The sequence below is a fragment of the Papio anubis genome, chromosome 20 (genome assembly GCF_008728515.1).
Source record: "Papio anubis isolate 15944 chromosome 20, Panubis1.0, whole genome shotgun sequence".
In the NCBI taxonomy this organism is placed as follows: Eukaryota; Metazoa; Chordata; class Mammalia; order Primates; family Cercopithecidae; genus Papio; species Papio anubis.
In genome coordinates this window covers 6817579-6889504 of record NC_044995.1, presented here as the reverse complement: position 1 = coordinate 6889504, position 71926 = coordinate 6817579, and the positions used below count along the sequence as shown (strand labels likewise).

Below are 71926 nucleotides of genomic sequence, written 5' to 3'. Positions count from 1 at the left end.
ATCTAATGCTCCTCTAGTCCTATAGAGGCTAAATGACCCCCCAAAGTCTCACAACCCCAGCTCTGCCTTTACTTCAAACTCCAGCCCCAGCTCTTGCTTGGAATACTGATGCTGTCATAGCTTCTACATCAAACTCCAGTGTAGACCCAGACCCACCTTTATTCCTTCATTCCACTCCCTCCAATATCTCTATCCACTGAGGGTCTATGAAGCTTCTCTTCCTAGAGCCCCGAATGAGGAAGAGTCTCTCACAACTGAAATCCAATGTTTGGAATGGCAACGGTTGCAAAAGCTGTTGGAAGTTATGGGGTTTACTTTCTGTGGTCCAAAAATCTCAGCAAGCTTTTAGTCCTCCAGATGCCAGTCACCTCCAATACAGCTGGGCCCCCCAAACTTCTATGCCAATATCCACCCTTCTTGTACACTTTCCTGTCAGCAAGGAGATCTGGAAGCAGCTGGAATACTACTTTTTCTTTTCTTTTCTTTCTTTCTTTCTTTTTTTTTTTTTTGAGATGGAGTCTGGCTCTGTCGCCCAGGCTGGAATGCAGTGGCATGATCTCAGCTCACTGCAACCTCCGCCTCCCAGGTTCAAGCAATTCTCCTGCCTAAGCCTCCCGAGTAGCTGGCACTAAAGGCATGCGCCACCACGCCTGGCTAATTTTTGTATTTGTAGTAGAGACGGGGTTTCACCATGTTGGCCAGGCTGGTCTCAAACTCCTGAGCTCAAGTGATCCACCCACTTCGACCTCCCAAAGTGCTGGGATTACAGGTGTGAGGCACTGCTTCCAGGCAAATTTTCTCTTATCAGGACATCAGTCAGATTGCATCAGAGCCCATTCTAACAAGCTTAGTTTAATAACCTCTAAATGCCCTATGTCAAAATACAGTCATATTCTGAGGTACTGGGTGCTAGAACTTAAAGACAATGATTTATTTTATTTATTTATTTATTTTGAGACGGAGTCTCGCTCTGTCACCCAGGCTGGAGTGCAGTGGTCCTATCTTGGCTCACTGCAAGCTCCACCTCCCGGGTTCATGCCATTCTCCTGCTTCAGCCTCCCAAGCAGCTGGGACCACAGGTGCCCGCCACCACGCCTGGCTAATTTTTTGCATTTTTAGTAAAAACGGGGTTTCATCGTATTAGCTAGGATGGTCTCGATCTCCTGACCTCATGATCTGCCCGCCTTGGCCTCCCAAAGTGCTGGGATTACAGGCGTGAGCCACGGTGCCCGGCCAACAATGACTTTTTAGGGACGTGATTCAGCTCATAACATTCTGTACTCTGGACTCCCAAAATTCATGTCCTTCTCACATGCAAGATCCCTTCACCCCCATCCTAACATCTCAAAAATCTTATTATTATTATTTTTTGAGACAAATCACTCTGTTGCCCAGATGCAGTGACAACTCATTGCAGCCTTGACCCCTTGGGCTCAAGAGATCCTCCCACCTCAGCCTCCCAAGTAGCTGTGACTATAGGCATGAGCCACCATGCCTGGCTGATTTTTCTATTTTTTGTAGAGACAAGGGTCTATGTTGCCCCAGGTTGGTCTTGAACTCTTGAGCTCAAGCAATCCTTCCACCTTGGCCTCCCAAAGAGCTGGGATTACAGGCCAGAGCCACTGCTCCCGGCCCATTTCAAAAGTCTTAATCCATTTCAGTATCAAACTCTAAGGCCCAAATATCACCCAAATATTATCGGAATCACATATGGGTGAGACTCAAAGTGTGGTTCATCCTGAGGCAAAATTTCTGTCCAGCTGTGTAACTGTGAAGCCAAAGAAGTTATTTTGCTTCCAAAATACAACGGTGGGACAGGCATAGGATAGACGGTCAGCCCTGGAAACCACCCTTCTACTCTGTGACTGTGATTTTGATGTTTGTAGATTGCACATGTAAGTAAACGCATGCAGGATTTGTCTGTGTCTAGCACAATTCGCTTGGCATAATGTCTTCCAGGTTCCTGGATCCAGCCACGGCTGCACATCAAATCTTCACGGATAGCCTAGTTCCCTGACTACTGAGTAACTTCAGCCTTACTGGCTTCAGCCTCACTGGCAAGACCCGATGGAGTCCACCAGACTCGCAAAAATCGATTTTGACCTGTCAGTTCAACTTGACAAGAAGAAAACATCTTAGTTTCCAACAGAAGTGGACCACAACTTTAAACCTTTGACCTTAAAGTCTAAAACATTAACTTAAAATAGGCAAGAAGCAACACTGCTTCACAGGACAAGAAACAGTCACCAATACTCCCAAATCAGGAGAACAAAGACTCGGTGGGCTGAAGGCAGAGGGAATAACAGACCCCGCCCACCAAACAGGTCCCGCCCACACCGCCCGTCCCGCCTGGCCCGCCTGGCCCCGCCCACTACCGCATGAGCCTGCCCCACCCTTTCAGGGTTCCCAAATCAGGTCCGTCTTTCTGCCCCTTCCCTAGCGGGTCGCACCCCACCCAGGACCCTCCCCCGCCCCAGGCTTCTTAGTCTTTTTTTCTCCTCTCGTGAAGCTTCCTGCACACCCGGAAGCAGATCGCGCGGGGAAACCGTCACAGCGCTGCGCGTCAGTTTCCGTCTACCTGGACTAAACATTTGCTTCGCCGGGTCTACGTGAATCCAACGTGCACTTGGCGGTCTTCCCTTGTCTATACCCGTTTCCTGGGGATCGCTACGGACCTTAAAATACCAGCAACAGCCCCTTCGCCCCAAGTAAGTCTGATAATTGCTTTCCTTTCGGTTTAAAAATCTCTCTGCGGCTGTTCCTTGCTCCCTGCCTTTCTGCCTTAGGACCACGTAGACAACCCCACTCAGGTCGTGTTCCTGCTTAAAACCCTTACTGACCTCTGCTTCGGCCCTGCACCAAGTCGAGCCCTCACTCGGGAGGTGGATTCCCACTCGTCGCGACCCCCGAGTTCCTCCCTCGTCAGCCCCTGGAGGGGAGCGCCCGCCGTCCGGCTCCTGAAGGAGCCTCTTCCCCTCCCAGGTCCTGGGATTCTGCAGAACCTCCCAGTCCTGAGACATCGTCCCCCGCGCCACCTAGTATCCTCCTCACGCCGGGTCCTTCCGCTCCCCAGGCTTCCCCTTCACAGCCACTGCTTTTCCTGATCCCCCCGTTGGGGCAGGTGACCTGAGTCTGTCTTGTGATACCCAGTGTTCTTCCTTCCCAAATTTTACTCCACTGGAAAATGTGCTCTTCCGGGAGGTGGGCATCTTATTCCTCCCCTGTCCTACTGAATGTGTGGGTGAGAGGGATCAGGAGAGGAAAAGACAGGGAACGACGAAGCAAAAGGAAAAACCGAAGAGAATGAGGGAGACCCATAAATACACGGCAAAATGGATGATAATTTAGGGATTTGCAGAGATAGCAAGAGTGAAAGAGAACGAATGGAGAAAGAAGCAGGGGGCGAAAAGCACATAGAGACATTTAGAAAAAAAAAGGGGACCTTCAGAGAGATGAAGGGCAGCAAAATAGAGTGGGGCGGCAAAGGAGGAGGCACTGCAGACAGACAGTGGGGAGAAGGTAAAAGAGTTGGAACCGCAGCCGACAGAACTACGTGGTGCTGGAACTGAAAGAGAGGGCAGTGGGTGACAAGCAGAGTAGAGAGAGAGCCGCAGCAGGGAGGAAGCCTAGGAAGTTGGGGGTGCTAGAGAGTGGGAACAAAGGAGCTGTAACAGGTAAGAGGGAGTTTTAACAAGAAGAGCAGAGAGGGAGCTTAGATGGGGAAAAAGAGGCAGAAATACGTGGACATTGGGGACAATCAGAAAGATTGGGGAGGAAGAGTTCCAAGAGGTGAAGTAAGTTGCCGACTATTGGGCAGAACAGACATAAAAGAGGAGAAGAACAGAAAAGGGGAGGAAAGATGCAGCATGCGAGAGGGAAACACGTAGCAGTGAAGAAAGTGGGAGAGGACCCTATCCAGATGAGTGATGAGTTGATTGGATATGGATGGTGGTTGTAATATTCTGATTTGTGACTTTACACTCTAAAATTTTTTTCTTTAAATTGTAATCATGAGGATGAAAATTACCACTCTTTTCTGTAAGGCTTGTGCATTTTGTATTTATTTGTATCAAAAGATATTTAGAATTTCTGTTTAGCCAGAGGGCATTTAAATTCAGTCATTTGTGGTATCTCTTTTCTTCCCTGGGATAGAGTAGAGGATACAGTGAATGAGAAATGGGGCAATAAATGACTGTCACTCTCACTACAAGGTATGTCTTTGTTGTTGTTGTTGTTGTTGTTGTTGTTGTTTTCTTTTCTGAAACAGGGTCTTGCTCTGTCAGACTAGAGTACAGTGCCATGATCTCTGCTCACTGCAGCCTCAACCACCCGGGCTCAAGCAGTCCTTCTGCCTCAGCCTTTCAGAGTGCTGTGATTACAGATGGGAAGCCACCACATCAGGCCTACAAGGTATGTCTTTGTAGGAGTGTTGAGAGTCTTATTTTTTTGTAATGGATTTTCTTTTTTGTTTTTTCTTTTTTTTGTTTGAGACGGAGTTTCACTCTTGTTGCCCAGGCTGGAGTGCAATGGAGCCATCTCGGCTCACTGCAGTCTCTGCCTCCCAGGTTCAAGCAATTCTCCTACCTCAGCCTCCCAAGTACCTGGGATTACAGGTATGTGCCACTACGCCTGGCTAATTTTGTATTTTTAGTAGAGATGGAGTTTCTCCATATTGGTCAGGCTGGTCTCAAACTCCCAAACTCAGGTGATCCACTGGCCTTGGCCTCCTAAAGTGCTGGGATTACAGGCATGAGCCACTGCGCCCAGCCTACTTTTTTCTTTGTAGTTCCTTTATTTATTTATTTTTTGAGACGGAGTCTCGCTCTGTCGCCCAGGCTGGAGTGCAGTGGCGCGATCTTGGCTCACTGCAAGCTCCGCCTCCCGGGTTCACACCATTCTCCTGCCTCAGCCTCCCGAGTAGCTGGGACTACAGGCACCTGCCACCACGCCCAGCTAATTTTTGTATTTTTAGTAGAGACGGGGTTTCACTATGTTGTCCAGGATGCTCTCAAACTCCTGACCTCAGTTGATCTGCCCGCCTCTGCCTCCTAAAATGCTGGGATTATAGGCGTGAGCCACCATGCCAGGCCACTTGGTCTTTGTTTAGGAATTTATTATCCTTGCATCCCCCTGGTGCAGTGGGCTGTCTCTCCACATGCTGAGGTCTTTCCTGTGGGCATGGTTGTAGCACAGAAAGGAATGTGTTGTTTCCAAGCATTGAATGACAGATTTTTCACTTTCAGATTTGACTTGTAAAGAAGTAATTATACTGACTGAGAGAGCAGCCCAGAAGAGGAAGAAGAGGAAAGAAAAGGAGTCAGGGATGGCTCTTACACAGGTAAAATGATATTCTTAGTGGATCATTCTGTCTCCTTCCTTTTTGAAATGCGATGCATTGGAGTTGCGAATCTTCTCTGAGTCTGAAGCATCCTGCCTGACGTGTTTACTGCCATTCACCCATGCCTTCCCTCAGTTTCTCTCATCTCACTTAGATTCTATCTCACCGAGACCCAGTGACATTAACTTGGGAAGAGGCTCCACTGGGCATGGTCCTGGGAGCGGCTCACACCCAGACATGGATGGAGACAGGGTATGAGCCCCACAGTGTCAGAGCTATTGGTAGCAGAGATTGTTTAGAGGCAAAATCAGGATGCAGTCAGCTCTCTGTAGACCAGAAGTAGAGAAGCTGCATGCAGAAGGCACATATTAATGTGCACAATACCTCATCAATTCTGGAAAAGAGTGTGTCAGGGGAGATCTTTTCTGCCTAATTTTATACTACATTTGAAGCTGTATGAATGAGTCACTGTTTCTAACTTCAAAATCTTAATGACTGGGAATGGAATGGACAATTAGATACACGCATCAGTGATAAAGGGTGTTTTATTTTATCATTTTTTTTTTTTTTTTTTTTTGAGACGGAGTTTCGTTCTTGTTGCCCAGGCTGGAGTGCAATGGTGCGATCTCGGCTCACTGCAACCTTCACCTCCCTGGTTCAAGTGATTCTCGTGCCTCAGCCTCCTATGTAGCTGGGATTACAGGCACGTGCCACCACGACTGACTAATTTTTGTATTTTTAGTAGAGATGGCGTTTCACCATGTTGGTCAGGCTGGTCTTGAACTCCCAACCTCAGGTGATCCGCCCACCTCGGCCTCCCAAAATGCTGGGATTACAGGCATGAGCCACTGTGTCCGGCCTATCATTGATTTTAAAATATAAAATCAACCTGAATGTCAGATTCATTTAGCCATTGTCAGCATATCCATCCTACAGAGACTGTGGTGTTCATGCTGGGCCTCCTAGTAGCAGTTGTTTTATCTAAAAAGGTTATAATTTTGCTCAGATGTAGGAGCAGAACTTCTTTGTTATTAGAGACGATGGAGCCAAATTCTCTCATTCCACCAATTATTACTGAACATCATATTTCTTTTATTTTAAACATTGCATAATGTATTTATTTGCAGTAAAATCCAAGCAGAGATGCAGTTTAGGCATTAAAAAGGTGGCATAACATGAAGACGACAGGAAAATAATATTTTATTATATATGTAATTCATGCTATGTTAGATTTGAACTGTTCTTGTCAAAAAAAAAAAGAAAAGGGTACTGGGCCAGGCATGGTGGCTCACGCCTGTAATCCCAGCACTTTGGGAGGCTGAGGCAGGTGGATCAAGAGGTCAGGAGTTCAAGACCAGGCTGGCCAAGATGGGGAAACCCTGTCTCTACTAAAAATACAAAAATTAGCCAGGCATGGTGGCAGGTGCCTGTAATCCCAGCTACTTGGGAGGCTGAGGCAGAGAATTGCTTGAACCCCGGGGCAGAGGTTGCAGTGAGTGGAGATCACACCACTGCACTCCAGCCTCAGCGACAGAGCGATACTCCGTGTCAAAAAAAAAAAACAAAGGGTACCTGTGAGATGATGGATATGTTAACGTGTTAAACTATAGTGACTTTTTTACTATCTGTACTGTAATATCATGTTGTATACCTTACATACACCATAAAATTTATGAGCAAACATAAAACATGGGACATCAAGGAAACGTTTCAGTTTTATGCTAAAAAAAATTTATAATCTAAACAAAGGACATTGGGCCGGGCGTGGTGGCTCAAGCCTGTAATCCCAGCACTTTGGGAGGCCGAGACGGGCGGATCACGAGGTCAGGAGATCGAGACCATCCTGGCTAACACAGTGAAACCCCGTCTCTACTAAAAAAAATACAAAAAACTAGCCAGGCGAGGTGGCGGGCGCCTGTAGTCCCAGCTACTCGGGAGGCTGAGGCAGGAGAATGGCGTGAACCCGGGAGGCGGAGCTTGCAGTGAGCTGAGATCCGGCAACTGCACTCCAGCCTGGGCGACAGAGCGAGACTCTGTCTCAAAAAAAATAAAAATAAAAATAAAAATAAAAATAAAAAAAGGACATTGACTAGGCGCAGTGGCTCATGCCTGTAATCCCAGCACTTTGGAAAGCCAAGGCAGGCGGATCACGAGGTCATGAGTTAGAGACCAGCCTGGCCAACCCCATCTCTGCTAAAAATGCAAAAATTAGCTCGGCATGGTGGCACATGCCTGTAGTTCCACCTACTTGGGAGGCTGAGGCAGGAGAATCCCTTGAACCCAGGAGGCAGAGGTTGTAGTGAGCTGAGATCGCACCATTGCACTACAGCATGGGCGACAGAGCTAGACTCTGTCTCCAAAAAAAAAAAAATAATAAAAATAAAAAAAGAACATTAAGGCATATATATTCCAGAAATTTAACTACAGAATATGAAATGGCTCCTAGAATGCAGAAAAAAAAAATTGCGCAATGAATGAGGATTATTTTATTTTGATTTCTACAAAATAATGAAATGGAAATAGAGAGTTGTCATTTTCCCTAGATCTTCAAAATCTAAAAGAAACATAGTAGCAGGTTTTGTTTAAATGAGTGGGAAATCTGATGTGATGTTGGTGGGAGAGGGTCCCTTTGCAGCTCAGGGTAGTGGGGAATCTTGCCAGATCTAGCAAAGCAGGAAATGCACCATCCTGGAGGAAGTGATCACTCTTTCAAGTGTCCAACCTGGGGAAACCCAGTTTCCTTTCGCTATCACATCATCCACTATCCCTCATGTTTCCATGGGGAGCTACTGTTGTAGGTTCTGTGGCAAGAGTCAGTGAGAGGTGTCGAGTTGCATTTACATGTCATCATGAGATTTCAGAAAACAATTCTTCAGTGAATGTTCTGCTGTGAAATTTTATTTTGCAGGTTTTGAAGTGTACATATTTTTATGTTAATAAACACTAATAGTTTGTTTTGCATCCTCTTTGGAACAATCCCTAGATGAAGACGTATGGGTCTTTTACCGTTTTTCGCTTTTTTTTTTTTTACCGGTTTTCTTTTTTCTTTTTTACCGTTTTTCTTTTACTGTTTTACAAAGAATGTCACCGTGGCTGCCTGTATGCATGCTATCTTCACCACAGATGTCTGAAGTTTCCTCCGGGTTGGGCAGTTTAAAGAGTGAGTGCCTCGGCCGGGCGCGGTGGCTCAAGCCTGTAATCCCAGCACTCTGGGAGGCCGAGACGGGCGGATCACGAGATCAGGAGATCGAGTCCATCCTGGCTAACACGGTGAAACCCCGTCTCTACTAAAAAGTACAAAAAACTAACCGGGCGAGGTGGTGGGCGCCTGTAGTCCCAGCTACTCGGGAGGCTGAGGCAGGAGAATGGCGTGAACCCGGGAGGCGGAGCTTGCAGTGAGCTGAGATTGCATCACTGCACTCCAGCCTAGGTGACAGAGCGAGACTCCGTCTCAAAAAAAAAAAAAAAAAAAAAACGAAGAGTGAGTGCCTCTTTTAGGATGGCATACCACAAAAGCAAAAATAAATAAATGTTTGCTTTATGTTTTTCTGGAAGGCCTGGCTCACAGTGTGATTATAAAATACTATGTTTCTTTTAGATCTAAGGTTTTCTTGCTGACATTTTCTTTGCGTGAATCTTATTTTTTGGTGATGAAGTCTGGCTCCGTTGCCCAGGCTGCAGTGCAGTGGCATGATCTGGGTTGACTGCAACCTCCGCCTCCCAGGTTTAAGGGATCCTCCTGCCTCAGCTTTCTGAGCAGCTGGGACTATAGGCACTCACCACCACACCCAGCTAATTTTTTTGTATTTTTAGGAGAGAGGAGGTTTCACCATGTTGACCACTCAAACTGACCTCAAGTGATCTGCTTGCCTTAGCCTCCAGAAGTGCTGGGATTACAGGCATGAGACATGGAACCCAGCCTTTGATTATATTATGCCTTTCAGTAAAGCTTGTTTGTTTACTTACACTTAAGTAATGTTAGATATATTCACATTATTTATTGGACTCCCAGAATACATATGTTCTCGGTGCTTGATGGTTTGCCATGAGCCCCTTATGCTCTCCTCATTTTGTTTTGTTTTTTGTAGTTTTTGTTTCTCTCCCTGTCAAAATCCCCTTTGAGTTCACCACTTCCTTCTTCTGCCTAAGTCAGCTCTGTTGAACTCATCTAGTGACTATTTCAACTCAGTTACTCTATTTTTAGCTTTAGTCTGTCTTTCTCTCTCTTTCTCTGTCTCTCCCTCCCTCCCTCCCTCCCTCCCTCCTTCCTTCCTTCTTTCTTTCTTTCTCTCTCTCTCTTTTTTTTTTTTTTTTTTTGAGACAGAGTTTCACTCTTGTTGTCCAGGCTGGAGTGCGATATGCTGGATTCATAATCCATAATCTCCGGCCTCTGTCTTAAGATTCTTCTAATTTTGTCTCCTGAGAAGGATTACAAGCACGCACCACCATGCCTATTAATTTTTTGTATTTTATAGAAATTCGATTTCACTATGTTGATGGCTGGTCCCAACTCCCACCTCAGGTGGATTTGCCCTCCTCTGTTCCCCCCAAAGCAAGCAGGATTATAGGCATGAGCCCACTGCACCTGGCCATTTCTCTTTCGTTTCCTACTTCTTTTCTTCCTTCTCTTTTGAGACGGAGTCTCTTGTAGCCTAGGTTGGAGGCAGTGGCCGGATCTCAGCTCACTGCAAGCCCTGGCCTCCTGGCTGGACTTCATTCTCCTCGCCTCCCAGCCTCCCCGAGTAGCTGACTCAGGCGCTCACCATCTCGGCCTCGGGTTATTTTTTTTTTATTTCTTAGAGATTTGGTTTCACTGTGTTCGCTTTAGGATGGTCTCGATTCTCCTGATCTTGATCCATCCTGCCCCTCCCAAAGTGCTGGGATTACAGGCTTGAGCCCCTGCCCTCTCTTCTCCCTCCTCCTCTCTCTTCCTCTCTCTTTCTTCCTTTTCTTTTTCTTTTCTTTTTTTGTGGAAGGGTTTTACTGTATTGCCCAGGCTGGAGTTCAGTAGAATGATCCATCTAAAACAACTACTACAACAACAACACACACAGAATGATAATTTTCTAACTGGGGATTGTGCCCTCTCTGGGCCTTTGCTTGTCATCTCCTAATTGAAGAGGTTTGCTGGTTTCTACTCAGAAGCTCCCCTGTTATCTGTCTGTGCTATTGAGGACTCTTGTGCTGCAGTCAGCTATGGTACTAGATCTTACCTAGTGTCTTTATGTGTCACTGCACACACTGGTTTATGTCAATCATCTTTTTTTGCAGTGGCCCCTAACCTTTCATCCTGTTCCTTTCAGTCATTATATTCAGGCAAGACAGAAACGAGTTGATATGGCTTTGGTTGTGTCTCCACCCAAATCTCATCTTGAATTTTTAGTAGAGACAGGGTTTTACCACGTTGGCCAGGATGGTTTCGATCTCTCGACCTCGTGATCCGCCTACCTAAGCCTCCCAAAGTGCTGGGATTACAGGAGTGAACCACTGCACCCAGGCTGTGGAAAGCAGAATTTAAGAGTGATGAACTAAGATGTTTGGCAGAAACACTCTCAAAGCAAATTGTACAGGTTGCTGCATGGCTTCTCTGAACTGTTTATAGGAAAATGGGAGGAGAGAAAAATGAATTAAAAACAATTTGTTTTCAAAGCCCAATGTAAAGATTTGGAAAATTCTCAGCCTGGCCATGTAAAGAATTAAAAGTGTATTTAGGAGAGAAAACCAAGAGGGGTGTAGCCAAGTGGCCTTGGACAAGGAGATTAGTATGGATAGAAGTAAGCCAGGATCTGATTATTGAGACAATGGGAGAATCATCCCAAAGGCATTTTAGAGATCTTTGAGACTGCTGTGCCCATTGTAGGTTCAGAGTGCCAGGGCCTTGAGGGCAGAATAGTTTCAAGGGAGTGGCCCGGGGTGCCCTTTGGACATGCGAACTCCGATACCTCAGATCTGTGATCTCTGTATTTCAGAGCAGAGGTCCTTAGCTACCCCATCTGTGGCTGACGTGGGACCAGGTGCAGACCAGCCACCACTCCAGAGGGCACACACTGTTGGGAGCCAAAAAGGCCAAAGGGATCGTGATCAACTCAGCATTCCACTGGAGGCTATATGATCAAACAGCAAACTGTTTATCATGAATGCAGGATGTGAGCAAACTCACGACTGCGCCTGCCACCAAGTTTGCTGAGGGCCATCACTCCCTGGCGCTGGGCTCCTTGAAGTTATCTCTGGGAAATCTAGTGCTTATTGGTCAAATGATGCAGTCTTGCAAGCCTGCTGTGATCCAAAGGACTGACTGACAGTTACCGACAATCACCGCCCCTTTTGGTTATCTCTTTGACCTAATAAATTTGGAGGGCTGAAAAAGCTTAGGGCCTTTGTCCACTAGAGGCAAGGTGCCCCCGACCCCTTCTTCCAAATATACTCTTTTGTCTTTGTCTTTTGTTCCCGTGTTTGCCCCTTTTGTTCAGTCCACCAGGGATCGAGGTCGGTTACAACACACAAACCGTAAACCTTGGCAACATGAACACAGTGGTAACTAAAAGTGTGCAGAGGGCATGAGATGTGGACTCATGGCTACTTCCATCTAGATTTCAAAGAATGCCTCAGAGATCCTTGGAGCCTAGGCATAGAAATGCCGTAGGAGTGAGGCTGTCCCTGGAAGTCCCTACTAGGGCAATGCTCAGTTCTAGCTGTGGAGGCAGGGCCAACTTCAGAGTCCTTGTTAGGATAAGGTCCAGTAAAGCCCTGGGAGCAGGGCCACCGATGAGACCCCAAAACTGTAGAGTCACCGGTATGTGATTCCAGCTCAGGAGAGCTGCAGGCACTGTGAGAACGTCCATGTGGGGTGATCTCAACAAAACCAGTGAGACAGGGATCCCCAGGATGTTGGGACCCAACCTCTACTCCAGGATGTCTGGAAGGTGGGACATGGAGTCAGAGATTATTGTCAAGCCTTAGTATTTAATGTATGTGCTCTGTTGGGTTTCAGCCTCACATGGGAACAGCTACCCCTTGTTTCCTGCTTCTCTCTTTTGGAATTGAAATATCTAACCTGTGTCTGCCCCACCATTGTATTTTGGAAGCACATAACTCATTTGATTTCATAGGTTCACAACTAGAGAGCAGTTTGCCTTCGGATGAAATGCACTTTTGAGTCTCACCCATATCTGATTTAGATTATAGTTAGGTACAGCTCTAGACTATAGGCTTTTGAATTGGTTGTAGAAATAAGGCTTTGGGAGCCATTGGGATAGAATGTATTTTGTCTGTGAGAAGTACATCAATTTTGGGTGCCAGGGATGGAATGCTATGGTCTGAGTTTTTTTTTTCCTCCTCTGCAATTCATGTTGAAACTTAATCCCCAGTGCCCAATCTTTAAATATTATGAGGCATGGCCTTTAGGAGGAGATTGGGTCACTAGAAGTCGGCCTTTATCAGTGGGTATGGTGTTCTCGTCAATGATATATCAAAAGGCTTATTCTACGGAGTTCACTACTTTTTGGCCCTTCTGTCCCTTCTGTCATGTGGGGGACACAGCATTCGTCCCCTACGAAGCAACAAGATCATCTTGGAAGCAGGGATCATCCCTCACCAGACATCAGTCCTGCTGGCACCTTGATCTTGGATATCCCAGCCAGCAGAATCATGAGAAATACATTTCTATTGTTCATAAATTACCCAGTCCATTTTACTCGGTACAGCAGCACAGAGAGACTAGGACCTACCGTCACGATAATTTAACTGTTTGTTTCTTTTGATTCAAGACTCATTCTCAGACATCTGGGTTCAGATGCCTGCTCTGCCATTTTTAGGTTGTTGACCTAGGTGACTTTTTAGCATTTTCTGTGACATAGTTGTCTCGTAGTAACATGGGAAAAAAATCTCTCTATTATGTTGTTATTTGAATTAGAACATGTAAAGCATTTGGAGTAATGCCCAGCACATGGGGAGTGTTCCAGAACTGTAGTCATTGCTGTTGCTCTGGTCATCACAGTTTTTAGTTTCTGACCTTTCTTTAAAGCTGCTATGGACATTGTCATCTCGAAGACACAACTCTTACACTAGCTCATCTGGACACTCAGTTGATATATTGAACATAATATCTAACATTTATACACATAACCACTTATTCATTTCTTTGTGTATTTCTTGCATTGTACACAAAAATGAGAAGTGTACACTGATTTACAGGATATCATAATCTCCTGTTGAATTTTATAACAAGCTAAAATTAGGGACACATGACTTTCTCACAGATGCTTTGTGTGGATATGTGAAAACACACACTTCAATCAAATTGATGTGACAGTTCTCTCCTCTTGTCATTTTATATATAGATAAGAGCTCTCCCATTGCTCCTTGTTGAAATGTGTTTTTCTTTTCAGGGACCTTTGACATTCAGAGATGTAGCCATAGAATTCTCTCAGGAGGAGTGGAAATCCCTGGACCCTGTGCAGAAAGCTTTGTACTGGGATGTGATGTTGGAGAACTACAGGAACCTGGTCTTCCTGGGTAAGCATAATTTTGCTCTAGAAGTTAAGATCTGCCCTTGTGCATTTTTGTGTTTTCTCTCTTGGGAGCCCTATCCATCATTTGACTGAAACTGAAGCCTTGTTGACTCACAGATAAAAAGCTTCATAATGCTGCATCTGGACTTTCACTTCCCATATCATCACACTACCTCCTTTTGGAATATCTTCCCTTGTTGTCCTGTGCCCATAGTATAATTCCCATATTTAAGTATTAGTCAGTATAATGCTACTTTTTTTTTTTTTTTTTTTTAATGGAGACAGAGTCTAGCTTTGTCACCTGTAGGGACTAGTCCCACAGGGTCGGTGGGTTTTTCTCCCCATGTGCAGAGACGAGAGATCGTAGAAATAAAGACACAAGACAAAGAGATAAAAGAAAAGACAGCTGGGCCCAGGGGACCACGACCACCAAGACGCGGAGACCCGTAGTGGCCCCGAATGCCAGGCTGTGCTGTTGTTTATTGGATACAAGACAAGAGGGCAGGGTAAGGAGTGTGAGCCATCTCCAATGATAGGTAAGGTCACGTGGGTCACGTGTCCGCTGGACAGCGGGCCCTTCCCTGTTTGGCAGCCGAGGCAGAGAGAGAGAGACAGCAGACAGCTTACGCCATTATTTCTGATGTATAGTCTCTATATATTAGAGACTTTTAGTACTTTCACTAATTTTGCTACTGCTATCTAAAAGGCAGAGCCAGGTATACAGGATGGAACATGAAAGTGGACCAGGAGGGTGACCACTGAGACACAGCATCACAGGGAGATGGTTAGGCCTCCGGATAACTGCGAGTGGGCCTGACTGATGTCAAGCCCTCCACAAGAGGTGGTGGAGTAGAGTCTTCTCTAAACTCCCCCGGGGAAAGGTAGCGGGTGTTTTTCCTTGGCACTGACGCTACTACTAGGCCACAGTCCTCTTGGCAATGGGCGTCTTCCCACACGCTGGCGTTACCGCTAGACCAAGGAGCCCTGTAGTGGCCCTGTCAGGGTGTGACAGAAGGCTCACACTCTTGTCTTCTGGTCACTTCTCACCATGTCCCTTCAGCTCCTATCTCTGTATGGCCTGGCTTTTCCTAGGTTATGATTGTAGAGCGAGGATTATTATAATATTTGCATAAAGAGTAATTACTACAAACTAATGATTAGTGATACTTACATATAATTATATCTGTGATCTATATCTAGTATAACTCTTGTTATTTTGTGTATTTTATTATACTGAAACAGCTCGTGCCCTCAGTCTCTTACCTCGGCACCTGGGTGGCTTGCCGCCCACAGTCGCCCAGGCTGGAGTGCAGTGGCATGAACTCAGCTCACTGCAACCTCCGCCTCCCGAGTTCAAGCAATTCTCCTACCTCAGCCTCCTGAGTAGCTGGGACTACAGGCTCACACCACCACACCCGGCTAATTTTTTGTATTTTAGTAGTGATGGGGTTTCACCCAGGATGGTCTCAAACTCATGAGCTCAGCAGTCTGCCCACCTTGGCCTGCCAAATTGCTAGGATTACAGATGTGAGTCACTGCGTTACTTCTAAATAAGTCTTTCTGTTTTCTTCCAAAGTCAGAATTTTAACTATTCTTTAGGCAAGTATATACCCACAGCTCTGCAAGCACAAACCCTGCTGCCCCATGCTCATAACTCTTTCCCCTCCCCTCATGCCCTTCCTCCTCCCTTCCTCTTCTGAACATATTACTTTGGTCCAGATGGACTACCCAGTCACTTACTAGCGTATTAATTTTACGCTCCCATTATTGCAGAACTCCCTCACCTTCCACGCTACACTCAGCGTGTAAGGGACGACGCCTACTCATTCACTTGACAACTTTCTGAGAACACTGGCTACATCAATATGTGCAGGGGATGATGACTCAGATACCGTTATTCATGAAGGATGACTGAATAATGTTTTGGCAACACACCTTGGCTCTTGAAGTATTTCTGTTTTTTTTCTTTTTTTGAGATGGAGTCTTACTCTGTCACCCAGGCTGGTGTGCAGTGGCGCGATCTCGGCTCACTGCAAGCTCCGCCTGCCGGGTTCACGCCATTCTCCTGCCTCAGCCTCCTGAGTAGCTGGGAATACAGGCGCTCACCACTACACTTGGCTAATTTTTTGTATATTTAGTAGAGACGGAGTTTCACTGTGTTAGCCAGGATGGTCTCGATCTCCTGACCTCATGATCCACCCGCCTTGGCCTCCCAAAGTGCTGGGATTACAGGCGTGAACCACCGCGCCCGGCCAGCTCTCGAAGTATTTCTTTCCACACTCTTGGTATTTGGGTGACCAGTTATCTGCACTGCCTGTTTGGCCAGTTTTATTTAAAAACATGTTTGATACTGGAAACCCAGGTTCACGTCTTACTTTCTTTGTAATTTGGGTGTAGATACATAAATCCTGCGGGCAGACTTACTGTCCTTATTTGTAAAATAGTGATAATTTATCTTAAGATTTTTTAAAACAAGTTAGTGCTGTTTGCTAGCTTGGAATATTGCATGTTTTACAGTAAAGACTCAGAAGTCTCTTTGTTTAATAAGGTATATCAACATTATTTCATGTTTATAATGAGATGGCATATTAGCTTTAACTTAATGTGGCTAGGTATAGCAGATACCATAGATAGGGTGGTTTGAACAACAGAAATTCACTTTTCACAGATCTGGGTGATGAGCAGTCCACATGTCAGAGCCAGTCACTTTGGTTCCTGGTGTGGGCCCTTTTCCTCGTGTATCATGGCTAACTCTTTCTGTGTCCTCACATGGCAGAAGGATTGTCATGCAAAAAGCAAAAGCTTTTTCACATCTATTCTAATTCCTATTCCGTTCCTGAAATTCTACCTACCATGCTGACCTAATTGCCTCCCAAAGTTTTCACTCCTCCAAATAATACTACATTGAGGATTAGGACCCTAACATATGAGTTTTGGCAGACATAAGTCAATATAGCTGACTTGCATTGCTTGTTAGTGTTGCAAATGTCTATTTTTTTATGGAAATAGATAGTTTTTTGTTAGTTTGTTTTTCCGAGACAGAGTCTTGCTCTGTCACCCAGACTGGAATGCTGTGGCGCAATCTCAGCTCACTACAACCTCTGTCTCCCGGGTTCAAGCAATTCTCCTACCTCAGCCTCCTGAGTAGCTGGGATTACAGGTGCCCACCACCATGCCCAGCTAATTTTTGTATTTTTAGTAGAGACAGAGTTTCATCATGTTGGCCAGGCTGGTCTCAAACTCCTTACCCCGTGATCCACCCACCTTGGCCTCCAAGAGCTGGGATTACAGGTGGGCGCCACCACACCCAGCCAGAAATAGGTAGTTTTAGAACAGGTTTAATACTTATATAATAAGTATTCAGAAAAATAACTTAGTTTTATAACTTCAAAAAATTCTTTCTCATTTTCCCAGTACTATTTTTGATTTATAATTTAGCTTGCCATTTACATAGATCATTAATTAGTTGAACTTGTTGATATTTAGCTGTAATTTGACATTTATTTGTGCACAATAAATATGAAGTAAATATATATGTAACTGTTTTTTCTTCTGAGAGAGCCATATGTTTGCTGCCAGTTGGTGTATGATTTGGGGGCATGGTGGAAAAATACTTCTTTTAGTGCTAATATATATGTTTGCACAACATGAGTCTTTTGGTCATTGAATGTTTGAAACTAGACTTCCTTAAAATTAATTTGAATTACATGTGATTAGTGTTTCTTTACTGAAGAATTCTACTCCTTTTTTATTTGTAAAAATAGAAGATCACTGTGGTAAAGTTTGGTAACTGTCTAGTATAAACGTTACTTTTAGTGTAGTATGTTTTCAATATAAAATATTTATGAATAGTAGTTATTTAAAAACAAACAAACAAAAACAAATAATACTAGTTATTTGTAAAAGCCATGTTCAGCCAGGTGCAGTGGCTCACTCATGCCTGTAATCCCAGCACTTTGGGAGGCCGAAGTGGGCAGATCACGAGGTCAGGAGTTCGAGACCAGCCTGGCTAATATGGTGAAACCCTGCCTCTACTAAAAATACAAAAATTAGCCAGGTGTGGTGGCATGCACCTGTAGTCCCAGCTACTCAGGAGGCTGAGGCAGAAGAATAGTTTGAACCCAGGAGGTAGAGGTCACAGTGAGCCAAGATTGTGCCACTCTGCTCCAGCCTGGGCAACAACAACAACAACAAAAAAACAACAAAAAAACCCCTATGTTCATTATATTTTGTAGGTATCCTTCCTAAATGTATGACGAAGGAATTACCACCAATAGGAAACAGTAATACAGGAGAAAAATTCCAAACAGTGATGCTGGAAAGACATGAATGTTATGATATTGAAAATTTTTACTTAAGGGAAATCCAGAAAAATCTACAGGACCTTAAGTTTCAATGGAAAGATGGTGAAATAAATAATAAAGAAGTGCCAATGACCTATAAAAACAATCTTACTGGTAAAAGTGGTCAACATAGTCAAGAGGATGTAGAAAACAAATGTATTGAAAATCAGCTTCCATTAAGCTTTCACTCACATCTGACTGACCTGCAGAAATTTCAAACTGAAGGGAAAATTTATGAATGTAACCAATCTGAGAAGACAGTTAATAATGGTTCCCTAGTCTCACCACTTCAAAGAATTCTTCCAAGTGTCCAAATCAACATTTCTAAAAAATATGAGAATGAGTTTTTGCAACTGTCATTACCCACCCAACTTGAGAAAACACACATTACGGAAAAACCTTACATATGTAATGAGTGTGGCAAAGCCTTTAGAGTGTCTTCAAGTCTTATTAACCATCAGATGGTGCATACTACAGAGAAACCTTACAAATGCAACGAATGTGGCAAAGCCTTTCATCGGGGCTCACTACTAACAATACATCAGATAGTCCATACAAGGGGGAAGCCATGTCAATGCGATGTATGTGGCAAGATCTTCAGACAAAATTCTGATCTTGTAAATCACTGGAGAAGTCACACCGGAGAGAAACCATACAAATGTAATGAATGTGGCAAGTCCTTTAGTCAAAGTTACAACCTTGCAATACATCAAAGGATTCACACTGGAGAGAAACCTTACAAATGTAATGAGTGTGGGAAAACCTTCAAACAAGGCTCATGCCTCACTACACATCAGATAATCCATACAGGAGAGAAACCATATCAATGTGACATATGTGGCAAGGTCTTTAGGCAGAATTCAAATCTTGTAAATCACCAGAGAATCCACACTGGAGAGAAACCATACAAATGCAACATATGTGGAAAGTCCTTTAGTCAAAGTTCCAACCTGGCAACTCATCAGACAGTTCATAGTGGAAACAAACCTTACAAATGTAGCGAGTGTGGCAAAACCTTTAAACGGAGCTCAAGCCTCACTACACATCAGATAATCCATACAGGAGAGAAACCATATACGTGTGATGTATGTGACAAGGTCTTCAGTCAACGTTCACAACTTGCAAGGCACCAGAGAAGTCATACTGGAGAGAAACCTTACAAATGCAATGAATGTGGCAAGGTCTTCAGTCAGACTTCACATCTTGCGGGGCATCGGAGAATTCATACTGGAGAGAAACCTTACAAATGTGATAAATGTGGCAAAGCCTTTAAACAGGGGTCATTACTCACTCGACATAAGATAATTCATACTAGAGAGAAACGTTACCAATGCAGTGAATGTGGAAAGGTCTTTAGTGAAAATTCATGCCTTGTAAGACATTTAAGAATTCATACTGGGGAGCAACCTTACAAATGTAATGTGTGTGGCAAGGTCTTCAATTACAGTGGAAACCTTTCAATCCATAAGAGAATACACACGGGAGAGAAACCTTTCCAGTGTAATGAATGTGGCACAGTCTTCAGGAACTACTCATGCCTAGCACGTCATCTAAGAATTCATACTGGGCAGAAACCTTACAAATGTAATGTGTGTGGCAAGGTCTTCAATGACAGTGGAAACCTTTCAAATCATAAGAGAATTCATACTGGAGAGAAGCCTTTTCAATGTAATGAATGTGGTAAGGTCTTCAGTTACTACTCATGCCTAGCACGTCATCGGAAAATTCATACCGGAGAGAAACCTTACAAATGTAATGATTGTGGCAAAGCCTATACTCAGCGATCAAGCCTCACTAAACATCTGATAATTCATACTGGAGAGAAACCTTACAATTGTAATGAGTTTGGAGGGGCATTTATCCAAAGTTCAAAACTGGCAAGATATCACAGAAATCCTACTGGGGAGAAACCACACAAATGTAGCCATTGTGGTAGAACTTTTAGTCATATAACAGGCCTGACGTACCATCAGAGAAGGCATACTGGAGAGATGCCATACAAATGTATTGAATGTGGCCAGGTCTTTAATTCCACTTCGAACCTTGCAAGGCATCGGAGAATTCATACTGGAGAGAAACCTTACAAATGTAATGAATGTGGCAAGGTCTTTCGTCATCAATCAACACTAGCACGCCATCGGAGTATTCATACTGGAGAGAAACCTTACATGTGTAATGAGTGTGGCAAAGCCTTTAGAGTACGTTCAATTCTGGTTAATCATCAGAAAATGCATACTGGAGACAAACCTTACAAATGTAATGAATGTGGTAAAGCTTTTATTGAAAGGTCAAAGCTGGTGTACCATCAAAGAAATCACACTGGAGAGAAGCCATACAAATGTATTGAATGTGGCAAGGCCTTTGGACGGTTTTCTTGCCTCAACAAACACCAAATAATTCATTCTGGAGAAAAACCTTATAAATGTAATGAGTGTGGCAAATCTTTCATTAGTCGCTCAGGCCTCACTAAACATCAGACAAAACATACTGGAGAGAATCTTACAACAAAACTCAATGTGGAAACGCCTTTAGATGTTCTCCTAACTTCTGGGTTCAAATAATTCACATTTACAGGTATAGTTTGTATATTTGACGCTTCTGTCTGAACCTCATGTGGAATTTTAATCCCCCGTATTGGAGGTGGGGCCTAGTGGGAGATGACTGGATCACAGGAGTGAATTTCTCAAGAGTGGTTTAGCACCACCTGGTTTTTGCTCTTCTTGGGATAGTGAGTTCTGGTGAGATCTTGTTTTTTTGTTTGTTTGTTTTGTTTTTTTGAGACGAAGTCTCTCTCTGTCACCAGGCTGGAATGCAGTGGCATGATCTCGGCTCACTGCAACCTCTGCCTCCCAGGTTCAAGTGATTCTCCTGCCTCAGTTTCCCTGAGTAGCTGGTACTACATGCGCACACCACCACGCCTGACTAATTTTTGTATTTTTAGTAGAGACGGATTTTCACCATTTTTGCCAGGATGGTCTCAATTTCTTGACCTCATGATCTGTCTACCTCAGCCTCCCAAAGTGCTGGGATTATAGGCGTGAGTCACCAAGCCCGGCTGAGATCTTGTTGGTTAAAAGTGTATGGCAGTTCAGGCATGGTGGCTCATGCCTGTAATCCCAGCATTTAGGGAGGTTGAAGTGGGCAGATCACTTGTGGCCAGGTGTTCAAGACCAGGCTGGTCAACATGGTGAAACCTTGTCTCTCCTGAAATACAAAACTTAGCCAGGCATGGTGATGCATGCCTGTAATCCCAGCTACTCAGGAGGCTGAAGCATGAGAATCGCTGGAACCCAGGAGACAGAGGTTGCAGTGAGCCAAGATTGTGCCAGTACACTCCAGCCTGGCTGACAGTGAGACCCTGTCTCAAAAAAAAGAAAAGAAAAGAAAAAGTGTATGGAACCTCCCTCTCTCTTGTTCCTATTCTTGCCATGTGATATGCCCACTCCCCCTTTTCCTTCCACCGTGATTTTAATATTCCTGAGGCTTCCTCAGAAGGTGAGCAGATGCCAGCACCATGTTTCCTGTAAAGCCTGCAGAACTGTGATTCAATTAAACTTCTTTATAAATTACCCAGCTTCAGGTATTTCTTTATAGCAATTCAAATATGGCCCAATACATTTACACATGCAGTAAACGTAGCTAAGTTTTAAGGTAGTGTTCACTACTCACTCATCATAAGAATGTACATACTGGAAGGCTGGGCGCAGTGGCTCTCGCCTGTAATCCTAGCACTTTGGGAGGCTGAGGTGCGCAGATTGCCTGAGCTCAGGAGTGTCAGACCAGCCTGGGCAACAGAGTGAAACCCCGTCTCTACTAAAATACAAAAAATTAGCTAGGCATGGTGGCGTGTGCCCATAGTCCCAGCTACTTGGGAGGCTGAGGCAGGAGAATTGCTTGAACCCAGGAGGTGGAGGTTGCAGTGAGCCAAAATCACACCACTGCACTCCAGCCTGGGTGATACAGCAAGACTCTGTCTAAAAAAAAAAAAAAAAAAAAAAAAAAAGGAAAAAAAGAATATACATATTGGAGAGAAATTACTGAAGCGCAGTATGTGTGGCAAGAATTCTATTCAAAGATCAAAACTTGTGGATCTATAGATAATTCAAAGTGCAGAGGTGCTTTGCAAATGACAAAAGTGTGGCAAAACCTTTACCAGAGTTCAATCACTACTGGACATAAGGGAGTTTATACTGATAGAGAATCTACATGTATGTGCTGGAGACTTTCCCCAGGCATCAGAACTCACTAGACATCAAAATATACAACTTTGAGAGGAACCACACAAATGTAATGTGTGTGGTAAGGCTTTTACCTGAACATTGAAATGGAAACCAGAGTGTTCATACTGAAGAGCTACCTTACGAATGTAACAAATGTAGTAAGACTTTTTTTTTTTTTTTTTTTTTTTTGAGACAGAGTCTCGCTCTGTCGCCCAGGCTGGAGTGCAGTGGCCCGATCTCGGCTCACTACAAGCTCCGCCCCCCGGGTTCCCGCCATTCTCCGGCCTCAGCCTCCCGAGTAGCTGGGACTACAGGCACCCGCCACCTCACCCGGCTAGTTTTTGTATTTTTTAGTAGAGACGGGGTTTCACCGTGTTAGCCAGGATGGTCTCGATCTCCTGACCTCGTGATCCGCCCGTCTCGGCCTCCCAAAGTGCTGGGATTACAGGCTTGAGCCACCGCGCCCGGCCAAGACTTTTTAAAAAATCAAATGTTCGGCCAGGCATGCTGGCTCACGCCTGTAATCCCAGCACTTTGGGAGGCTGAGGCGGGTGGATCACGAGGTCAGGAGATCGAGACCATCCTGCCTTACACGGTGAAACCCCATCTCTACTAAAAGTAAGAAAAATTAGCCAGGCAAGGTGGCAGGCGCCTATAGTCCCAGCTCCTCGGGGGGGCTGAAGCTTTCTGTATGGCAATGCTTTCTGTAGATTTTTATACCAAATAAACTGAATGTGTCTCTTTTGGACTTTAGGGAACTAATATCAAAAGATTAATGAGGACCCAATTTAAAATTTGACAAAAAATATTTGACAAACTTTAAAGCGCTTAGTATCACAAAATAGGATCACAGGTCATTGTAAAGTAAGTCCTTCATTTAACCAAAGTGATACACAAAGATTTCAAAAAAAGGGAAAAACCTTTATTTTTTGAGAGAGGACACTTAATTTCTCAAACAATAAGCCCTAATAAAGAGAGCATGAGGCCAATTAAATTTGTTATTCAAAATTTTATAAACAATCTAAAATTTTAATCATCTTGCCCATAAGATATGATTTCCATAAGCCTTTTTATAACCGTTATAATCTTTATCAAGGAGTGGGTCAATACTCCAAGAAAACCTTGTTAATCTGACACAGAGGCTCATATGCTGGTCTTGCATCAGTGTGCCTTTGACATCAATGGTTAATTTGTAGAGAAACTGAACTTGTTTTATCTTTCTAGGTAAGCTCTTACAATTTCATGTGCCCACCTCTGCTGTAATAGCCCCTGGGCCTTGAGGAGTTGAATAGTTTTACTTTCTTGTCCTGTGTCTCACAAACACAGTTTATTTTGATTGGCATCTTCTATTAGGTCTGAAGATGAGGCTTTAACTGCTGTCAGTGTTTAAGATTTAGGAGGACTTGGTGTCCTTTTTAGACCCAGGCATCAAAGCCCTGTAACTTAGTGACACAAGGACTTTAAAAGCACATACAGGCCAGGCATGGTGGCTGACACCTGTAATCCTAGTACTTTGGCAGGCCAAGGTGGGCAGATCACTTGAGGTGAGGAGTTTGCCACCAGCCTGGCTAACATGGCGAAACCTCATTTTTACTAAAAATGCAAAAAAATTATCTGGGCATGGTGGTGTGTGCCTGTAATCGTAGCTATTGAGGAGGCTGAGGCACAAGAATCCCTTGAACCCATGAGACAAGGTTGCAGTGAGCCAAGATTATGCCACTACACTCCAGCTTGAGTGACAAAGTGAGACTGTCTTAAAAAAAAAAAAAAAAAACACATACAGAAAATTACGTGGATGTAATAACCTTAATTAAAAAAAAAAATTTTAATCTTAGTTTTTTTCTAACCAAACCAAACTTAGTAATAATGACATAGGAATTATTTTGATAAAGTGTAATACCTGTTTATTAGGCCAGTTATTGAAAGGCAAAAGAAAAGACCTTCTGCAGTGCAACTGCTGTTTCCTATGGGGAATATTACATTGAAAGGAAACTTTTCCTTTACAGCTCTAGGATAAACCATTTCATTGTTGTTGGCATGAGGCCACAACAGTTAGAAACTAAAAGAAAAAAACTTACAGGAGCTGAAAATTAGTTGAAGGATAGAGTTATTATTTCATGCCTTTTAAAAGAGGAGAGAAAGCTGCAAACAGCAAGACACAATAAAAGTTGAACTTTTTGTAAAAAAAATTATAATGTCTTGCAGTTTATTAAGAGTAAAGCAATACCTTAGGAAAATTTTGTATTTTGATCCAGTTATTTAGTCTATAAGTGATTTTTTTAAAGATCAAAACCCAGTCACTAGAAATACCATTATAGTTTCCCCTTAATTTATATACAACTTGAAATATAAAAGTTTTTTTTTCATAAATCCCCTTATTAATGACTTACATAGACCATTCATGACATGCTTGGGCATCCACCTCTTCACCTTGCTTCTGCTCCTACTCATTCCACCATTTATCCAAACTCCAATTCCCTCTGCTATTTTCCTGCCTCAGTAGTATTTAGCAGGGATAAGTATGACATTTCTTCATCAATAAGTGCAAACAAAAATGTATGCTGGCAATTCTTAAGATGTTTCTAATATTATTTTACCAATACTTTTTTTTTTTTTTGAAATAGAGTCTTGCCCTTTTGCCCAGGTTGGAGTTCTGTGGCATGATCTCGGCTCACTGCAACCTCTGCCTCCCCTGTGTTCAAGAGATTCTCCCACCTCAGCCTCCCGAGTAGCTGGGGTTACAGGTGCCCACCACCATGCCTGGTGAATTTTTGTAGTTTTAGTAGAGATGGGGTTTCACCATGTTGGCCAGGCTGGTCTCAAACTCCTGACCTCAGGTGATCTGTCTGCCTCAGCCTCCCAAAGTGCTGGGATTACAGGCATGAGCCACCGTGCCTGGCCTATTTTACCAATACTTTTATTTTATTTTATTTTTATTTATTTATTTATTTATTTTTTTGAGACGGAGTCTTGCTGTGTCACCCAGGCTGGAGTGCAGTGGCGCGATCTCGGCTCACTGCAAGCTCCACCTCCTGGGTTCACGCTATTCTCCTGCCTCAGCCTCCGAGTAGCTGGGACTACAGGCGCCTGCCACCACGCCCGGCTAGTTTTTTGTATTTTTAGTAGAGACGGGGTTTCACCATGTTAGCCAGGATGGTCTCGATCTCCTGACCTCGTGATCCACCCGCCTCGGCCTCCCAAAGTGCTGGGATTACAGGCTTGAGCCACCGCGCCCGGCTTTACCAATACTTTTAAAGCTAACTTATTAAAGATTTTACTTAAGTCATGTGAACTTGAAAAACATTTTGGCATATTATTTAATTTATGAGTACTCTTTAAGCTAATTTGGTACCTTGTGTCCAAAACACAACAAAATACCTGTACAAACACATTAGCACAAACATACATTCTCATATAACCAAAGATCATATAGCTTTTACTTCAGAACTCCAGCCATGAGATATTAGTAGAAACTCATTGGTTTTCAAAAAGAGTAACAAAAAGAAATGGCAAACAGTAGATTTTATCTTAGTAGAAAAGTAACAGTAGACTTCAAGCAGGCAGAAAAGAAAGCAAAGAGATAGAGAACTTGGGGACTTTATAGTTGCAGGCCAACCTTTGGGCTCTGAATTTTCCTTGATGTACTTGTGCGCAAAAAGACCATGTAAGTTCATGTTCATGTCACACAAACACTTGCAAGAAGAGGTGCCATAAAACCAAAAGAGTGCCTGAAAGGGGGGTCATTCTTCTTGTTTTCTTCTCATTCTTAGATTATTTCATTCCCACTTTTTTTTCTTTTTTCCTTAAAAGGAGAAACTGAGATGTGGCCTAGGGTTTTGTGGAGTGGGTCAAAGTGTGTGCTGCTTGCAAAGGAGACTCCACAGTGTGTTACCACTGAGTCACTGCCACCCTCCTATGTGTCTCAGTTTCTTCTCTGAAGGTCTAAGCACCTCCAGGAGGGCTCAAAGCACAAGTTACCAGCACCCATATGCGCTTCCTGGATTAATCTTTTTTAAACTAATTTTGTGGGGGTTCTCTGTAGAGCCACTACATGTCATGGTGAGTCGACTTCCCAGAGACTCCTATGAGGCCCCCCCTGTCACCTAGGAGTGCCTATTAGCTACGAGGAGCAAAATACTCTTTCTCTTCAAAGCTAAGGATACTCAGTCACTCATTTACCTATGAAAACAACAGTTCGGATCCTCATGTAAATGTGAACAGACAAGCCAAATTGAAATTGATTTTGAGAGAAAAAGCAATAGAGGAGACCCCTTTAAAATGCATCTGTGTACTATAAGAAGGATTCTTTTTTTTTTTTTTTTTTTTGAGACAGATCTTGCTCTGTTGCCGAGGCTGGAGTGCAGTGGTGCGATGTCAGCTCACTGCAACCTCTGCCTCCTGGGTTCAAGCAATTGTCTGTCTAAGCCTCCTGAGTAGCTGGGATTACAGGTGCCCACCACCATGCCTGGCTACCTTTTGTATTTTTAATAGAGATGAGGTTTCACCATCTTGGCCAGGCTGGTCTTGAACTCCTGACCTGGTGATCCATTTGCCTCAGCCTCCCAATGTGCTGGGATTATGGGCTTGAGCCATCAGCCCAGCCACTAGCCTCTTCTAAATAGGTAGGTCTTGTGTGTACTAAGAGTGAGAACTCACTCATTATCATGGGGAGAGCACCAAGCCATTCAGAAGGGACCCAGCCCCATTACCTAAGCACCTTTCATTCAGCCCACCTTCAACAATTTGGGTCATATTTCAACATGAGATGTGGAGGAGACACATCACTGTCCCTTCTCCACCAGATACCAGTAACACCACCAGTTGTGACAATCAAAAATATCTCTAGATATTTGTAAACGTTTCCTGGAGAGGGGGCGTTGTTCTTGGAAATACCACCTGCCAGTATAGAGATCAAGAAAGCAGAAGGTGCTGGGGCTGGGCGTGGTGGCTCATGCCTGTAATCCCAGCACTTTGGGAGGCCAAGGCGGGTGGATCACGAGGTCAGGAGTTCAATACCAACCTGGCCAAGATGGTGAAACCCCATCTCTACTAAAAATACAAAAAAATTAGCCAGGCGTGGTGGCGGGAGCCTGCAGTCCCAGCTATTCCGGAGGCTGAGGCAGAGAATTGCTTGAAACCAAGAGGCGGAGGTTGCAGTGAGCTGAGATCACGCCACTGCACTCCAGCCTGGGCGACAGAGTGAGACTCCATCTCAAAACAAAACAAAACAAAACAAAAACAGAAAGCAGAAGGTGCTAATGTGCCATACGGCTTTCAACTGTACTCAACACAATATTTTGTAAATTCTTCAAAAATGAGTTAGCTGATTTTCAAGAAGTGTTTAAGTCTGCAGCAGTAGCTCATCTGCAACTGATAAAACTCACATTTGAGAAGTGGTTTGAGGGGCAACAGCAAGTTAAAATTATAGCGAAGTCCAAATCAAGGCCATAGCCCTAATGTTCTTTGAAATAACCTGCCAGTTGATTAAGGTAAGTCTTGTGAAATTGTTTTTTGCAGGGGGATGAAATGGCAAGTGTAGTAAATAGATACTAGACTGGGGCCCAAGAAGTTCAAAAGCACTGGAATAAAATTCTGAAACTAAGGAAGTGTTCCTAAAACTTGTGGGTATAGCTAAAGTCATGGGTTTAGCTTTGAAAATGTCCCTATTTTGAAATGGCATCGGATAAAATGCTATCTTTTGTTTTACTTTTCATAGTGTTATACTTTTGAGACCTCTATCAGTCCACAGTATTTTATGAAAACAAAATTAAATTTAGACTTATAATAGTCTTTGGGATGGTAAATTTAAGTGCGAAAGAAGTAGCTGGGGGAAGCTGCTTACTGCAGAAGGAGGGCATACTTTCTGATACTGCATGAGGGGTGTCATCGGGTGAAGTCAAGAACAACAAAATATAATGGACTGGAAACCTATTCTCGGGAGAACTGTAGCCATGAAAAGTATTGTTGTTCATTCTTGACCTCCTGGAACCAGGCCCTAACTCATCTTCTCAGCAAAATTGCACATTTGCTATGGACCAGAAGCTACTGGGTACCTTCTTTGTTTTTCTTTTCTGAATGTGAGGGTTAATTCAGGTTTTATTTTTCTGTTCCACCATGAAATGTTGTGAGCGACGAGGACTCTATTGGGCTTTCAATGAACAGACGTTTCATGAGACTATCATGGATCCCAGCCTGCAACTGAAAGTTATGTTTGGGCTTTTAAAAAAATTTTTTGAGGACGTGGAGGTGAATATTATGTGTGGGCAAAGAGGAACAAATTATTTCTGATGGAAGCTGCACTGTCACATATTGTAATATTTCAAGACAGGGTCTGGCTCAGTCACCCAGGCTGGAGTGTAGTGGTGTGATCTCAGCTCACTGCAACCTCCACCTCCTGGGCTCAGGTGATCCTCCTCCCTCAGCCTCCCAAGTAGCTGGGACTACAGGTGTACATCACCATACGGAGCTACTTTTTGAATTTTTTTGTAGAGATGGGGTTTCGCCATGTTGCCCAGACTGGGAGAAGCATATTTTAAGGTATAATTAGCATGTTGTGTTTTTAAAATCTCAGTGATAAACTTGCACATTAGCAACAGAGCTCGTTTCCACATTATACAATTTCAGTTTATTTTCTTGTATCATTCCAATGCTTTCACTGAACTTAAAATAAAAGGGATCCTCCACATATTGGTAGAACACATTATTTACATCTATCATTTCTCTATACTTTTTTTGCCACACAAATCTGAGAATGCCGCCTTGATTTAGGGATCCTTCACGTTCTTCAATGGAAGAAATGTAAGTCCATACATTGGGTTAAATGGTTTCTAGCAGAGTGTATAATGATTAAAAAATTATTTTTAAAATGTAGTTTTGGCTGGACTCTGTGGCTCATGCCAGTATTCCTAGCACTTTGAGAGGCTGAAGTGGATAGATTGCCTGAGCCCAGAAGTTTGAGACCAGCCTAGGCAACATGATGAAACCCCATCTCTACTAAAAATACAAAAACTGAGGTGAGAGGATCACTTAAGCCTAGGGAGGTGGAGGCTACATGAGCCGTGATTGCACCACCGCACTGCAACCTGGGCAACAGAGCAAGATCCCCTCTCAAAAAAAAATTATATTACAGTTGAGAAGTCACAGAATACAGTGTTTATTATGATAACCTCAAACATGCATTGTTAGAACCTTTGAAAATGCATCTTTTATTAAACTATTTAATATTTATTGTCTGATAAATATTAATTTTATAGTGCAGGTGTAAAAATATTATAGACAATTTGTCTAAATAGTATTTCAGAAGCACTTTCAACAATTATATTGTGTAAAGTGTCCTATGTATGCATGAAGAAAGGACATGTATAAAGTATTTAGCATGAGGAAAACTGAGTCTTTCTCAACCTAGGCATGAGTTACAAGAGTAAACATTCAGTGTTGAATTAAAGAATCTGAATTCACTTTTTTTTTTTTTTTTGAGGCAGTGTCTGGCTCTATCACCTAAGCAGTAATGCAGTAACGCCATCTAGGCTCATTGCAGCATCCGCCTCCCAGGCTCAAGCAATTTCCAACCTCAGCCTTCCAACTAGCTTGGACTTGAACTACAGGGGCACACCATTACCCTTGGCGAATTTTTGTGTTTTTTGTAGAGATGGAGTTTTGTCTTGTTGCCCAGGTTGCTCTCGAACTCCTGGGTTCAAGCAATCTGCCCACCTCAGCCTCTCTCAATGTGCTGGGATTACAGGCGTGAGCTACCGCACCCTGCCTTATTCCTTTACTTGCTTAGTAAACTTGCTTTCACTTTACAATGTGAACTCACCCCTAATTCTTTCTTGCATGAGATCCAAGAACCCTCCCTTTTCGCTGTAACTCCCCAACAGGTTCTCCTTCCCTGCTGCCTAGACAGAGCTGATTCATCAAGACAGGGGAGTTGCAATAGAGAGTTTAATTCACGTGGAGCTGGCTGTACAGGAACCTGAAATTTTTTTATTACTCAAATGAGTCTCCCTGAAAACTCGTGGATCAGGGTTTTTAAGGATAATTTGATGGGTAGGGGTCAGTGAGTCGGGAGTGCTGGTTGGTTGGGTAGGAGATGAAATCATAGAGATCTGAAGCTGTCATTTTGCACTGAGTCAGTTCCTGGGTGGGGTCACAAGACCAGATGAGCCAGTTTATGGATCTGGGTTGGTGTCAGGTGAGCCATCAAGTTCAGGGTCTGCAAAATATCTCAAGCAGTGATCTTAGGTTTTATAATAGTAATGTTATCCCCAAGAACAATTTGGGAAGGGTGAGAATCTTGTAGCCTCCAGCTACGTGACTCCTAAACTACTATCTCTCACCTTGTGCCTAATTTGTTAGTCTTACAAAGGCAGTCTAGTCCCCAAGCAGCAAGGGGGTTTGTTTTGGGAAAGGGCTGTTAATGTCTATGATTCAAACTATAAACTAAGTTCCTCCCAAAGTTAGTTCAGCCTATGCCCAGGAATGAACAAGGGCAGTTTAGAGGTTAAAAGCAAGATGGAGTTGATTAGGTCAGATCTCTTTCACTGTAATACTTTTCTCAGTTATAATTGTGCAATGGCAGTTTCAGGTTCTGGATCAGGACCCCTTTCTGGTAACACAGGGATGGTTATGAATGCATCCAGACATCCAAAAAGTTACCTCTGAGAGCCAGAGATTTCCTTTCCCTATGGGTCCTTCCCTTGCATGTCAACCGAAGGATTCACTGGGGACCTAGAATTGTGCAGGGCAGTCTAGGAAGAGAGAGACAGGAGAGAGAAGAGGTGAAGTAGTTTTGAAGAAGAGAAAGAAGGTCCCATGCAGCCGCAGTTTTTTTTCTGACAAACTTTTCATGCTGGGAAATAGGATCCTGGTTTATTTGTGGGAGGGTGAGAAAAAAATGCCCTTTTAGGGTAGAGTCTGTGGAGCCCTAATTGGGGAAAAGGAGTCAGCCTGAAAGGACCAGGAGAAAGCAAAGAGATAAAGCAAATAAACTATAAATCTGTCTTTCTTCATGGTCCAGGACATATGAACAAAATAGAGGAAGCAGATAAGCTGTAGTTCTCTTTTTCTTTATGGCCAAGGACATATCGCCTTTCTGTGGAAAGAACGTAAATAACTCTCAAACTTTCTGCTTTCATTTATCATCAAATGCCTCAGCTAACAGAAGAATGCAAGTTAGCTCCCTGCTACCTTGGCCTGCCAAAGTGTGGTGATTATAGGCATGAGCCACTGCATCCAACCAAATCTCCTTTTCTCATAAGGAAGTCAGTCAGTAGGATCACAGCACACTCTAACAAGCTTATTTTAACCTAATCACCTCTTTAAATGCCCTATATTTAAATACAGTCATATTCTGAGGTAGTGGGTGTTAGGACTTCAAGATATGGTTTTCTGCGGACATGATTCTGCTCATAACACTCTGTACTCTGGACTCCCAAAATTTATGTGCTTCTTACATGCAAGGTCTCTTCACCCTCATCCCAATGAAAATCTTTTTTTTTTTTTTTTTTTGAGACAGGGTCTCTCTCTGTCACACAGGCTGCAGTGCAGTGGCGTGATCATGGCTCACTGCAGCCTCGACCTCCTGTGCTCAAGTGATCCTCCTTCCTTACCCTCCTAAGTTGCTGGGCCCACACGTGCAGGCCACCATGTCTAGATAATTTAATTTTTTGTAGAGATAGGGTCTGGCTATATTGCCCAGGATTATCTCAAATCCCTGGCCTCAAGTAATTCTGACACCTCAGCTTCCCGAGTAGCTGGGACTACAAGAGTGCATTACCAAGCCTGGCTAATTTTTGTATTTCTTGTAGAGATGAGGGTCTCACTATGCTGCCCAGGCTGGTTTTGAACTCTTGAGCTCAAGTGATCTTCCCACCTGGGCCTCCAAAACTGCTGGGATTACAGGCTTGAGCCAGTGCACCTGGTCCATCTCAAAAGAGTTAATCTATTTCAGTATCAACTCTCAAAAGTCTTTATCCATTCCTATATCAGCTCTTAGGCCAGAATACCCCTTAAATATTATCTGAACCACACATGGGTGAGGATCAAGGTGTGATTCATTGTGAGGCAAAATTTCTGCCCAGTTGTGAATCTATGAGGCCAGAGAAGTTATCTGCTTCCAAAATACAATGGTGATAAAGGCATAGGATACATCCCCCAACCCGGGTAACCATCCTTCTAATCCGTCGCTGTGAATTTGACGTTTGTACTTTGCACGTGTAAAAGCACATGCAGTATTTGTCTTTCTGTGTCTAGCATATTTCGCTTGGCATAATGTCTCCCGGGTTCCTGGATCCAGCCAGGGCTCCACATCAAATCCCCAGCGAGATCCTAGTTCCCTGACTACTGAGTAGCTTCAGCGTCACTGGCAAGAGTGGATGGAGTCCACCGAGATTGTAAAAATCGGTTTTGACTTAAATCACTTCAACTTGTTAAGAAGAAATCATCTTAGTTTCCAATATAAGTGGACCACAACTTTAAGCTTTAACCTTAAATTCTGAAACATTAACTTAAAATAGGCAGGAAGCAACGCTGCTTCACAGGACAAAAAGTAGGCAGAAAACCAGACATGCTGCCTGTGAAGCAGAGTAAATAACAGGCTCTATCTCGGTCCCACTTACCCCATGAAACCCCACCCCATCCTCCGCCGCGGCTCCGTCACGTCCCCCTAGCCACGCCCACTGCCGCCACCTCCTGGCTCCACCTTCTCATGGTCCCTCCCCAAGTTAGGGCCCTCTTTCCGACCCGCCCCTTGCCAACAGAGGCTTGCCCAGGCTCGGTCCCCTGGCCTCCCAGTTTTTTCTCTCCGCTAGCAGTTTCCGTCACTCCCGGAAGTAGATTGCGCCAGGGAAAGGCCTTATCGCGGTGTGTGTTTCCGTCTACGTGGATTAAACATTGCTTCGCTCCGTCTTCCTGGATTAAACGTGCACTTCGCAGTCCTCACTTCTCCATACCAGTGATCTGGGGATCGCTACGGACCTTAAAATATCCATAGCCCCTTCGCCCCTGCAACAGCCACTTCTCCCCACGTAAGTCCGAGAATTGCTTCTCTTTCGGTTTAAAATCTCTCTCAGGCTGTTCCTTGCTCCCTGCCTTTATGCCAGGTAGATAACCATGTAGATAACCCCATTCAGGTCGTGTTCCTGCTTAAAACCCTTATTGACCTCTGCTTCGGCCTCGGGCCAAGTCAAGTGCTCCCTCGCAAGGTGGATTCCCACCAGTCGAGACCCCCGAGCTTTGTCGTTGTCGGCCCCTGGAGGGGAGCCCGCTGCCCAGCTCCTGAAGGAGGCGCTTCTCCTCCCAGGTCCTGGGATTCTGCAGACCCTCTGTCCGGAGACACCGTCCCCCGCGCCACCTAGTGTGCTCCTCACGCCGGGTCCTTCCGCTCTCCAGGCTTCCCCTTCACAGCCACTGCTTTTCCTGACTCCGCGTTGCGGGAGGTCATCGAGTCTGTCTTGTGACACCCACTGTTGTTCCCTCCCAAATTTTTACTCCACTGGAAAAGGTGCTCTTCCGGGAGGTGGGCATCTTATTCCTCCCCTTTCCTCCTGAATGTTGGGTGAGAGGGATCAGGAGAGGAAAAGAGGGGGAGTGACGGGACAGAAAGAAAAATTGGGGAGAAAAGAATGCGTATACGGCATAAAGGATGATAATTTAGGGACCTGCAAAGAGAGCAAGAGTGAAAGAGGACGCATGGAGAAAGTAGGAGAAAAGCACATAAAGAAATTAGGGAAAAGGGAGACCTTCAGGGAGATGAAGGGCAGCAAAATAGAGAAGGACGGCAAAGGAGGAGACACTGCAGCCAGACTGGGGGCGGAGAAGGGGGCGGGGGCTGGAAAAGGTAAGAGAGTTGGAGCCGGGGCTGACAGAGCCATGTGGTGCTGGGACTGAAGGAGAGGGGAGTGGGTAACAAAGGAAGAGTAGAGGGAGAACCACATCAGCGAGGAAGCCTAGGAAGTTGGGGGTGCTAGAGAGTGGGAACAAAGGAGATGTAACAGGGAAGAGGGAATTTAACAGGGAAGAGGGATTTTAACAGGGAGAGCAGACAGGGAGCTCAGATGGGGGGAAAGAGGCTGGGTGTAGCAGGACGAGCCGCTGACAAAACCTCTCAGACACCGAGTGGTAGAAGGAAGGGCTTTATTCAGCTGGGAGCATCGGCAAGCTACTGCCTTAAAATCCGAGCTCCCCGAGTGCACAATTTCTGTCCCTTTTAAGGGCTCATGACACTAAAGATTTCATATGAAAGCGTCGTGATTGAGCAATCTAGGGGATACGTGACAGGGGTTTCGTGCACGGGTAGTCAGAAACAGAACAGGGCAGGGAGTTTCACAGTGTTCTTCTATACAGTGTCAGGAGTCTATGAATAACATCAGTTTCTAAGTTATGAGTTGATTTTTAACTACTGGGTTTAGGCCAGGCAGGCCCAGGCCTGGTTTTGGGCCTGGTGCGGGGCTGCCTGTCTTTGGTTTTACTTCCTTGTTTTTTTCTTAAAACAGGTACTGAGTATAAAACAATGTAAAACAATGTGAGAGGGTCTTTTTTTTTCCCCATTTGGGGACCATGGGAAAGTTTGGGGAGAAAGAGCAACAAGAGGTGAAATAAGTTTTGAAGCACTGGGCAGAACAGACATAAAAGAGGGAATAAAGAAAGGGGAGAACAATAGAAAAGGGGAAAAAAGACACCTGCAGCATGAGAGAGGGAAGCACATAGCAGTGAAGAGAGTGGGAGAGGACCCCATCCTGATGAGCCACGAGTTGCTTGGATATGGATGGTTGTTTTAATATATTGATTTGTGACTTTATATTCTAATTTAAAATTTGTTTCTTTAAATTGTACTCATGAGGATGAAAATTACCACTCTTTTCTATAAGGCTTGTGCATTTTGTATTTATTTGTATCAAAAGATATTTGAAATCCCTATTTAGCCACAGGGGAGTGACTTGATTCAGTCATTTTGTAACTCTTCTTTCCAGGGATGGAGTAGAGGATGGAGGAGGGGAGAAATAGGCAAGAAATGACTGACTGTCACTACAAGATAGAGCTTTGGTTTTTTTGTTTGTTTTTTCTCTTTTTGAGACAGGGTCTCTCTCTGTGGCCCAGGCTGGAGTATAGTAGCATTATATCCTCTTACTGCAGCCTCGACCTCCTGGGCTCAAGCAGTCCTTCCTTCTCAGCCCCTGAAGGTGCTGGGATTACATGTGTGAACCACCTCTCCAGGCTTACAATGTATGCCTTTGAAGGAGGGTTGAGAGTGTTTGTTTTTTGTTTTGTTAATGGATTTACCTTTTTCCTTGTAGTTGCTTTGCAGTTAATTCATTGTTATTTTGGAAGCTTGATTAAATTTTAGTTTATTCAGTTTCTTCTATAATTACTAACTTCTGAAATAAGATTTGATGTCATCCTGTAATCAGCTGATGTCATTAATTTCTAAATATTGCTTTTTTTTTTTTTTTTTTTTACTTTTACCACACAATTTATTAGATTTTTCAAAAACTTTCCAAACTGTTGAAGTGTCCAGTATGGTATACTCACCACAGAGTACATTAGATTCCTCAGAACTTATTCATTTGTTTGTTTGTTTGTTTTGTCTTGTTTTGTTTTGTTTTGGAGTCTCACTCTGTCGCCCAGGCTGGAGTGCAGTGGCACTCTCAGCTCACTGCAAGCTCCGCCGCCCGGTTCACGCCATTCTCCTGCCTCAGCCCCCGGAGTAGCTGGGACTACAGGCCCCCTCCACCACGCCTGGCTAATTTTTTGTATTTTTGGTAGAGACAGGGTTTCACCATGTTAGCCAGGATGGTCTGGATCTCCTGACCTCGTGATCCGCCTGCCTCGGCCTCCTGAAGTGCTGGGATTACGAGTGTGAGCCACTGCGCCCAGCCAGAACTTCTTCATTTTATAACTGAGAATTTGTACCCTTTGACCAACATTTCTCCACTTTCCCCACCCACCATCCTGTGGTAAAAACTGTTCTGTTCTGTTACTATGAATTGGACTTTTTTAGATTCTACTTGTGAGAACATACAGTAGTTATCTTTCTGTGTCAGTCTGATATCGCCCAGCATAATGTCCTCCAGAGTCATCCATGTTGTTGGAAATAGCAGGATTTTCTTTTTTATGGTTGAATAATATTCCATTATGTAAATGTACACACACACACTATATCCTGGCCCGCGGGATCGTCGAAGCAGGCCCTGGAGGAGGGAGTGGGAATTTGGGGAACAAGAGACATGAGAAACGGAGACAAGACAGTGCTCTGATCAAGTCTCGTTTAATGGCGGTAATGCAGTGCCTTATATACACTTGGAGGGGAAGGGGTTGGGCCAAGGCGGAAATGATCTCATTTCGGAGGGCGTGGCCAGGCAGGTTTCGGTTTCAACGGTCGGACGTCATGTTGCGCCTGCGCTATAAAGTAACAATTTTCGCCCGCGCGGGAAAGATGGGTGAAGAAGCAGCAGGAAGAGCGCCATCTTGTGTGAGGTATTTAATACAGGGGAAAAAGACAAATGTAGGGAGGAGATGTGAGGTGGAAATGAATAGAGCTCAGGCGTTTTAATCGTTAATTATTATTCGCTATGGCCGGGGCGCGCAGCTCCGGACAACACTATATATACACATACATAAATATATGTACACACATATTTTCTTTACATATTCATTCATGGATGGGCACTTTGGTTGTTTCTGTATCTTGGCTGTTGTGAATAATACTGTAGTGACCATGAGGGGGCAGATGTTCCTTTTTTTTTTTTTTTTTTTTTTTAAGTAGAGGCATGGTCCTGCTGTTTTGTCCAAGCTGATCTCTAACTCCTGGTCTCAAGCAATCTTCCCATCTCAGCTTCTCAGAGTGCTGGTATTATAGGCATGAACTACCACACCTGGCCTAGATGTGTTTTCAACATACTGATTAGATTTCCTTTGGATTTATACCCAGAAATGGGATTGCTGGATTGCATTGTTGTTCTAGTTTTAATATTTTGAAGAACGTCTGTAGTGTTTTTCATAATGGCTGTACTGAGATACACTCCCAGAAACAGTGTACAAGGGCTCATTTTTCTCCACATCATTGCTAACATCTGTTATCTCTTGCCTATTTGATAATAGCCAAAATATTGCAAATCTCCAAAATATTCTTCAGGATGTTTATGGAGGAAAATTCTATTAAAAGTGAAGTCACACAATCCAAACCTATATTGTTCAAGGGTCAGCTGAATTGAGGATCAAGGCCTAAGCTGAGCCCACGGGCAGGGTGGGCAGCTGCAGAGGTGGTGCATTGGTCCTGAGGGCGTGGAACCCAGAGCTGCAGCACAGCAAGCATTCTCGATAGTGACTTCTGTGGAGTCTATCACTTTGGCGGCAACATTTGTTATTTTGGAGTATTTTGGGCTGCAAGTTAAGATGGTTATAGATGCGTTTTGGAATATCTAAATGTCAATGTGGAGAGTTTCCTTGGAAGATGTTGGGATCTCATTGGGGCATGTGCATCACTGGAGACATCTGTGTTAGTAGATGGTGGTGCCAGTGTTCAGGGGTGGGGTCATTATGAATGGAATAGGACGTCTTGGGTCATTGAGTCCTCGGGTATCTTTTTATGTATGAGGTCAGCATGAGTTTATGAGTTGCTGGGGCATGTGGGATTTCGTAGCAGGATATGGGGAGCACCGTGGAGTATCTGGGAAGGGTGTGGACCCCATGGAAGTTTGTAAACCTGTCTCAGTTTAGGAGGGGAACGTTAGGGCCTCAAACTCTAGTGACAAAAGGCTTTCGTTAGGGAGAGTTTTCTGTGGTGGATCTATGGCAGGGTGGTGACTTAGGGAAGATTTTTCAAAGAATTAGAGAATGTGATATCACAATGACCTGTGGCACAAAGATTTCAATTGGGACTGTCCTTGAGAAAGTATACAGCTGTTACTTTCTCACTGCCAGGACAGTGGTGATTACTTTCCCCCACCTCTGTCTGCTGCAACAGGCACAGGGAGCTATGAGGCAAAATGCTTTAAACTCAGTGTGGAACAGGGATATTTTCTGCAGTCAAGAGGGTCCACTAGGTCCTGGGGAGGCAGTTTGGGGAGAGGATGGATAATGTTCTTTGGAGAATGACAGTCCTAGTAATTGCTGGGTATAAAGGAAAAAAGCAAACTTTTTTGTCTCTACTCTCACACTTAACACAGAACTCTTCTGTGGCCAGTGTTGGGGAGTTTTCTCCTACACACTAAACAATTCTCCAGCAGACACCAGCTAGATTGCCTTATAATTCAATTTAATTCTGGCACTATCTACCTGGAGTTAGAGTCATCTCCCACAGGTTGCCCACAGGTTAAGGGCTCAGTCTCACAAGACTGCCCCGGCTCACTTCAGCTATCATTCAAAAGTAGTAGGTTGTCACCTATACTTCTGACCTACTGACTCCAAATTGGCATTCCTACTACCCCATCTAAAGGTTTGATTAATTTCCAAGGATGGCTCACAGAACTTAGAGAAACACGTTTACCAGTTTCTTATTGTCGAAGGACAAAATCACAACAAATTCAATCCTTTTGTAGTTCATAAATGTGATGATTGGGTTTTCACACTCATGTGAGATGTGCTTCCCTCAAACCTTGTTACGATGTCGTGATAAGAAGGGAAATTATGGGCCGGGCGCGGTGGCTCAAGCTTGTAATCCCAGCACTTTGGGAGGCCGAGACGGGCGGATCACGAGGTCAGGAGATCGAGAACATCCTGGCTAACACGGTGAAACCCCGTCTCTACTAAAAAAACACAAAAAACTAGCCGGGCGAGGTGGCGGGTGCCTGTAGTCCCAGCTACTCAGGAGGCTGAGGCAGAAGAATGGTGTAAACCCGGGAGGCGGAGCTTGCAGTGAGCTGAGATCCGGCCACTGCACCTCAGCCTGGGCGACGCAGCGAGACTCCGTCTCAAAAAAAGAAAAGAAGGGAAATTCTTACAAATTCATTTTTTAACTCCTGTTCCTGTTTTCTTTTTTGGATTTTTTTTTTTTTTCCTAAACGTGGCTCATTTCCAGGGTCAGTTTGATAATGCGGCGCTTAGCATGAGAGGCTTCATTCTGGCTTGGTCAGGTAGTGCGGGAGGCTAGTACAAAACAACGGCCTTTCCATAAACAGGAACAAAATAATGTCCTTGACCGGGACATGGGTGGAGCTGGAGGCCATTATCCTTTGCCAACTAACATAGGAACAGAAAACCAAACACTGCATATTCTCACTCACAAGTGGGAGGTAAATGACAAGAAAACATGGATACATAGAAGGCAACAACACACACTGGGACCTCCCTGAGGGTGGAGGGTGGGAGGAGGGAGAGGATCGGGAGAAATAACTAATACACTTTAGGCTTAATCCCCGGGTGACAGGGCCAGGCATGGCGGCTCACGCCTCTAATCCCAGCACTTTGGGAGGCCACGGCGAGTGGATCACCTGAGGTCTGGAGTTCGCAACCAGCCTGACCAATATAGTGAAATCTCGTCTCTACTAAAAATACAAAAATTAGCCAGGTGTGGTGGCACGCGCCTGTAGTCCCAGCTACTCAGGAGGCTGAGGCAGGATAATTGCTTGAACCAGGAAGGCAGAGGTTGCAGTGAGCCAAGATCGTGCCATTGCACTCCAGCCTGGGCGATAGAGCGAAACTGTCTCAAAAAGAAAAAAAAAACCCAGAAACACCTGGGTGATGAAGTAATGTGTACGACAAACCCCCATGACCCATTTACCTGTGAACCAGCCGGCACATCCTGCACATGTACCCCCGAACTTAAAATATAAGTTAAAAAGAGAAAAAAAAATTGGCTTTTTATAAAGTGTAACAACTGCATCATCTATTTTTACCTCTAGGGAATTATTTTAAACAGTGTTTACTGATGGTGGTATTGCCCATTAAATGCATGCACGCACACCGACCCTGACGCTTATAGTTTCCTTCCACTCTGCCCTAATTAAAACAAAACATACTACTAACTACATTTCTGCCTGTATGAGTACCCCTCTTCTGCGCTAAAAATCTTATTTATACTCTGTGTCTTCACTTCTTGCCTCCAATTCCCTCTTGAATGCATCTAATCAAACTTTCATATCCACCATTCCACTGATAACTTTATTTTTCAGAGTCACCGGTGACCTCCCCATTTCTAAATCCAATGTATTTCTTTTCCTGCTGTAGTCTTTCTTTTCCTGTCAGAAGCTTTCTATTTGATTTTCTTGTCACCTCCCTGACCATTTCACTTTCCTCTGCTGCTGTGTCCTGACTCGGAATTGTTTCTCAATGTAGGAATGACTCATGGCTTAGTCCTTGAACCTCTTCTTATCTCTGTCCACACCCACTGTGTTTCCTCATCATCTCATCTCATGGCTTTAAACCCCACTGTATTAGTGCGTTCTGGAATTGCTACAACAAAATTCCAGAGACTGAGTAATTTATTAAGAAAACAGGTTTAACTGGCTCACAGTTCTGCAGGCTGCACAGGAAGCATAGCGACATCTGCTTCTGGGAAGCCTTCAGGAAGATTCCAAACATGGTAGCAGGTGAAGTAGGAGCAGGCGTCTCACATGGCGGGAGCAGGAGCAAGAGAGAGTGAGGGGGGAGGCACTACACACTTGGAAACAACCAGATTTCGCGAGAACTCACTATGATAAGAACAGCACCAAGGGGTGGTGCGAAACCATTCAACACAAAGCCACCCCCATAATCCAACCACCTCCCACCAGGTGGGAGGATGCACCAGTAACAGTGGGGATTACAATTCAGTGTGAGATTTGGGCCAAGGACACAGAGCCGATCGGTATCACCCACCTACCCACCTACATGTCTCCATGTTCCCTGCAGACCTGTCCCCCAAACTCCAGAATTCTGTATCCTGTTGTCTCCTCAGCCATCCGTTCAACCGTCTAAGAGACATCTCCACCTATATGTGTCTAAAGTGACTTCCCCAACTCCCCAGGTACATTCGCCTGCACACCTGAACATCTCTCCGATGACAGTGGCCCTATACTTCCTGGCTTTAGCTTTACATTCAGCATATATTTGAAATAGAGAAGATATGACATTATAGAAGGGTTTTAATTCAAATGATAAATAAAAGTTACATTTACCTAAAATGGTAGGGAAATGCATAGTTTCTAAAAGTGTTGTGAGCTGTGGAAGAAAAATGTTTGAAGACCTCCTGCCTACCTGATCTGCTGCCTCGGGACCTCTCTGACCTCCTACCTGTGTCCTCCTCACTCCCTCTGCTCCAGCCACACAGGCCTCTTTCCTATTCCTGGAGCCGAGGTTACTCCTGCCTGAGGGCGTCTACCTGGGCTGTCCCTGTGCCTAGAACTCTCTGGCCCCTCAGTTGCAGATAATCTGGCAAGATTTCCCCCATCCCGATCTGCAAAGGTGCCCTCTGCCACCAGCATCACATGGGGTTTCCTACTCATTTAAACAAAACTTACTACTATGTTCTTTTTACATTTTGAGGATCTGGAGAAAATGGCAACGCAAAGAAAAGTAACTTTGAAACAACCAACCTGCTTTTAGTTTCCTGATTTTGCTCCAGTCAGCCCTTTCAGCTTATGAAGCCGACCTCTTCCCCTCAACGCCTTTCATATTAAGAATGAGGTGTTGTCTGATTCTAGGATTGCAAATAAAAGCCAATAAAAGCAGGTCCATATTTTTGCTCTATGTGTTTCTTTCTGGTTCTTTGCCTTCCACTTTCTACAGACTGGTAACAACAAGGCCCCAAGGGGAGATCAGAGCTGGGAGATTGGGGCTGTGGTAGTCTTGCCCCCTTTGAGACGGACTCAATCCTGGCTTCAGACTAGAGTGCTAAGGCATTTGTAACACATGGTTCCTTCCCCTTTATAGAGATTCTCCTTCCAGTAGTTAGGGTGGGCCCAGCCTCCGTAATGTTTAAGAGGTACCCAAGTTGATGCTTTTTTTTTTTTGGAGATGGAGTCTGTCTCTGTCACCCTGGCTGGAGTGCAATGGCTCGATCTGGGCTCACTGCAACCTCTGCCTCCCAGGTTCAAGCGATTCTCCTGCCTCAGCCTCCCAAGTAACTGGGATTAAAGGCGTGTGCCACCACGCCTGTCTAATTTTTGTATTTTTGGTAGAGAGGGTGTTTCACCATGTTGGCCAGGCTGGTCTCGAATTCCTGACCTCAGGTATCCACCTGCCTCGACCTCCCAAAGTGCTGGGATTACAGGCATGAGCCACCGCTCCCAGCCCCAAATTGATTCTCATTTGTATCCAGCATTGAGCTTCAAGCCTCTGTATCCTCCATTTCCCAGGGCAGAGCTCAGCCTGTGACCCACAGAGGTGAGGGAGTGCTGCGCTCTGCATAGGGTTTAATCAGAGATAGGTCCTTGCCCTGAGTGGGAGCTCAGTCCAGCCCAGCTACCCTCTGCTGCAGCCTGTGTGTGGGCGTCTCCCGGAGGGGAGCTAGTGCTGAAGAAAACGGTGAAAGATTCACTTGGTCTTTGTGTAGGAATGTATTAACCTTGCATGCCCCCAGTGCAGTGGGCTGTCACTCCACATGCTGAGGCCTTCCCTGTGTGCATGGTTGTGATACAGAAAGTAATGTGTTGTTTCCAAGCATTAAACAACAGATTTTTTACTTTCAGGTTTGATGTGTGAATAATTACATTGACTGAGAAAGAAACCCAGAAGAGGAAGAAGAGGAAAGAAAAGGAGTCAGTGATGGCTACTCAGGTAAAGTGATATTTTACTCAGGTAAAGTGACATTCTTGGTGGGTCATTCTGTCTCCTTCCTTTGTGAAGTGCAGGACGTTGGAGTTGCGAATCTTCTCTGCGTCTGAAGCTTCCTTCCTGACACATTTGCTCATGCTCATCCATGCCTTTCCTCAGTTCCTCTCATCTTATTTACATTCCATCTCAGCATGACCGAGGGACATGAACTTGGGAAGAGGCTGTACTGGGCATGGTCCTGGGGCGGGCTCACACCCAGACATGGATGGGGACAGGGTGTGGGCCCCATGGTATCAGAGCTGTTGGGCAGCAAGGATTGTTTGGGGGCCACATTGGAGGCACTGTCAGCTCTCTGTAGACCAGGAATAGAGAAGCTGCCTGTGGAAGTCACATATTAATGTGCATAAATATCTAGTAAATTATCGAAAGCGGCCAGGCGCCGTGGCTCATGCCTGCAATCTCAGCACTTTAGGAGGCTGAGGTGGGCAGATCACTTGAGCTCAGGAGTTTGAGACGAGCTGGCCAACATGGTGAAACCTCATCTGTACTAAAATTACAAAAATTAGATGGTCATGGTGGCAGGGACCTGTAATCCCAGCTACTCCGGAGGCTGAGGCGGGACAATAGCTTGAACCCGGAGGTGGAGGTTGTAGTGAGCCGAGATGGTGCCACTGTACCCCATCCTGGGTCACAGAGCAAGACTTCATCCTCAAAACAACAACAACAACAAACAACAACAACAACAACATCATTATGGAAAAGGAGGCCTGTAAGGGGAGATCTTTCTGCCTGATTTTATACTACATTTGAAGCTGTATGAATGAGTCACTGTTTCTAACTGCACCACCCTTAATGACTGGGAATTGAATGGAAAACTAGATACAGACTTTAGAGCGTGTTTTATTCCATCATTGATTTAAAAATATGAAATCAAGCTGAATGTCAGATTCTTCTAGCCATGGTCCGAATATCCATCTCACAGAGACTGCTTTGTTCCTGTGGGGACTCTTACCAGCAGTTGTTTTAAGTTTTAAGGTTATAATTTTGCTCAGATGTAAGAGCTGAGCATTTGTTATCAGAGAAGATGGAGCCAAATTCTCCCACTGCACCAATTATTGTTAAATATTATATTTATTTTAAACATCACATGATGTATGTATTTGTTTTTCGGTAAAAGTTCAAGCAAAGATGCAGTTCAGGCATTAATACATGTTGGCCAGGCTGGTCTCGAACTCCTGCTCTGAAGTGATCCTCTTGCCTGGCCCTCTGAAAGTCCTGGGATTACAGTTGTGAGCAATCATGCCCGGCCCACATTTCTTTTTAATTCTTCGAAGCCAAAATGTAAATCGCCATTTCTTTCATGTAGGTTTGTAGAGATTCAATTGGTTTCTTTTTATAGACCATATTTCCCTGTTTCTTTGTATGTTTTATTGTCTTCTTTTGTGACTTCAGCATTTGAAAAATTAGCTGCCTCCCCAGATTTGGTGGCTCCTTTGTTCAGGGAGGACACTCCAATCAACTACCCTAGATTCTGGAGACTTCCCATGCTTTTTCTTTTTTTTTTTTGAGACGGAGTCTCGCTCTGTAGCCCAGGCTGGAGTGCAGTGGCCGGATCTCAGCTCACTGCAAGCTCCGCCTCCCGGGTTCCCGCCATTCTCCGGCCTCAGCCTCCTGAGTAGCTGGGACTACAGGCGCCCGCCACCTCGCCCGGCTAGTTTTTTATGTATTTTTAGTAGAGACGGGGTTTCATCGTGTTCGCCAGGATGGTCTCGATCTCCTGACCTTGTGATCCGCCCGTCTCGGCCTCCCAAAGTGCTGGGATTACAGGCTTGAGCCACCGCGCCCGGCCCCCATGCTTTTTCTTGCTGGGGATTCTGTCCTCTCTGGGCCTTTGCTTGTCATCTCTCTATTGAAGAGGTTTGCGGCTTTCTAGTCAGAAGCTCCCCTATTTTCTGTACTATTGTAGATAGACTCTAGTACTGCAGATATCTGTGGTACTAGATCTTCACCGTTGTGTCTTTCTGTGTTACTGCAGGCACTGGTTTATGTCAGTCATCTTTTTGCTCAGTGGCCCCTAACCTTTCATCCTGTTCTTTCAGTGCTACCACAGGAAGTCACCACTAGGGCAGTTGTCAGCCTAGCCATGGAGGCAGGGACACCTTAGAGAGCCCGTATTAGGGCAAAGTCAAGGGTAGCCCTGAAGCAGGACCACCCCTGAGAGTCCAGAGATGTAGAGTCACCAGTGTGTGATCGCAGCTCAGGAAACCACAGCCTGTGAGAACTTCCATGTGGGGTGATCCCAACAAAACTAATGGGGCAGGGATCCCCGGGACACTGGGGACCTAACTCCTACTCCAGGACGTCTAGAAGGTGGGATATAGAGTCAAAGAAGACTATTGTCAAGCCTTAAGATTTAATATGTGTGCCCTATTTGAGTTTCAGACTTAACATGGGAGCAGCTACCTCTTCTTTCCTGTTTCTGCATTTTGGAGTTGAAATATTTAACCTGTGTCTATGCCATCATTGGATGTTGGAAGCACTTAAGTCGTTTGATTTCACAGGTTTACAACTGGAGAGCAGTTTTCCTCAGGATGAAACACATGTTTGAGTGTCACCCATATCTGATTTAGATTATAGTTAGATGCAGCTGTAGACTATAGAGTTTGGAATTGGTAGTAGAAAAAGTTAAGACTTTGGGGGACCATTGGGATGGAATGCATTTCGCATGTGAGGAGTACATGAATTTTGGTGGGGCAGGATGGAATGCTGTGGTCTGAGTGTTTTTCTCTCCTCCACAGTTCATTTTAAACTTAATCCCCAATGCCCAATCTCCAGGTATTATGAGGTTTGGGTTTTAGTAGGTGATTGCATCACAAGGGTTCTGCCCTCATCAATGGAATATGGTGTTCTGGTCAATGAGATATCAAAACGCTTATCCTACGGAGTTCACTGCTTTTTGGCCCTTCTGTCCCTTCTGCCATGTGGGGACACAGCGTTCCTCCCCTCCAGAAAATGCAATAAGACACTATCTTGGAAGCAGGGATCATCCCTCAGCAGACATCAGTCCTGCTGGCACCTTGATCTTCGCTTTCCCAGCCTGTGAATTATGAGAAATATATTTCTATTGTTCATAAATTACCCAGTCTTATTTGGTTATAGCAGCACAGAGAGACTAGTACGTTCTGTAACCCTAATGTAACTGTTTGATTGTTTTGATTCAGCTCTTAATTCTCAGACATCTGGGTTCAGATGCTTGCTCTGCCATTTTCAGGTTGTTGACCTAGGCAAGTTTGTTAGCGAGTCTGTGACACAGTAACATGGAACAAGTCTCTCTCTCATAGTCTATTATGTTGTTGTTTGAATTAGAACATGTAAAGCATTTGGAGTAATGCCCGGCACATGGGGAGTGTTCCAAAACTTTAGTCATTGCTGTTACTCTGGTCATCACAGTTTTTAGTTTATGACCTTTCTTTAAAGCCGCTATAGACATTGTTGTCTCTGAAAACACCACTCATATACTAGCTCACCTAGACAGTTGATATATAGAACATAATATCTAACACTTGCTAAGGGATAACCATGTGTTCTTCTTATTTGTGTATTTCTTGCATTGTCCACAAAAAGAGAAATATACACTGATGTAGAGAATATAATAGTCTCCTATTGTATTTTGTAACAAACTAAAATTAAGCACCGTAACTTTCTCACAGATGCCTTTTATAGATATGTCAAAACACACACTTCAAAGTGATGTGATAGTTCTCTCCTCATTTTATGTAAACAGAAGAGCTCTCATATTGCTTCTTTTTGAAATGTGTTTTTCATTTCAGGGACCTTTGACATTCAAGGATGTAGCCATAGAATTCTCTCAGGAGGAGTGGAAATGCCTGGAACCTGTGCAGAAAGCTTTGTACAAGGATGTGATGTTGGAGAACTACAGGAACCTGGTCTTCCTAGGTGAGTATAATTTCATTCTAGAAGTTCAGATTTGCCTTCGTGCATTTTTGTATTTTCTCTGTTGTCTTTCTTGGGAACCCCTCCATTATTTGAGACTGAAGCCTTTTTGGTTCAAAAATAAAAAGCTTCTTAATGCTGCATCTGGCCTTTCACTGTCTCCTTTGTATATATATTCTGCGGCCTTCTTTGTACATCAGTGGTGGTTCCAGAGCTGAAGTTCGCAGAGAACTTTATGGCAGAGTTAAAATATCCAATTCCGTTTTCTGTCCATGTGCTTTTTTGTTTGTTTAAAACAGGTTCTTGCTCTGTTGCCCAGGCCGGAGTGCACTGGTGTGATCACAGCTCACTGCAACCTCTGTATCCTGGGCTCAGAGCAATCCTCCCACCTCAGCCTCCCAAGTAGTTGGAATTATGGGTACGCACCACCATGCCCAGGTAGAGACAGGGTTTTACTATGTCACTCAGGCTGCTGTTGAACTCATGGGCTCAAGGAATTCTCTGGTCTTGGCATCCCAGAGTGCCGATATTACAGGCTTGAGCCAGTATGCTTGGCCTATCCCTGTGGCCTATCCCTGACCCTGTGATCCGCCCGCCTCAGCCTCCCAAAGTGCTGGGATTACAGGTGTGAGCCACCATGCACGGCCAAAGCTTATATTTTTTAAGTCCACATAATTTGTTTTAAGTGACCGCTACTTTCATCTGGTGCATTTTCATGTATTATAAGTGAACTTTGTTTTTATTTATTTAATAATCAGTTCCATATTTTTGAGGATACTCAGTTTTCCTTTGTTTTATGTTTCTTTTTGAGGTAGTGTTGTATTGGGGAATGTATATCATGTTATATATTTTACAAGATATCTTTCTTTTACAGATGGTATAGTTCAGCAGCAGTTTCTCTAAAACTTACACAAACTCTGTAGTGTTGTAATAAGATAGTTTCAGTTATTCCTTTTACTCCCATTTCCCCTGACTTAATTCCTACTATTAAATTTGTTAATGAGACCAGGCGCGGTGGCTCACACCTATAATGCCAGCACTTTGGGAGGCCGAGACGGGCGAATCATGAGGTCAGGAGATTGAGACCATCCTGGCTAACACGGTGAAACCCCGTCTCTACTAAAAATACAAAAAGTTAGCAGGGTGTGGTGGCCGGTGCCTGTAGTCCCAGCTACTTGGGAGGCTGAAACAGGAGAAGGGCGTGAACCCAGGAGGCGGAGCTTGCAGTGAGCTGAGATTGCTCCGCTGCAGTCCAGCCTGGCAGATGGAGCGAGATTCCATCTCAAAAAAAAAAAAAAAATTTGTTAATGAAATTGATTACAGTTCTTTTCATTGGAAATTTTTTAATACCTTGAATATATTTTTAAAATATAGTTACTATCTTAATTGTAGAAATACCATGAAAGAGATTGGTCATACTTTGTTTTTTGTTTTTTGGGTTTTTTTGAGATGGATTTTCACTCTTGTCGCCCATGCTGGAGTATAATGGCACGATCTCAGCTCACCACAACCTCCGTCTCCCAGATTCAAGCGATTCTCTTGCCTCAGCCTCCTGAGTAGCTGGGATTACAAGCATGTGCCACCACGCCTGGTTAATTGTGTATTTTTAGTAGAGGCGGGGTTTCTCCATAATGGTCAGGCTGATCTTGAACTCCCGACCTCTGGTGATCCGCCCATCTCAGCCTCCCAAAGTGCTGGGATTACAGATGTAAGCCACTGCGTCCAGCCTGGTCATACTTTGTTATATAAGACACATTGCTTTTCTGTAGTAAGGTTCAGTTTCCTAAATATAACTCGCTGGACTTTCTTTAAATCACCCTTTTTTTTTTTTTTTGGAAACAAAAGCTATATTATAATAATTATTCTCCAGTCTACTTTCATGTCCATCATGTTATACTGAATTATTATTTTCAAACCTTACTTTATTATACATGTAGCCCATTTCTTGCACTTCAATGACTTCTCAACTGATGTTTATAAAACCTATGTATTTTTTTCCATCATGCTTAGGGAATGAGGAATAAATTTTTTTTAAAAAATTGTATTTTATCCAGAAGTGTTTTTCCTAGGTTTTCTTCCAGGATTGTTGTAGCCTGGGGTCTTACATTTAAGTCTATATTCATCCTGAATTAATGCTTGTGTATGATGAGAGATAGGGGTCCAGTTTCACTCTTCGATATATGGCTAGCCAGTTTTTCCAGCACCCTGTATTGAATAGAATGTCTTACCTCAATTGTTTTTGTTGACTTCGTCAAAGATCAGTTGGTTGTAGGTATGCGGCTGTGTTTCTGGGTTTCCTGTTCCATTCCATTGGAGATCTGTGGCTGTATTTCTGGGTTCCCTATTCTGTTCCATTGGAGATCTTCTATTTTAATGGAAGCATGTATATCTAACAATTTTCTATCTTAGCACTGTTTTCTCTGCATATATAAGTTTTGGTATGTTCTATTTTCATTTTCCTTTGTTTTGAGGTATTTTATGATTTCCTTTGAGATTTCCAATTTGGCATATTGACTGTTTAGGAATATGTTGTTCCCACGTATTTGTTGATACTCTAATTTTTTTTCTGCTGTTGATCTCTAGTTTTACTTTGTTATGATGGGATAAGTTACACTTTATGATTTCTGTCTTTAAAATGTGTTAAACAGGTCAGGAGCGAAGAGGGCCAGCCCCTCCACAACCTGTGGGTGTTTCTCGTCAGGTGAGATGAGAGACTGAGAAAAGAAATAAGAGACAGAGACAAAGTCTCTGGGCCCAGGGGACCGGCGCTCAGCATACGGAGGACCCATGCTGGCACTGGTCTCTGAGTTTCCTCAGTATTTATTGATCATTATCTCTACCATCTCCGAGAGGAGAATGTGGCAGGACTATAGGGTAATAGTGCGGAGAGGGTCAGCAGGAAAACATGTGAACAAAGGTCTCTGTGTCATAAATAAGTTTAAGGAAAGGTGCTGTGCCTTAATGTGCTTGCACACAGACATCTCGGTGCAATAAAGAGCAATATTCCACCAGCATGTCTCACCTCCAGCCCTAAGGCGGTTTTCTCCTGTCTTTGTAAATAGAACATACAATCGGGTGTTGCACTGAGACATTCTATCCCCAGGGACGAGACATTCTATTCCCAGGGACGAGCAGGAGACAGATGCCTTCCTTTTATCTCAGCTGCAAAGAGGCCTTCCTCTTTCACTAATCCTTCTCAGCATAGACCCTTTACTGGTGTCGGGCTGGGTGACGGTCAGGTCTTTCCCTTCCCACGAGGCCATATCTCAGGCTATCACATGGGGAGAAACCTTGGACAATACCTGGTTTTCCTGAGCAGAGGTCCCTGCGGCCTTCTGCAGTGTATTGTGTCCCTGGGTACTTGAGATTAAAGAATGGCGATGACTTTTACCAAGCATACTGCCTTCAAGCACTTTTTTAACAAAGCACATCCTGCACAGCCCTAAATCCGTTAAACCTTGAGTCAACACAGCAGGTGTGTCTGCAAGGACAGGGTTGGGGCTAGGGTTACAGATTAACAGCATCTCAAGGCAGAAGAATTTCTCTTAGTACAGAACAAAATGAGTCTCTTATGTCTATTTCTTTCTACATAGACACGGTAACAGTCTGATCTCTCTTTCTTTTCCCCACAAGGAGTTTGAGACCAGCCTGGCCAACATGGCGAAACCGCGTCTCTACTAAAAATACAAAAATTACCTTGGCGTGGTGGCGCGCACCTGTAGTCCCAGCTATTTGGGAGACTGAGTCAGGAGAATCGCTTGAACCTGCGAGGCAGAGGTTGCAGTAAACCAAGATCACGCCACTGCCTTCCAGCTTGGGTAACAGAGCGAGACTCAGCCTCAAAAAAAAAAGAAGTGTTAAAAAGTTTTATTTTTAAATATTTCTTTTGAAGAATGTTCTGTGTGGAGTTTGGAAAAAATTCTTTTGTGCTGTTTTTGGGTGATGTGTTATGCATATGTAGATTAGGTCCAATTTGACGTATAGTTTAGGTTGCCTAGTTACTTACTTTTTTTCTATCTGATTGTCCTATTTATAAAAGTGGTCCGTTGAAGTATTTTATTATTACTGTGGAAATTTTTTCCCTTTAGTTATGTTTCTCTTGCTTCATATATTAAGGATCTCTAATATTAGGTGCATATATATCTGTAATTGGTATATCTTCCTAGTGAATTAACCCTTTAATTATTATATAATGCCCTTCTTTGTCTCTTGTACCAGTTTTGACATAAAGTCTATTTTGACTGATATTGGTTTAGCCACCTCTGATGTCTTTCTGTTACCATTTATAAGGGATATCTTTTTTCATCCTTTCAGTTGAGCCTGTGTGTGTCCTTCAAATAAAAATGAATCTTTTGTGGATAGCATGTAGTTGGAGCCTATTTTTAAAATTCATTCAGCCAGTCTGTATCTTCTGATTGTGGAGTTTAAGCCACTTATACTTAATGTAATGACTGATAGAGAAGGACTCACTGTTGCCATTTTGCAGAATGTTTCCTATATCTCTTAGATTTTTTTGTTCTTCATATCTGTTACTGCCTTTGTGTTTGTTTAGTTGATTCTTTCGTCTTGACATACTTTTATTTCCATTGTATGTGTCTTCTATACATTTTTTGTGGTTATCATTGCAATTACAGAAAACACTTTAGATTTATAACATCTTGTTTTAAACTGATAACAGTTTGACTTCAGTCACATACAAAAATGACTCCTTTACAGGTCTGCTCCCATGTTATGTTTTTGATATCCCAGATTACTTCCATAAATACTGTGTCTCCATTAACATGTATTTAAACCTTGACAGCAGTTTCCTGCTTTCTTAGTTTATTCAGACTAATATTTGCCTATTTTGCTAGGGTTTCTTCTGTACCCCAAGTCTCCTTAACATTGTTGTACTATCAATAAGGTTTTATGTTGTCTTTTTGTATGTGTACAAAATGAATTCATCCATCTCCTCTTCATGGCTATTATCAAATTTTTTCTTCAGGATTATACTGTAGGAACTTTTTTTTCGCATCTCTCCTGATATGTAGGGTTGTTGAGCATATGCCTGGAAATATAACTCATGGGACATTCAATTTGATAAATTTCATAGCATATATTATAAAGACATAAGTCTGCTTTCTTCCCGTATCCTCACACTGCCTCCTTTTTAACTGTCTTCCCTTGTCCTGTGCGCATAGTATAATTCCCATGTTTAAGTATTGGTCAGTATAATGCTACTTCTAAATTAGTTTCTTTTTTCATCCAAAGTCAGGATTTAAAATGTTGCTTGTGAAATTATATACCCACAGCTCTGCAAGCACAAACACTGCCGCCCCATGCACATTACTCCTTGCCCTTTTCCTCTTGCCTTTTCTCTTCCCTGGCCTTTCCTAAAATAGTACTTTGTTCCAGATGGACTACCTGGCTACTTACTAGCATATTAGTTTTACACTCCCATTATTGCATAACTCCTTCACCTCCCACACTACTCTCACTCTGTAAGGGATGACCCTACTCATTCACTTGATCACTTCTTTTTTTTTTGAGATGGAGTCTTGCTCTGTCTCTCAGGCTGGAGTACAGTGGTACGATCTTGGCTCACTGTAACCTCCGCCTCCCAGGTTCAAGCAATTTCCTGCCTCAGCCTCCCAAGTAGCCGGGACCTGCCACCACACCCAGCTAATTTTTGTATTTTTAGTAGAGATGGGGTCTCACCATCTTGGCTGGGCTGGTCTTGAACTCCTGACTTTGTGATCCACCTGCCTTGGCCTAATCACTTTCTGAGAACACTGCCTAAATCATTATATGCAGGGAATGATGACTCAGATACTGTTATTCATGGGAATGGCTGAATAATGCTTTTGGCAACACAGCATGGATCTTGAAGTATTTCTTTCTACACTGTTAGTATTTGGGGTGACCTGTTATCTGCAGAACCTGCTTGGGCAGTTTTTGAAAAAAAAAAAAAACAGTGTTTGATCTTGCAAAGGTAGGTGCATATCTTACTTTCTTTGTAAATTGGATGTAAACATATAAATCCCGTGGGCGTACTTTGCTTGTGTGTTAAATAGTGATAATTTACCTCAAGACTTTTTAAACAAGTTAGTACTGTTAGCTAGTCTAGAAATTGTGTTTTTTAGTAAAGACTCACAGATTTCTTTGTTAAATAAAGCATATCAATATTGTTCCATGTTTATAATGAGATAGCATATTGGCTTCACCTTAGTCAGCATGGCTACCTATAGTAGATATTGTAGATTGGGTGGTTGAAACAACAGAAATTCACTTTTCACAGATCTGGGTGATGAGAAGTCTAACATGTCAGAACCACCATTTTGGGTCTTGGCATGGGCCCTTTTTCCGGTTTACCATGACTTTCTCTTTCTGTGTCCTTACGTGGCAGAGGACCTAACTGCCTCCCAAAGACCACACCTCCAAGTACTATCACATTGAGGATTAGGTCCTCAACATAGGAATTTTGGCAGACATAAGTCTTTATATCAAAGCAGCCTTCATTGTATCTGTAAGTTTTCATTTTGTAGTTTCTTCCAAACAATGTTTGTTGTCTTTAATCTTACTTTATATGCTTTTCAAGTAGAATCTCTGTATGATATATATTTTGTGGCCAGTTAATTAGGTAATTAGAGGCAATGAATAGGACCAGGTGTGGTGACTCGTGCCTGTATGTGATCCTGGCACTTTGGGAGGCTGTGGCAGGCAGATTGCTTGCCCTCAGGAGTTTGAGATCAGCCTGAGCAACACAATAAAACTCTGTCTCTACCAAAACTACAAAAAAATCAGGTGGGCATGGTGGTGAACATCTTTGGTCTCAGCCATTTGAGAGGCTGAGGTGGGAGGATTGCTCAAGTCTTAGAAGTGGAGGTTGCAGTGAGGCAAGATTATGCCACTTCACTCCAGCCTGGGTGACAGAGTGAGACTCCATCTCAATAAAAAAGCACAATAGATAGGGAGTTGCTGTGTTGATTGTTACATGTTGTAGGCATGAAGTCATAGTCAGTATTTCTGACTTCCTGCCCCACTTTTTATTCTATATTATGTTGTATATTTACCGTCCTCCCATTCAAGTAGTAACCAGGTCTGACACTGTTTAGCTTCTGAGATCAGCTGTGTTCCGGGTGGTATGGCCAAAGACATATTTATCTTTCTTTTATCTTTAAAAGTCAGTGATCTCAACATATTTTCTAGTTATCATATGCTGTCTCTAGAATATATGTTCTTGCTTATTATAAAGGGAGAATTGTTTTTTTTTTTTTTTTTTTTTTTTTTGAGACGGAGTCTCGCGCTGTGTCACCCAGGCTGGAGTGCAGTGGCGCGATCTCGGCTCACTGCAAGCTCCGCCTCCCAGGTTCAGGCCATTCTCCTGCCTCAGCCTCCGAGTAGCTGGGACTACAGGCGCCCGCCACCACGCCCGGCTAGTTTTTTTTTGTATTTTTAGTAGAGACGGGGTTTCACCATGTTAGCCAGGATGGTCTCGATCTCCTGACCTCGTGATCCACCCGCCTCGGCCTCCCAAAGTGCTGGGATTACAGGCTTGAGCCACCGCGCCCGGCCAGGGAGAATTGTTTAGAATTCCATACTATAAATTTGTATATTTGCATATGATGCAAATTTGCATATACAATATACAAATTTATAGTATGGAATTCTAAATATAATGTATTGTATTTTACTTATGTGCTGGTTTTATCTGGGTTATTAGAGTGTTTTATTTATTAATTTTTATGATAATTATTAATTAGTTGAACTTGTGAATATTTACTGTTACACTGTATCTTGCTGTAGTTTGACATTTGTTTGTACACAGCAAATATGAAGTGAACATATATAACTTTTATTCTCTTATGAGAGAGCCACGTTTTCTGCCAATTGGTGTGTAATTTGGTGTCATTGGTTGCAAAATACTTGTTTTAGTGCCAATATATGTTTGCACAACATAAATCTTTTGGTCATAGGATGTTTGAAACTAGGCTTTCCTAAATAATTTGAATTACATGTAGTCATCCTTTCTTTACTATAGACTTCTACTCATTTTGTATTTCTAAAAATAAAAGATCATGGTGGAGAACTTTCACACCTGTCTGGTATAAACATTATGCTTAGTGTAGTATGTTTCCAATATAAAGTATTTATCAATAGTAGTTATTTTTAAAAAACTCATGTTCATTATATTTTGCAGGTATCTCTCCTAAATGTGTGATCAAGGAATTACCACCAACAGAGAACAGTAATACAAGAGAAAGGTTCCAAACAGTGGCACTGGAAAGACATCAAAGCTGTGATATTGAAAATTTATACTTCAGGGAAATACAGAAACATCTATATGACCTTGAATTTCAATGGAAAGATGGTGAAACAAATTATAAAGAAGTGCCAGTGCCCCATGAAAACAATCTTACTGGTAAAAGAGATCAACATAGTCAAGGGGATGTAGAAAACAATCATATTGAAAACCAGCTTACATCAAGCTTTCAGTCACGTCTGACCGAACCGCAGAAAGTTCAAACTGAAGGGAGAATGTTTGAATGTAATCAAACGGAGAAGACAGGTAATAATGGTTGCTTAGTTTCTCCACACATTAGGGAAAAACATTATGTATGTAATGAGTGTGGCAAAGCCTTTAAAGCATCTTCCAGCCTTATTAATCATCAGAGGATACATACTACAGAGAAACCTTACAAATGCAAAGAGTGTGGCAAAGCGTTTCATCGGGCCTCACTACTAACTGTACATCAGGTAGTCCATACAAGAGGGAAATCATATCAATGTGATGTATGTGGCAAGATCTTCAGAAAAAATTCATATTTTGTAAGACACCAAAGGAGTCACACTGGACAGAAAGCCTACGTGTGTAATGAATGTGGTAAGTCCTTTAGTAAAAGTTCCCACCTTGCTGTTCATCAGAGAATTCATACCGGTGAAAAGCCTTACAAATGTAATCTGTGTGGGAAATCCTTTAGTCAGCGTGTCCATCTTAGACTTCATCAGACAGTTCATACTGGAGAGAGGCCCTTCAAATGTAATGAGTGTGGCAAAACCTTTAAACGGAGCTCAAATCTCACTGTACATCAGGTAATCCATGCAGGAAAGAAACCATATAAATGTGATGTATGTGGTAAGGCATTCAGACATAGATCAAATCTTGTATGTCACCGGAGAATCCACAGTGGAGAGAAACAATACAAATGCAATGAATGTGGCAAGATCTTCAGTAAACGTTCAAGTCTTGCAGTGCATCGGCGAATTCACACCGTAGAGAAACCTTGCAAATGCAGTGAATGTGGCAAGGTCTTCAATAAACGTTCAAGTCTTGCAGTGCATCAGAGAATTCATACTGGACAGAAAACTTACAAATGCAATAAATGTGGCAAGGTCTACAGTAAGCATTCACGTCTTGCAGTGCACTGGAGAATTCATACCGGAGAGAAAGCTTATAAATGCAATGAATGTGGCAAAGTTTTCAGCATACATTCACGACTTGCAGCGCATCAGAGAATTCATACTGGAGAGAAACCTTACAAATGCAATGAATGTGGCAAGGTCTTCAGTCAACACTCACGTCTTGCAGTGCATCGGAGAATTCATACTGGAGAGAAACCTTACAAATGCAAAGAATGTGGCAAGGTCTTCAGTGACCGTTCAGCTTTTGCAAGGCATCGGAGAATTCATACCGGAGAGAAGCCTTACAAATGCAAAGAATGTGGCAAGGTCTTCAGTCAATGTTCACGTCTTACAGTGCATCGGAGAATTCATAGTGGAGAGAAACCTTACAAATGCAATGAATGCGGCAAGGTCTACAGTCAATATTCACATCTTGTAGGGCATCGTAGAGTTCATACTGGAGAGAAACCTTACAAATGTAATGAATGTGGCAAAGCCTTTAATCAGGGCTCCACACTGAATAGACATCAGAGAATTCATACCGGAGAGAAACCTTACAAATGTAATCAGTGTGGGAATTCCTTTAGTCAGCGTGTCCATCTTAGACTTCATCAGACTGTTCATACTGGAGACAGACCTTACAAATGTAATGAGTGTGGCAAAACCTTTAAACGGAGCTCAAACCTCACTGCACATCAGATAATTCATGCAGGAAAGAAACCATATAAATGTGATGAATGTGGCAAAGTATTCAGGCACAGTTCACATCTTGTAAGTCACCAGAGAATCCACACTGGAGAGAAAAGATACAAATGTATTGAATGTGGCAAGGCCTTTGGGCGGTTGTTTTCCCTCAACAAACACCAAAGAATTCATTCTGGCAAAAAACCTTATAAATGTAATGAGTGTGGAAAATCTTTTATTTGTCGCTCAGGCCTCACTAAACATCGAATAAGGCATACTGGAGAGAACCTTACAACTAAACTCAATGTGACAAGGCCTTAGACGTTGTCCTAGTTTCTAGAATCACTGAATAATTCATACTTACTGTTATAGCTTGTATATTTTTCCCTTCTCTTGAAATCCCTGTGGAATTGTAATCTCCACTATTGGAGGTGGGGCCCGTTGGAAGGTGATTGGATCATGGAAGTGGATTTCTCAAATTGAGAAAGATTTAGCATCATCCCCTTGGTGCTGTCCTGGCAATAGTGACTTCTCTTGAGGTCTGACTGTTTAAAAGTGCATAGCACTTCCCTGTTGCTTGCTCTCATTCTCACCATGTGAAATACCTATACCCCCTTTGCCTTCCACCATGATTTTAACCTTCCTGAGCCTTCCTTAGAGGGTGATCGGATGCCAGCACCATGTTTCCTGTTAAGCTTTCAGAAGTGTGAGCCAATTAAACTCTTTTCTTTATACATTAGCCAGCCTCAGGTATTTTTTTGTAGCAATGCAGTTATGACCTAATACATTTACACATGCAGTAAATATACCTAAGTTTTAAGCTAGTGTTCACTACTCACTGGGTGTAAGAATATGTATACATATTCCAGGATGTATGCATACTGGAGAAGAATCACAGAAGCATAATATGTGTGGCAAGAATTCTACTCAAAAGCCAAAACTTGTGAATCTAGGTAATTCAAAGGGATGTATGAAATGAAATGAGGGTGGCAAAACCTTTAGTAGAGTTCAATCACTACTTGTCATAAGAGAGTTTATACTGAAAGGAAATCATATAAATGTGTGTGTCAGAGGCTTTCCCCAGGCATCAGAACTCACTAGGCATCAGAATATACATCTTTGAGAGGAACCACAGAAACGTAATGTGCATGCTAAGGACCCCAACATCAAAATGGAAACAGAGTATTCATACTAGAGAGCAACCTTACAAATGTAACAAATGATTTTAAAAAATGAAATGTTCAAAGACCTGGAATCAACCCAAATGCCTATCCGTGATAGACTGAATAAAGAAAATGTGATACATATGCAACATGGGATACTATGCAGCCATAGAAAGGAATGAGATCATGTCCATTGCAGGGACGTGGCTGGAGCTGGAAGCCATTATCCTTAGGAAACTAACAGAGGAACAGAAAACCAAACACCACATGTTCTCACTTGTAAGTGGAAGCTGAACAATGAGAACACATCAACCCAGGGAGGGGAGCAACACACTGGGGCCTGCCGATGGGGGTGGGAAGGTCAGGGAAGTGGAGCATCAGGAAAAATCGCTAATGCATTTTTGCCTTAATACCTAGGTGATGGGTTGGTAGGTGCAGCAAACCACCATGGCACATGTTTTCCTGTGTAACAAACTTGCAAATTGTGCACATGTACCCAGGAACTTAAAGTGAGACGAAACTAATGTCCATGCCTTTGCAGTTTGATTGAATGTATAGAGGTGAAAAATCCTGTTAAGTATGCTGAACATGAAAGGAACTGTAAGCAGTAGTGTGTCTTCAGGCTTTACCAAATTATTCCTATTTGAGAGAAAACTTGGAAATGTAATCAATGTGGCACAGCCATTATTCACAGGTAAGATCTTAGCACACTGCAGCCTCAAAAAGTGGTCCTCCCACCTCAGCCTCCAGACTACCTGAGACTACAGGTACATGCGATTGTGTCTAGCTTACAGCTTCTCTGTGATATCCAAGTTGCAAGCCTCACTACTTTTGTGCTTTGGGGCCTTTATTAAGTAAAATAGGAGATACTTGAACACAAACACCACAATACTCTTAACAATGCTAACTGAGATGACTACTAAGTGACTGAGAGATGGGTAGGTTATTCTGTGTGGCTACACTGTATAAAGGGATGATTTATGTCGTGGGCAGAACAATGTGAGATTTCATGACATTAGTGAGAGCAGTGCACAGTTTAAAATTTCTGAGTTACCTTTTTTGGGAATATTCCATTTAATGTGTTTGGATCACAGTTGCCATGGGTAATTAAAATCGTGGAAAGTGAAACTGCAGATAATGTGGGATGACTGTACCAATATGTTAGGGGGAGGGAGCCAGCTGGTTGTGAGATGTAAGTTTGTGATTCTGAGATAGCAGCTTTGCAAAAAACTGCAATTCGTCAGTTCACCAATATTGATAATAATGGTGCAAGCTTGGTGAGCTAAGAATGTTCCTGAAAACCTTTGTTCCCACTGCCAATTCCTGGGGACAGTTATGGGTTCCTAATGACATCACCACAAAGACACTTTGGAGTGTTTGGTAAAGGCTATTTCTTTTCAATGATTGCTGGAGGCAGACGGGATCAAATAAAAATAGAACATTGTGGGCTCCCAAGGCTGAGGTGGAGCTGGAGGACGCCAGCCAGACTGTGGAGCAGCAGTCTCCTTGTGCACGTGCCTGAAGTCCGCGTGGGTGTTTGAGGAAGTGGGGATACAGCATTTAATGGAAAATGGATGCTTAAGAAGTAAAAAATGGCAGGCTTCCTAGATAGTTTTCATTGGCCAGAATATGAATGTATTGACTGGGGTGAGAGAAGGAATGCTGTGGCGTCTGTTGTAACAGGTATATTGTTTTTTACAGGCTGGTGGATAATGACGCAGCTGTGGTGTATCGTAGGCCAGAACAGTTGAACCATGCCTTTCACACATGTGGTGTATTTCCCACATTGGCTTCCTTCATGATAAAAATGCTGTATCCAATGCTCAGGTGACAGATGATAGCTGTGAAAGAGGCTGTTGAGGAAGAACAGGTGCTTGAGTTTGGCTTTTCATTGGTTTTGTGTTGATGTTTGGGGTACTTATTGCTTCCATGTGGATTCTTTTTGGTGCATATGTTACCCAACCACTCTGATCTACAAATTTGGAAGAACTGAAGAGCTATGGACCTGAGATCACTTCTTAAATCACATTTTCCTTGTGTTATACTCTGTTTGTAGGTAAATTTTTATCTCGGTACACATTGCCAAATGGAGTAGCTTGTACATTAAATGTTTTGTTTCTTTACATTTTTATGTTGGGTTTTTTTGTTTTGGTTTTTTGTTGTTGTTGTTGAGATGGGGTTTTGCTCTTATTGCCCAGACTGGAGTGCAATGGCACGATCTTGGCTCACCACAACCTCTGCCTCCTGGGTTCAAGTGAGTCTCCTGCCTCAGCTTCCAAGTAGCTGGGATTACAGGCATGCACCACCACACCCAGCTAATTTTGTATTTTTAGTAGAGACAGGGTTTCTCCATGTTCGTCAGGCTGGTCTCGAACTCCCAGCCTCAGATGATCCGCTCGCCTCCGCCTCCCAAAGTGCTGGGATTACAGGCATGAGCCACCACGCCTGGCCTATGTTGTGTGTTTTTAAAGTTTTATGAAATTTATGTTCTTCATGTTTCACTGCATAGACTGTTAATACATATATAATACAAGATTATATGGATTGGATAATGAGTATCTGTTTTTTATTCCTGAGATTTAGAACTTGACCTGTTCCCTGAGCCAGAGTTATATCATCATGTCATTTTAGAAGTAACCACTCTCTCTCTGGCCAGACGCAGTGGCTCACGCCTGTAATCCCAACACTTTGGGAGGCCGAGGTGGGTGGATCACCTGAGGTCAAGTTTGAGACGAGCCTGGCCAATATGGCAAGACCGTGTCTTTACTAAAAATACAAAAATTAGCCGGGTGTGGTGGTGGGCGCCTGTAATCCCAGCTACTTGGGAGGCTGAGGCAGGAGAATCATTTGAACCCTGCGGGCAGAGGTTGCAGTGAGCTGACATTGCACCACTGCACTCTAGCCTGGGTGACAGAGTGAAACTCCGTCTCAAAAAAAAAAGTAACTGCTCTCTCTCAGTATCTCTAATTTCTGAAGATGCACAAAAAATATAGCTTCATATAGCTGGAATGAGCACTGAGCCATAAAAGGTATTTCAGCAAGTTGTAATTTATTTTGGCCTAAATATGAGGTTTTTTTGTGAAGGGAAAATGTTTGTTCTTATGTATGGAAGAAGTGTACATTTATATAATGATTTTTTAAATGCCCAAAGGATGAGTTTGAAAACCTCTTTTAAAAAGAATTCCTCTAACATGACCTTATGTGAGAAGGTCATAACTCAGTTTTTTTATGGTTATTGTAAAAACACTGTGTAAGGCAGCTTAGCACCATGCTTCTCATAAAAGCAGCTTAAATTATCCACTGGGGTTATCGTTTGACAACCTGCCATTGTCTGGTGTTATACAATTCAATAGCAAGCAAGTTTGAGGCAATTTAAAAAGTGGAATGATTAAAGATAAGGCACTTCTTCCCAAAGGAAATTATCACCTAGTGAAAAATTAGGCATTTCATCTACTCAGTTACTGACTGCAAGTCTTTCTTCGCTCTAGCTCTCAAGCTTTGGGTGAATGTTCCTGCGAAATATATCTTCAACTTGAAAGTTCATACTCTAGTCAAAAACTCCTTTTACTGAGTTTGCAGTACTGTATTTGCACTGTGTGTATTTCTCTGGACCTTTATTGCTACTTTTGCTTTCCTTTGTTACACAGATTTTGTGTTGCACTTTTGTCTCCAGAGGGGTATTGTAGAGCCTTGGTTGTATGAATAATAGCAGTGGTAGTGTCCACAGCTCCAGTGCAAGCCCGTTTGGCATCACTCCTCTCCTCTTTCTGAGAGGATTTATTGTGTGCAGAGTATGAAGCAGTTGTGGAGCGCTGTGTCTCTGTCAGGATACCATCTTGTTTGATGACACTTTTCTTTGTTGTCTTTCCTTGAAAATGTCAGTAAGCTCTGTTATGCTTCCAGCAAATTGTAAGACTATTTGTTTCCACCCTTATAACCTGTTGCAATACATATTATTTCTCATACATTTTAATATTGTTTGTTGCAGAAAACAAACCATAAAAATTCATTTGCTGTTCAGTTTTCAATTAAAAAAAAAAGAAATAAGGCCGGGTGCGGTGGCTCAAGCCTGTAATCCCAGCACTTTGGGAGGCCGAGACGGGCAGATCACGAGGTCAGGAGATCGAGACCATCCTGGCTAACACGGTGAAACCCCGTCTCTACTAAAAAAATACAAAAAACTAGCCGGGCACAGTGGCGGGCGCCTGTAGTCCCAGCTACCCGGAGGCTGAGGCAGGAGAATGGCGTGAACCCGGGAGGTGGAGCTTGCAGTGAGCTGAGATCCAGCCACTGCACTCCAGCCTGGGTGACAGAGCGAGACTCCATCTCAAAAAAAAAAATAGAACATTGTTAATTTCTGAGACTTGATGGACGGTAATATAGAAAATCTTTTCTTTTGCCTATTTATCTGTGCATCTAGACTGGTGAAATTTCTTCTCATGTTTTTAACCTATTTTCTAATTCAATTTTTTTTCTATGATATACTTTACTTTGTAGAGCAATTTTTGGTTTCCAGCAAAATTTAGTGGAAGGTACAGAGATTTCCCATATAGCTCCTTCCCCCACATATGCATAGACTTCCCCATTGTCAACATCCTCCACCAAAGTGGTAGATTATCACCCAACATCCCTAGTTTATACTTGGCTCACACTTGTACATTGTGTGGGTTTGGACAACTGTAAAATGGCACATATTTACCATTATGGTAACATACAGAGTACTTTGACTACCCTAATAATCCTCTTTGCTCAATCTAAATTTGTGTATTTCTTTCACTTCTGTCACTTGTTGCTTCACGTTTTGCAGCTGTTTTTTAGTGCATACGCACTGATGGTTCTGAAATCATCTTTGTAAGTTAACATTTTTATCATGTAATCTCCCTGTTTTTCCGTGGTATTTTTATTTTCTCTGAAGATTACTTCTTTTGTTCCAGTCAGTTTAGCAAGTTTATTTTGCCAAAGTTAAGGATGCTTGCCTGTGACACAGCCTTAAGAGTTTCTGGCCATATATACCCAAGGTGGTCGGGGTGCAGCTTGGTTTTATACACTTTTAGGAGATACCAGTTAATATGTAAGATGCACATTGGTTTGGTTTGGAAAGTCAGAACAAGTCCAAGCAGGGAGGGTGCTTCCAGGTCATAGGTAGATAAAAGACAAAGGTTGCATTCTTTTGAGTTTCTGGTGACCATTTTCAAAGGAAGCAATCAGACATGCATTTATCTCAGTGAGCAGAGGGATGATTTGAATAGAATGGGAAGCATGTTTGCCCTAAGCAGTTCCCAGTTTGACTTTTCCCTTTGGCTTAGTGAGTTTTGGGTGCCAAGATTTATTTTCCTTTCACATTTCCCCTTTTCTCCTTTAAAAATCTTTGGGAGAGGCTGGGTGTGGTGGCTTACACCTGTAATCGCAGCACTTTGGGAGGCCGAGGCAGGCAGATCATGAGGTCAAGAGATGGAGACCATCCTGGCCAACATGGTGAAACCCCATCTCTACTAAAAATACAAAAATTAGCCAGGCGTGGTGGCACACACCTGTAGTCCCAGCTACTCAGGAGGCTAAGGCAGCAGAATCGCTTGAACCCAGGAGGCAGAGGTTGCAGTGAGCCCAGATTGTGCCATTGCACTCCAGCCTGGCGACAGAGGGAGACTCCGTCTCAAAATAAAGAAAAAAAATCAGGTTTCATCTGATCTTTCGTGGCTGGGACAGTTTATTTTTAGGCAGGCAAATTCCATGTTATTTGGAAAGCTCATTTTTAGCACGTTGTAAAGTATCATGTCCTATGAAGAGAAAATAACAGGAGGAACAGATCAAAACGAAGAACAATTCTGGAAAATATATACAGGCCATATTACTCTGAAGTCCATACATCAGTAGGTAGGTGTGAAAGTGGCTTATGTATGTGAATAGGTCGCTGTTATTTTCTTTTGAAGTTTAAATTGTCTAGCTTCAGTTATCAGGGCTTTAAGAAAATACAGTTTAGTTTTCAGTGATTTCATATTAGAAAATATGGGGGAAAAAAGAAAAGAAAGAAGAAAAAATTGAAAACATTATTTCAGAGACATGTAGCTAGAAAAAGTTAGAATTCAGTCCAAACTGTAGAAAATCATAAAAATTGAAAAACATTAGGCAAGACTAGAATCTAACAACAGGTATACCATGGTTTTTGAAACATAATTTTTCTCCAGTTTCCCATTTTTATTAAAGTCAAATCATGGAAGGACTGATTTACTTTATTATACTTGGCTGGATTATATGTGTAAAGTGCAGGAAGTATACTTATTTTTCGTACAGGCTTTAAAAATTGGCTTTGATGGAACTTTGTTCCATAGAAGGAATCTCAGATAAGACTTTTAAAAAGCAGAGCCCAGGCATGGCTTTGTAGCACCAAATATCAATGAGTTGGGTAAATTCTTCTTCTCTTGAGGTCCCAGGATAACTTGGGGCTCCTGGGTCTGTCAGAACGTGGCATTCTTTACTTGCCACAGGTCAGGAACCTTGTATAGGGACTGCGTTCACAAAGTATGAAGCCAGTTTTCCTGAGAGGGTTTCATTGGCTGTGTAAGTCAAGTTAGATTAGCATGCCATTCCAGTCAAAGCCTTGGTAAAATGACCAGTTTCTCTGATGGCTCCCTGTTGCCAAAAAACAAAAAACCAAAACAAACTCATTGCACTTAACGCAAATAACTGTATTGCCATAAGTTAAGAATACTCAGGGCCGGGCGCGGTGGCTCAAGCCTGTAATCCCAGCACTTTGGGAGGCCGAGATGGGCGGATCACGAGGTCAGGAGATCAAGACCATGCTGGCTAACACGGTGAAACCCCGTCTCTACTAAAAAATACAAAAAATTAGCCGGGCGAGGTGGCGGGCGCCTGTGGTCCCAGCTACTCGGGAGGCTGAGGCGGGAGAATGGCGTGAACCCAGGAGGCGGAGCTTGCAGTGAGCTGAGATCCGGCCACTGCACTCCAGCCTGGGCGACAGAGCCAGACTCCGTCTCAAAAAAAAAAAAAAAAAAAAAAGAATACTCAGAAATAGTTTCCAAATTCTGGAGAAAGCAGGTAGAGAGGAACAAATATTTCCAAATTTTGTTCACAGCAGTATACCTTCCTCAATTGTTAAATGCTGTCAGCCAGGCACAGTGGCTCATGCCTGTAATCCCAGCACTTTGGGAGACCAAAGCGGGTGGATTGCCTTAGGTCAGGAGTTCGAGATCAGCCTGGTCCACATGGTGAAACCCCGTCTCTACAAAAATACAAAAATTAGCTGGGCATGATGGTGGGTGCCTGTATTCCCAGCTACTCGGGAGGCTGAGGCAGGAGAATTGCTTGAAACTGGGAGGCAGGGGTTACAGTGAACCCAGATCATGCCATTGCACTTCAGCCTGGGCGACTGTCTCAAAAAAAAAAAAAAAAAAAAAAAAAAAAAAAAAGATGTGTATAGAGCAAAAAAAAAAATTTTCCTTGTCTCTAAAAAAAAAAACAAGGTATACAAAAAAAAAATCAGAAAGATTACTTTCATCTCCTTTTAGTTCAGTCCATGCAGTTAATGTGTGTTGTGTTTGATATTCATGAACATTTTATTTCTCCATGAAAGTTTTGAAAGTTCTTTCCTCTATTCCTCTATTCTAATGTCACAATTTCCAAAGTTATCAGAAACTTGCACTCCAGAGCACCTATCAAAGTCCTATAGCTGATTATAAACCAACTTTTGAAGAGGATCCGAACAAGACAACAATTGCCTATGGACAACAAAATGTCTCAGGACAGCTGTTATTAAAACCACAATTGACTATAATGGAAATTTTGGTTACTTCTTTGACATACAACAATTTTACTTAACAATCAATAGTAATAATAATAATTATTATTATTTTTTGAGATGGCATTTTGCTCTTGTTGCCCAGGCTGGAGTGCAGTGGCATGATCTTGGCTCACCACAACCTCTCCTCTAGGGTTCAAGCGATTCTCCTGCCTCAGCCTTCTGAGTAGCTGGGACTACAGGCATGCACCACCACGCCCAGCTAATTTTGTATTTTTAGTAGAGACGGGATTTCTCCATGTTGGTCAGGTTGGTCTTGAACTCCCGACCTCAGGTGATCTGCCTGCCTCAGCCTCCCAGTGTTGGGATTATAGGTGTGAGCCACCATGCCCAGCCAACAATTATAATTATTAATAATATGTGGCCAGGCACGGTCGCTCACATCTGTAATTGCAGCACTTTGTGAGACCAAGGTGGGTTGAGGTCAGGAGTTCAAGACCAGCCTGACCAACATGGTGAAACCACATCTCTACTAAAAATACAAACATTAACCAGGTGTGATGGTGCACACCTATAGTCCCAGGTACTTGAGAGGCTAATGCAGGGGAATTGCTTGAACCCAGGATGCAGAGGTTGCAGTGAGCCAAGATGGCGCCACTGCACTCCAGCCTGGGTGACAGGGTGAGATTCCATCTCAAAAAATAAAATATTAACATATAGTAAGTCATATCAGAATGATAAGATTTTCCATAATTTTGGAATACATGCCAATTTCATATTTATACAAGTACAGCCCAAAGAAAGCCAAACACCATTTCATATTTGACAATGCTTCCTGTATGATTTTTATACCAAATAAGCCAAATATGTCTCTTCTGGACTTCAGGGGATTAACAAAAGTTTAATGAGGACCCAAGTTAAAATGTGACTTTGGAAAGCTTGTCAAATATAAAAAGTTTAAAATACTTGATATCATAAAATAGGATCACAGGTCATTATAAAATAAGTTATTCATTTAACCAAAGTGGTATCTCAAAGATTTCAGTAAAAGGTGACCACCTTTATTTTTTGAGAGAGAAGACTTAATTTCCCAAACAATATTCCCTAATAAAAATGACACAAGGCCAATTAAATTGGTTTTTTGACATTTTATAAACAAACTAAAATTTTAATCATCTTGACTGTATAATTTCCATGAGCTTTTTTTTTTAACTATGTAATCTTTATTAAATAGTGGGCTAGGCTGGGCATGGTGGCTCATGCCTGTAATCCCAGCACTTTGGGATGCCAAGGTGGGTGAATCACCTGAGGTCAGGAGTTTGAGACCAGCCTGACCAACATGGTAAATCCCCATCTCTGCTAAAAATACAAAATTAGCCAGGCATGGTGGCACATGTCTGTTACCCCAGCTACTTGGGAGGCTGAGGCAGGAGAATCACTCGAACCCAGGAGGCGGAAGTTGCAGTGGGCCCAGATCGCACTATTGCACTCCAGCCTGGGCAACAGAGTGAGACTCCATCTCAAGAAAAAAAAAAAAAAGTGGGCTAATGCTCCAAGACAACCTTGTTAATCTGGCACAGGGGCTCACATGCTGGTCTTGCAACAATTTGCCTTTGAAATTGATAGTTAATTTCTAGAGAACCCAAACTTATTTTAGCTCTAAAAATTGACCCTGACAATCTCACATGTCCACCTCTTTCATTATAACCATTGCGACTTGAGGAGTTGAATAATTTTAATTTCTTGCCCTGTGTTTCACAAATACAGTTTATTTTGATTAGGAACTTCTACTGGGTCTGAAGATGAGGCTTGATCTGCTCTATCAGTGTTTAAGATTTAGCAAGACTTAGTGTTGTTTTTAAACCCAGGAGTCAAAGCCCTGTAACTGAATGGAACAAGGACTTTAAAAGCACATACAGAAAGTTATATGGATATAATAAACTAATTTTTAAATTTTTAATTTAAATTTCTTTCTAACCAAACCAAACTTAGTAATACTGACATAGGAATTATTTTGATACAGTGTAAGATCCATTTAGTAGGCCAGTTATCCAAAGGCAAAAGAAAAGGCCTTCTACAGTGTGACTGCTGTTCCCTGTGGGAGATATTATGTTGGAAAGAAACATTTCCTTTAGACCTCAAAAATAAAACATTTTATAGTGTCAAGCCACAACAGTTAGAACCCAAAGAAAAAAGGTTACAGGAGCTGAAAATTAGTTGAAAAAGTTATGGTTTCAGGCCTTTTAAAAGGGGAGAGAAAGCTGAAAACAGTGAGATTCCATAAAACTTGAACTTTACATTGAATAAATTATAATGTTTCATAATTTATTTAGAGTAAAGCACTACTTTAAGAAAATTTTGTAGTTTGAACCAATCCTTTAGTGTATAAGTGGGGTTTTTAAAAATCAAAACCCAATCTCTAGAAAGATTATTATAATTTCCCTTTAATTATAGACAATTTGATCACATAAAACTTATTTTCACAAATCTTATTATGACTTACAAAGACCATTGATGACATGCTTGGGATTTCTTGTTTGTCCTGAGCATCCATTTTTCTTATATAATCAGTTATTTTATTCCAGGACAAAATTTCTCATACAAGATTCTTTCTCATATAGAATTATATTACTTCAAGCTTTCCTACCAAAAATATTTATTTTTGAGACAGTGTCTCTCTCTGGCCCAGGCTGGCATGCAATAGCTGGATCTTAGCTCACTGCATCCTCCATCTCCTGGGCTCAAGTGATTCTCCTGCCTCAGCCTCCAGAGTAGCTAGGATTACAGATGCACACTGCCATGCCTGGCTAATTTCTATATTTTTAGTAGAGGTAAGGTTTCACTGTATTGGATAGTCGGGCCTCGAACTCCTGACCTCAAATGACCCTCCCACCTTAGCCACCCAAAGTCCTGGGATTACAGGTATAAGCCACTGTGCCAGTCCCAAAAATACCTCTTTATTTCTATAACTTTTTTTTTGAGACAGAATCTTTATTTCTATAACTTTCTTTACATCCTTCTTGTTTCCTGGTTCTTTCTGATTTGTTTTATACATAACCTTTAGTTAAGCTTTGAATTAGATAAAAATTATTCACCTTTTAAAAAGGACACACTTTTTTGATGAAATAATGTTTTTCTATAATATTTTTCATTGGAAAATACCCAATTAATAAAATATAATTTAACTCAATATAACTTCAGATTGTAAATTATGATAAGTGTCTACAAGTATTTATCCCATTATGTTTACCTAATTATTATCATAGTTTAGCCAGATTATTTATGAAAACTGTGATAGTCATCATTTACATTTATAAAACCACCATTGCAAAATTATAACTGAGACAAAGACATTTGACGTGACTTCATCTTGCTTCTAACCTCCAAGTTGTCCTTACTTATTCCTGTTCATAGACTGGAACTAACTTTGGGAGAAGCTAGTTTATGGTTTGTCTTTGAAACCAAGATGACAACAGTCCTTTTCCAAAATCTTCCTGCTGGGGAACTTGGCTTCCTAAAGCCACAAGATTAGAAATTATGATTTACGAGTCATGCAGCTTGAGGCTGCAAGATTCTCAATCTCCCCAAATTGCTCCTGGTGATAACATCACTATTGTGAAATATAAGATTAGTGCTTGAGATATTTTGCAGAAACTGCACTCAATGGATCAGCTGGGAAGAAGGAGATCAATAAACTAGCTCATTTGGTCTCATAGCCCCCACCCAAAAACTGACTTAGCGTAAGAGAACAGCTTCAACTTCCTATTATTTCGTCTCTGACCCTACCAATCAGAACTCCCAACTGCTGGCTCTCTACCCACCAGATTATTCTTAAAAACTCTGATCTCCAAATTTCCAGGGAGTAATTTATTATTACTAATGTGAGTAATAATAAAACGTCTCCTGCACAGTCAGCTCTGTCTTAATTACTCCTTTTCTATTGCAGTTATCCTGTATTGATAAGTTGGCTCTGTCTAGGCAGTGGGCAAGGTGAACCCATTGGACAGTTATAGTTATTACCTGTCAATCATTTTATAGCCTATTAATTTCAGATGTTTACCTAATGAGAAACTTAAGATTAAATATATGGTTATTTTACTAAATAATGCAAGATTTAGTTATTTCCATTAAACCTATATATATGGTTACTGAGCGCTCTAATGGTAAGGAGAAATTACAACCAGCCGGTTGTTAATATTTAGCCAAGACAGAACCTCAATTCAGCTACTTACCTATTATGGGTCTCATGTTGAAGACTGCTCTCTGTCATCCTAGAAGCAGGAAAAAACTCAAACTTACCTTACTTGTTGGAAGCGAGCTCAAACTCCCAAAAGAAGTTATCTGCCTTCCATTGTCATGGAAGCAGGAAATCTTGCCTTTCTTGATGGAAGCAAGTAAAACTCCCCCCGCCCCGCCAAAAAAGGAGTTGTTCGGCAAAATAAACTTTAGATCTTGACCAAATTTGGTGAGATCAGTGCTTCTCTGGAGGGTATGTGCCCAGGCCTCAGCAAATCATCCTACTGGTTTGAGACATAGAGACAGCTCAAGCTGGTACCAAGCACTGATAGATTTGTCAAAGGCCAAGGGCACCTCGACTCTGAATTCCTCCTTGGTTACCAAAATCTGAGCACCAGACTGGGGGCAGTGGCTCACGCCTGTAATCCCAGCACTTTGGGAGGCCAAGGCAGGTGGATCACGAGGTCAGGAGATTGAGACCATCCTGGCTAACACAGTGAGACCCCGTCTCTCCTAAAAATACAAAAAAAAAAAATTAGCCAAGTGTTGTGGCGGGCGCTTGTAGTCCCAGCTACTCGGGAGGCTGAGGCAGGAGAATGGCATGAATCCGGGAGGCAGAGCTTGCATCACTGCACAGCAGCCTGGGCAACAGAGTGAGACCTTATCTCAAAAAAAAAGTTTTGCTACAGTTGTGAAATCATAGAATACAATGCTTATTATGATAATCTCAAATAGAAATTGCTTTAGCCTTTGAAAAAATGGTTCTTTTATTAAATAATTTAATATTTATTGTCTGATAGATATTAATTTTTATAGTACATGTGTAAAAATATTATAGACAATTTGTCTAAACAGTATTTCAGAAACACTTCCAACAATTATATTGTGTAAAGGGTTCTATGTATGCATGAAGAAAGGACATGTATAAAGTCTTTAGCATAGGGAAAATTGAATTTTTATCAACTTAAACGTCAGTTTCAAGAGTAAACATTCAGTGTTGAAATAAAGTCTGAATCTGTCTATCTATCTATCTATCTATCTATCTATCTATCTATCTATCTATCTAATTTTTTTTTTGAGAGAGAGTGTTGTGTTGCCCAAGCAATAGTGCAGTGGTGTGATCTGAGGTCACTGCAACCTCCACCTCCCAGGCTTAAGCAATCTTCCCATGTCAGCCTCCCGAGTACCTGGGACTACAGGCACACCACCACCCCTGGCTAATTTTGTATTTTTCGTAGAGATGGGGTTTTGCCATGTTGTCCAGGCTTGTCTCAAACTCCTAGGCTCGAGCAATTTTCACACCTCAGCCTCCCAAAGTGCTGGGATTACAGATGTGAGCCACTGCACCCTGCCTTATTTTTTTACTTTCTTTTTTTTTTTGAGACCGAGTTTCATTCTGTCGCCCAGGCTGGAGTGGTGTGATCTCTGCTCACTGCAAGCTCCACCTCCCGGGTTCACTCCGTTCTCCTGCCTCAGCCTCCCGAGTAGCTGGGACTACAGGCACCCGCCACCACGCCTGGCTAATTTTTTGGATTTTTAGTAGAGACGTGATTTCACCACATTAGTCAGGATGGTCTCGATCTGACCTCGTGATCCACCCGCCTCAGCCTCCCAAAGTGTTGGGATTACAGGCATGAGCCACTGCACCCGGCT

The 71926-nt window shown here is 42.8% G+C and overlaps 2 protein-coding genes and 1 pseudogene across 6 annotated transcripts; all 3 read left to right on the top strand.

The window, feature by feature from the left end:
• The first annotated feature begins 2360 nt into the window (after positions 1 to 2360).
• On the top strand, positions 2361 to 21520 carry ZNF836 (zinc finger protein 836). 5 transcript variants are annotated; one of them, XM_017952960.3, is made up of 6 exons: positions 2371 to 2415; positions 2510 to 2708; positions 4268 to 4410; positions 5244 to 5338; positions 13726 to 13852; positions 18084 to 21035. In XM_017952960.3, exons 4-6 carry the CDS (start codon positions 5324 to 5326, stop codon positions 20750 to 20752), a joined length of 2811 nt encoding a protein of 936 aa, XP_017808449.1. In that variant the 5' UTR covers positions 2371 to 2415; positions 2510 to 2708; positions 4268 to 4410; positions 5244 to 5323; the 3' UTR covers positions 20753 to 21035. The 5 variants fall into 5 exon arrangements, with proteins under 5 accessions (XP_003916089.1, XP_017808449.1, XP_031516037.1 ...); XM_031660177.1 differs by having other exon boundaries at positions 2377 to 2415; positions 4320 to 4410; XM_003916040.4 differs by having other exon boundaries at positions 2361 to 2708; positions 18084 to 21520.
• Positions 21521 to 32268: 10748 nt separating this feature from the next.
• Positions 32269 to 57857, top strand: ZNF616 (zinc finger protein 616). Its single transcript, XM_003916039.5, has 4 exons — positions 32269 to 33435; positions 43015 to 43102; positions 46930 to 47056; positions 55233 to 57857. The coding sequence occupies exons 2-4, from the start codon at positions 43091 to 43093 to the stop codon at positions 57437 to 57439; spliced, it is 2346 nt and encodes a 781-aa protein (XP_003916088.2). The 5' UTR covers positions 32269 to 33435; positions 43015 to 43090; the 3' UTR covers positions 57440 to 57857.
• LOC116271789 lies at positions 38935 to 39022 on the top strand (annotated as a pseudogene).
• Positions 57858 to 71926: the final 14069 nt, after the last annotated feature.

Coding starts and splice junctions, on each gene's coding strand:
- ZNF616 (XM_003916039.5), top strand. Junction 47,057..55,232: donor CAGGAACCTGGTCTTCCTAG/GTGAGTATAATT, acceptor TATATTTTGCAG/GTATCTCTCCTAAATGTGTG.
- ZNF836 (XM_003916040.4), top strand. Junction 13,853..18,083: donor CAGGAACCTGGTCTTCCTGG/GTAAGCATAATT, acceptor TATATTTTGTAG/GTATCCTTCCTAAATGTATG.